This window comes from Salmo salar, chromosome ssa18 (assembly GCF_905237065.1).
Source record: "Salmo salar chromosome ssa18, Ssal_v3.1, whole genome shotgun sequence".
Lineage (NCBI taxonomy): Eukaryota > Metazoa > Chordata > Actinopteri > Salmoniformes > Salmonidae > Salmo > Salmo salar.
In genome coordinates this window covers 24,067,183-24,139,271 of record NC_059459.1, presented here as the reverse complement: position 1 = coordinate 24,139,271, position 72,089 = coordinate 24,067,183, and the positions used below count along the sequence as shown (strand labels likewise).

The 72,089-nt window shown below is 42.5% G+C and overlaps 2 protein-coding genes across 4 annotated transcripts; one reads left to right on the top strand and one right to left on the bottom strand.

Annotated features, from left to right (window-relative positions):
• Positions 1-11,159: 11,159 nt before the first annotated feature.
• LOC106577152 (D(1C) dopamine receptor-like) lies at positions 11,160-12,357 on the bottom strand. The gene is given in 2 exon segments (XM_014154952.2): positions 11,160-11,302; positions 11,304-12,357. Coding segments are annotated over 2 exon segments (972 nt in total). The 5' UTR covers positions 12,222-12,357; the 3' UTR covers positions 11,160-11,248.
• Positions 12,358-26,034: 13,677 nt separating this feature from the next.
• On the top strand, positions 26,035-45,037 carry LOC106577134 (TBC1 domain family member 12). 3 transcript variants are annotated; one of them, XM_014154893.2, is made up of 13 exons: positions 26,040-27,795; positions 30,309-30,441; positions 32,325-32,446; positions 32,691-32,773; positions 38,079-38,196; positions 38,761-38,867; positions 39,059-39,139; positions 39,304-39,398; positions 41,227-41,298; positions 41,486-41,614; positions 41,937-42,046; positions 42,225-42,483; positions 43,275-45,037. In XM_014154893.2, exons 1-13 carry the CDS (start codon positions 27,617-27,619, stop codon positions 43,341-43,343), a joined length of 1,557 nt encoding a protein of 518 aa, XP_014010368.2. In that variant the 5' UTR covers positions 26,040-27,616; the 3' UTR covers positions 43,344-45,037. The 3 variants fall into 3 exon arrangements, 2 of the variants coding, with proteins under 2 accessions (XP_014010368.2, XP_014010367.2); XM_014154892.2 differs by having other exon boundaries at positions 39,301-39,398; XR_006760347.1 differs by lacking the exons at positions 32,325-32,446; positions 32,691-32,773; positions 38,079-38,196; ... (6 more) ...; positions 42,225-42,483; positions 43,275-45,037 and adding an exon at positions 29,922-30,099 and having other exon boundaries at positions 26,035-27,795; positions 30,309-30,419.
• Positions 45,038-72,089: the final 27,052 nt, after the last annotated feature.

Below are 72,089 nucleotides of genomic sequence, written 5' to 3'. Positions count from 1 at the left end.
GTTCATTCAGTATGTAACATAGGCAATTGACTTTCCCCAATACTCTTTTCCTGTATTTGTCAACAACCAATAATCAGTCTTTAATCGAGAGATAGTGGGGGATAGGGAATAGCAGTATATGGCAGCTGAAGACAGAGCAACACTCACCCCCTCTAGTGGTGTGTTTATTCTTGAAAGGTGAAAGGGATTCAGTGTCTCAATATTCCCAAGCAAGACACCATATTGAATCGGGGAAAACAGCCACCGCTCGTTGACACACAGCAACACAGCTAGGCCTACACGTGTGGGTTTGAGGAGAGAAATTGCGGACGCCATTACTGCATTCACACGGTCACACGTCGGCAGAATTCTGCGAAAACAAAATGTGTGAACAGGGTTTTAAGTTGGCCTACAAGTTACGTTTCTCTAGAAATGTGATTCTATTAGCTTTTTTATGTCCTTCCTTCAAGCTTAATCTTTCCCTTCACTCTGCTGATGACACTGAGAGAGTCCTTGACGAGGCGGGAGGATTGAGAAGACCAATCTCCATTAAATTGTTGTCGAGAGATGTTCGCAATCAATGTGCTGCTAGCTGACTGCCTATAAGAAACCATTGACTGTGATTAGACACTGATTGAGGCGCCGAGCAATGCCTCTGTCGTCACCCCTCGGACCGTAATGACAGAGGGAATCTAATTGTGAAGCAGAGGAGAAGCACCATGCTCTGCAGCAAAGTTACCATAGTGTATGTAAATACAATGAAGATTGCCCTCAGCACCAATTTCCATTGCGACACCTAGTAATCAGTGTTTCATTGAATTGCATAAAGAACACAGACATACTGACTGATGGCCTGGCTTTGCTATCCTGTCACGCGTCTAGACAAAAGTGCACTGGTATGGTGGCACTGTCAATCCATTCTATGCTCATAACATGAGACACTTCACTTTGTTCTTTTTGAGTGTGTGTGTGTGTGTCAAGGGCGAATAAAAAAAAACACACTTCCTGCAGTTCTACACAGTTTGACATGACTTATTATGCCTCTCTTAAGGGTTATATGGAGGGGTATTTGAAAGAAACTGTATAAATGGAAGGATAAGTGGAAGATCCCTCAACCCCACCATTTTTTTTTTTAAATCAATATATTTTGGGTGAATTTTTATATGAACTGTAACTCTGCTAAATCATTGAAATTGTTGTATGTTGCGCATATATATATATATATATAATATATGCGCAACATACAACAATTTCATATATATACATATATATATATGTATTTATAATTCAGTATAATTTTGTGCTACTAAATACATTTTGCCACTAGGCTGAGAGAAAATGTTGCAGTTTTAAAGTATCTGTACAGTGAAAATCTCAATTTCAAAAGTTAATTTTCTGTTAACTCATAGCCAAATAATGTTGTTGACTCTTCCTATGTTTGTATTTGTGGCCATAGCATAAATTGGAGAAAAAACTACAACTTAAAAAAACCCTACCTCAAACTTCTCAAACAGACCGTTTCAAAAATGCTTGCTTTTTCCTCATAGAGGATGATGTCATCCTCCTGAAGAAGATGAGCTGGCCAATCAGCAGTCTACTCGCATGGATATTTTTAATGAGCGGTATGCGCCCACACCATACTGGTGTTGGGGTACGCCCACACCATTGCAACACAGAAAAGCTGCTTTTCAACATACCTAATAAAAACATGTGGGAAAGAAAACTATTTCACTCATATTCTAATTAATTATAGGTCATATTTCAGAGAAATCTGGAAACACTGGATAGTTACTTTAAAGGTCAACTTTGGGAAAAACGCACAAATAATGACTTTAAACTGTATAACTGATAAATGCACCATCATACCAGGTTATTCAGCATTTGAAAGGAGCCTTTGTGAGCATAGAGCCCTGGGAAAATGTAAAAATCTCAACAGCTTGAAAATATGTCTGGAAAATATATCATTTACAGATGTTGAAAATATGTATTTTTTGGTATAAATGTAAAAACAAACACTTGCAAAGCATGCTTGGTATTATTCTGATGAGCTCCGCCCCCAAACAAGTACAAATTTGGTCGGTGCAGACCAGATCCAAATCTGAACGAATCATAGACGTCTAGGCTATATTTTACAAGTTTGAACATCACACAGTTTAGTACAGTAGAGCACAGTATAGTACAGTACAGTACGGTATGGTACAGGACAATCTAGTTTTATTCAGTAGAGTAGACGGTCCAGTACAGTAGAGTTTCATTCAGTAGAGTACAGAACAGTTTGGTTTAATTCAGTAGAGTAGTACAGTACAGTATAGTTTAATTCAGTAGAGTACATTAGGGTACAGTAGGGTACAATACAGTACACTATACTTTACTTTTCTTTACTGTACTCTACTGTGCCCTTCTGTACTGTTCTGTACCATACTTTACTTTTCTTTAATGTACTGTACTGTACTGTACTGTAATCTGCTGTGCTCTACTGTACTGTACTGTACTGTACTGTACTGTGCCGTGCTGTCCAAACTTGTGAAATATGGATGTCTATGATTGGTTCAGATTTGGTCCGGACTAGACCAAATCTGAACCAATTATAGATGTCTATGTTTGGGCCAAATCAAGGCTGGTCTGGACTGGACCAAATCTAAACCAAACATAGACGTCTTTGATTGGTTCAGATTTTGGTCAAGTACACCAACAAAAAATACCCCAAGAAACAAAAAAAGACATCCGAACAGGACCGAAAAAAACATCCAAATGACATCGCCGTCGATAAATGCTTAGTGGGGTTCCTGTTGATTCACTGAGTGTCAACAGTCTGAATGGCCCAGCTCTTACATTCTCCTTTATACATTATCTCAAACGCAGGATCTATGTTCATTTCAGGTTTGATGTATCATTAGAGTTTTTATGATTGGAGTTCCTGAGTGCAAATAAAAGCATTGAACTTGGCATAATCACATGAGCTACAGGATCTTGTCAAGTTACGCTTGGGGTGAAATGTTACTAAATTAATGCAGTGTCTTTATTTAGAGATTCTTATTTATCTGATTAATATAAAACAGACTAGTTTTCCTGGACCCAGATTAAGCCTATTAAAGGACTACTAAAGCACAAATAGATTCTCCATTGAGCATACTCTTTAGTCCAGCAGTCCTTTAATAGGCTGGCCTCAGAGCCATATGAAGGATATTATTATACATATGTTTGTGTACCTCCAAGGTATGATATGTAGCCTACTAATGGTCTGGGCACAGTTTTCCCATATCATTTTAAAGTTAATTTCATCATTGAAACCTTCATAGGAGAATCGTTAAATCTCTGAGCTGTCTCCAAAAACCACTGTTACTAAAGTTGCACTTCAAAACGCTTGTTATTTACCTACCGACTGCCTCAAACCACTCGTAGAACAGCAAGTGCGTCGATCGATGCTTTTTTGCCCTCCTGCGTAATTTTACACACAGCAGATCTCCGCTAAATATAGAATCAAATGGTTTCTCTTTGTGACCACTGATAACCTCAGAACAAAGTTTGTTTTAATTGTATTTTTTACCCCCTTTTTCGAGGTATCCAATTGGTAGTTACAGTCTTGTCTCATCACTGCAACTACCAGTACGGACTCGGGAGAGGCGAAGGTTGAGAGCCGTGCATCCTCCAAAACACAACCCAACCAAGCAGCACCGGTTCTTGACACAATGCCCACATAACCCAGACCAATGTGTCAGCGTGCACTGCGCCCAGCCTGCCACAGAAGTCGCTAGTGCGCGATGGGACAAGGACATCTCTCCAAACCCACCCGGACCAATTGTGAGCCACCCCATGAGTCTCCTGGTCGCAGCCGGCTGCGACAGAGCCTGGACTCGAACCCAGAATATCTAATGGCACAGCTAGCACTGCGATGCAGTGCCTTAGACCACTGCACCACTCAGGGGGCCCTACCTCAGAACAAAGTTGACTACAAATACAAAGTTGCCAATTCCTTTGCAAATGTTACAAACAAGCGTAGTATAAAAAGATGCTTGAAATTAAACCCGAGATGACTGCATTAAAATATACAGTAGGATAATAGGCTGTATAGGCCTATTTCAATCATACTGAAATCAATTTCACGTTCAATCAATTTAATCATATTTTGCAAATTGTAGGCTACTGTCTGTAATTTTTGCTTCAGCATATGTCATGATGTGTAACAACATGTGCGCAAAGATGTGCCAAATCTGTGATTAAGTGTATTATTATTTGGTAAGCATTAGAATAAGCCACCTCAATATTTGCAGTGGTATTAAGGGAAAGGGGGATACCTAGTCAGTTGTACAACTGAATGCATTCAACTGAAATGTGTCTTCCGCATTTAACCCAACCCCACTGAATCAGAGAGGTGTGGAGGGCTGCCTTAATCGACATCCACGTCCACGTCTTCGGGACCCAGAGAACAGTGGATTAACTGCTTTGCTGCTCAGGGGCAGAATGACAGATTTTTACCTTGTCAGCTCAGGGATTCGATCCAGCAAACTTTCGGTTACTGGCCGAATGCTCCTACTCGCCAGGCTACCTGCTTAACTCTTTAGAAGCAGATCCATCATCAGTATTGTGAAATAATTGTAATGTTAAAGTAAGATTTGAATGGTGAAAGCTGATTCGAGAGCAGCGCTGCCTTCCTTTCAATCCTATCAGTATCAACACACACTTCAATGATGCGCTTAAATAAGGTTCTCTCTGCATGTTTCACTTGTAAGCCTAAATTGAATCATTATCAGGAAACCGGGCCCTGATTACATAAGACAGAAATGAAAGTCAGAATGTTGGTCGAGGAGGATGAGTGTCCTAGCGGTTAAGAGTGTTAGGTCTGTAACTGAAAAGGCTGCAGGTTCAAACCCCAGAGCTGACAAGGTGGTTAAAACTGCTGTTCTGTTCTTGAGCAAGGCAGTTAAACCTCAACAACTTATTCCTGGGCAATGATGATGTCGATTAAGGCTGTCTAGCAAGCCAAAGGTCACCTGTTTGAATCACATCGGGGACAACTTTAGTTGATTAGCAACTTTAGCTAACCACAAGCATTTTGCTACTACTTAGAAAATGTTAGCTAATCCTTCCCTTAACATTAACCATAGTAGCCTAATCTGATATGTTAGTTTCACCTAACCTGCTAGCCACTAACATTATCCACAAATGCTAACACAACAAGCAGCCTGGCCTCAGAGCAAGACGTCCTCCATATTGTATGGTATTGTACGACCGGGTATAACGGATGATACTATACATCCTTCAATTCATATGACCGCTATTCCATTCATAATGTAACACAATGTAATATAACGTCACATAGCATCATACTAAATGGAGGGGCAGAAATAATGTCCCAAATCATACGAATTGTCCTGAGACCAGGTTGGCTTTACAGATATAATCAACCACACCCACTATCTCTTGTCCCAGCAGACCACCTGAGAAACAATTTGTCATCATTATGGAAACAGAATGAGGCTGGCCATAATTAGTGGCTAACAAGCCTCTGATTAACAGCCTCTGCGGGAGGTCACATGATGTAAATGTCAAATAAACATGACTGAAGTCAAAGATTGTGGATTATGAAGATTTCTCTAAATGGCCTTTTACCATTGAAAACAATGGTGACAATTCCAGTCTACATAACGGGTGTCTCTGCCATAGGCACCAATGCAATAGCTAATTCCTATTGGATTCCATAAAAATACGACACCTAGCGTTGAGGAAAGTAGGGCCTAGCTACCGGAAGTGTTGTTGAATCCAATGAGTCGCTTTAGAATTAGCTAGCCTAGCATGTGGACGAAAAAGTCAGGTTAATAAAAAAACTAGCAGTATTTTAATCTTCTCGATTCATCATTTTGGGATAATTAGGAGTACAGCTCCATCTCCCATCCCCTGATTGAGGTACATTTTCTGAGCCATATCTCGCACGGGCTCCGTGGTGTCCACATTCTGGCATAGCACCGTTCCGACTACAGAGAGAAGTAATGATTGTCTAGTCGGGGTCTTTTGGCTAGGAAAGGGGTTAATGCCCCTTCCCATTCTGACACGGAAAATAATGCACCAACAATGGGTTACAACAATAACGTCCTTTTGCAAGTTTGCACATCTAAAGTATAGTATCTATGGTATTTTATGGAACTACATTTTCTGATGAGGCAACGTATGCAAGTCTCTCCTCGGGCTGAAATCATGTCGCCCAGTATTAGCTGTGTTTGGTCACAACAGGGACCCTCTCACACATGGCAATTTCTGGACTGATGGAATTCAGTCAACAAAGCCATAATAATGTTGAATCCTTACTCTCCCTCAGGTATGGGTAAAATGTATGTGGATGATTGCCTGTATGAGTGTGTGCATGTGTGTCTAAAACATTTTCTACCTTGAAAACAGAAATTAAATAATGATTTCATACAGACAGTGAATGGTCTAGTTGATAACAAGATGAAAGAATATTTCTGGACAATAGTCACCTTAATTGTATTTTAGTCATCTTCCATAGAGCCAAACAGACTGAAAATAACATTGTGGCTGTGCACCATCGTGATGGACTGTCTAAATTGATACAACCTCATTCAGAGACATGATCAATACTTTGCATTCATGACTGGCCTGAGATGTTTCACCAATTAAATGTAACATTGTTCAAATGCACAGGCACTTTCAGAGTGTAACTCTACAGCTGATTAACCTTTGCAGCAAATAGCACTTTAGTTTCTATCCTCGGGCAGAATTTCAGCTCATTGATCTGTATGTCATTTCGGGGTGGGATGGTGGGGGGTCACCTTTTCTGATGCAGGCAGACATCCTGTGCTTTAGTATAGTAAACCTCAGACAGGTACCATGTGAGCTGTGTCTTAAAGGTCAGTGTTCTTGTGAAAAGATAGAAATATCACATATTTACAGTCAATGAAGAAAATGGAGTGAGAGAGAGCAAGAGAGAGAGAAAGTTTGGTGGTAACTGTTAAAATCACACAAAGGACTGGTTAATTTTAGATTTGTGAAATACTCAGGTTTATTATAACAATCATAAATTGGACCTGGATTATTTTGCAGATGTTTTTACAAATTATGTGTGTGTGGGGATTCATTAGACACAAATGGGCACAGAGAGAAGTGTGTGTATAATAATAATAATAATAATAATTTGGTGGGTGCTTATATTTGTCCTGTGTTTTCTGCATATCCCAACTCTCTCTTGAGACACACTCTGAGTGGGATCACGGCCAGGGTCAGCTATTATCAACAGCGACCCTGGAGCAATTTGGGTTAAGTGTCTTGCTCAAAGGCACATCGACATATTTTTCAACTTGTCAGCTCTGGGATTTGAACTAGCAACCTTTCAGTTTTGTATTTGTATTTATTATGGATCCCCATTAGCTTCTACCTAGGGCAGCCACTACTCTTCCTGGGGTCCAGCAAAATTAAGGCAGTTATACAATTTTACAAACATTACAATACATTCACAGATTTCACAACACACTGTGTGCCCTCAGGCCCCTACCCCTACCCCACCACTACCACATATCTACAATACAAAATCCATGTGTACGTGTCTGTATAGTGGGTATGTTATCGCGCGTGTGTGTGCATGTGTCTGTGCCTACATTTCTGTTGCTTCACAGTCCCCGCTGTTCCATAAGGTGTATTTTTAGCTGTTCCTTAATCTAATTTTATTGCTTGCATCAGTTACTTGATGTGGAATAGATTTCCATAGAGCCATGACTACATGTAGTACTGTGCACCTCCCATAGTCTGTTTTGGACTTCAGGACTGTGAAGAGACCTCTTATGGGGTATGCATGGGTGTCCGAGATGTGCGCCAGTAGTTCAAACAGATAGCTTGGTGCATTCAACATGTCAATACCTCTCATAAATACAAGTAGTGATGAAGTCAAGCTCTCCTCCACTTTGAGCCAGGAGAGGCTGACTTGCCTAGTTAAACAAAGGTTAAATTAAAAAAAAATATTAATGTTTGCTCTCTGTTAACATTCAAGGGCCAGCCGTGCTGCCCTGTTCTGAGCAATTTTCCTAAGTCCCTTTTTGTGGCACCTGACCACACGCCTGAACAGTAGTCCAGGTGTGACAAAACTAAGGCCTGTAGGACCTGTCTTGTTGATAGTGCTGTTAAGAAGGTAGAGCAGCGCTTTATTATGGACATACTTCTCCCTATCTAGCTACTGTTGTATAAATATGTTTTGACCATGACAGTTTACAATCCAGGATTACTCCAAGCAGTTTACTCACCTCCACTTGCTCAATTTCCACATTATTTATTACAATATTTAGTTGAGGTTTAGGGTTTAGTGAATGATTTGTCCCAAATACAATTATTTTAGTTTTACTAATATTTAGAACTATCTTATTCCTTGCCAACCACTCTGAAAATAACTGCAGCTCTTTGTAAAGTGTTGCAGTCATTTCAGTCGCTGTAGTAGCTGACGTGTATAGTGTTGAGTAATCCGCATATATAGACAGACTGGCTTTACTCAAAGCCAGTGGCATGTCGTTAGTAAAGATTGAAAAAAGTAAGGCGCCTAGACAGCTGCCCTGGGGAATTCCTGCTTCTACCTGGATTATGTTGAAGAGGCTTCCATTAAATAACACCCTCTGTGTTCTGTTAGTCAGGGCACTCTTTATCCACAATATAGCAGGGGGTGTAAAGCCATAACACAAGTTTTTCCAGCAGCAGACTATGATCGATAATATCAAAAGCCGCACTGAAGTCTAACAAAACAGCCCCCACAATCTTTTTATCATAAATTTCTCTCAGCCAATCATCAGTAATTTGTGTTAGTGCTGTGCTTGTTGAATGTCCTTCCCTATAAGCGTGCTGAAAGTCTGTTGTCAATTTGTTTACTGTAAAATAGCATTGTATCTGGTCAAACACAAATTTGCCTGATTGGTCAGCTATTTGAGCCAGTAAAGGGGGCTTTACTATTCTTAGGTAGCGGAATTACTTTTGCTTCCCTCCTGGCCTGGGGGCACACACTTTCTAGTAGGCTTAAATTGAAAATATGGCAAATAGGAGTGGCAATATCGTCTGCTATTATCCTCAGTAATTTTCCATTCAAGTTGTCAGACCTCAGTGGCTTGTCATTGTTGATAGACAACAATCATTTTTTCACCTCTTCCACACTTACTTTTTTGGAATTCAAATTACAATGATTGTCTTTCATAATTTAGTCAGATATACTTGGATGTGTAGTGTCAGAGTTTGTTGCTGGCATGTCATGCCTAAATTTGCTCATCCTGCGAATGGAAAAAGTATTAAAGTAGTTTGTGTGTGTGTGCACCCTTGTGTGGTGTGGCTATATACGCTCAGGTATACATGTTTGATCTATTTCTCTTTGCCTAAGTTCATTTTCCACATGCTCTTCCTAAATATAAAATATCAATGGTAATTCAAAATTTAAAAAAATGATTTTAAAATTCTATATTTTGATCAAGTCACTGCATGAGTCCATGCTAAAATGTCAAACTGCAAAATGGTAAAACTAATTACGGTCTCTGAAATGTCTCATTAAATGTCTGCAGCCATTTGGAAAGCTAAATGAAGGGGAGGTGAGAGGAGGATAATGTCATATTAATATGCTGAAATACCATCACTAATAACATGAGATGGTAGTATGACATTACAGCAACTGAGGCTTTTGGGGGGGAAATACAGGCATGCACTCAGACTAGCCCCCACCCAACCCCCCCACTCCACCACCACTACCATTGGCTAGCTTGTGTATCTATGAAACACACTCATGTGTGTGTGTCCAGTCCACTCCACACACCTGCCATGCGGTTCACCAGGTCAGCCTCCTCAGTGTCCTGGATACTGCTACTTTTGTTTCTCAACCCTTTGTCCTGTGAAGATGAAAGGGGCGCTGGTGTAATTTGATGCTCTCAGGAATCTGAAGTATTTTTTTTTTTTAAACAGATGTGAAGTGAAATGTACTCATTTTGGAACAGTAGGCTACAGCGCCTATAAAGATAGGCCTATGTATTCATATTAGATTCATAGGAGGCAATGGCTTTGAGGGGAGATAATTTAGATCATATTCCAAATTGTATTTTGATAACATTTGGGAACATTGGAGTTTGGATTAGGGCTCACTATACTATTTTCTATCTCCCAATACTGCAGAGCAGCTTAAGACACTAAAATAATCATAAAATAAAAATAGATGCAATTATCAGAGGGGAAGATGTGGTTCAGTTACCATGGGTTACATGGTGTTGTCAGGAACTATACAGAAGACAGATGCATCATACAATTATAGTGAAGTGACTTGGCAAGAACATAATCTGTTCTACATATTTTTTCGAATTATATTAAATTTACAAATGTTGTATTTTATATTTTGTCATTAATTTTCTCTAGAGTGTTTTGAGACATTGTGAAATGCACTTTAAATAAAATGTGGCTTGCCTTGACTTTAGTAAGAGGTAAAAAGGTGGCAAAGAGATTGCAAGACATTTTTACAGCTATTTTCACAACATAATAATGTCAAGTTATGTTTCCAATATTATATATCTGATTAAACATTTCAACTTATACCAAAATCATTGCCTTTTTATGAATAATGATTTTACCAATATTGCAGATAAATAGATTACTCCCGTGTTTGAGAGCTACTTGACTACAGAAATACCACCACCATTCTCATGAATTAAAGCAAGTATTTTTGCATGAATATAAAAAGCATTCACAAACAAAATGTCATGGATATCCTCTCATACAATACACAACATCTCTTATTCATTCAATTGTGTCCCATAATTAGAAATGTGTGTACTGGCAAGACTAAAACAAGGCTAACATTTCTTTGTGAATTCCTTCATTTATCAAGACATGCCTATTTAAAAGAATCACAGCATAAATGTATCGATGACGATCAGTGAGATAATAAAGATATTATAACATTACGCACGGACTTACGCACGGCATAAAATAAGTTAATGATCTTACAATAAAATATAATTTTAAATAAACAAATCAAGAATGCAATACTTCAATTAATCATAACCTACAATTAATTGGGCAAGATTCTAATCGTGGATTTGACCAGGGATTGAGTCGCATTCCATGGCTCCGGCTGAAGTAAATGGCGTTATGGTATCCAGTGATATTTCCCCGTCACACTGGAATTGGACGATGGCTGGCAGCAACGTGTTCTTGTGATTGCGAGATGCGTTTGAGATAAGAGAAACTTTGTCGGACAGTGGGGTTGTGTCCTCTCCCACGTTTGGGATTGCGTGAGGATGCTGTGTAGCCATCAAGACTTGTGCGTCTTTTTGGAGCGTTGTGTCGTGGTGATAGGAGACCAATTCATTGCTGAAATTAACAGCCTCCACTGTATTGCTTGAGCAAATTTTATTGCAGCCCAGAATAGTTGTAAAGGCTTTTCTGAAATCCGCGTTAAATGCGTAAATGACAGGGTTTAACGAAGAGTTGGCCCAACCAAACCAAACGAAAATTGTAAACGTGGTGTCGCTTACGCACGGAGGGTCACAGAAAGGTACCATGCAGTTTAGGACAAAAAAAGGCAGCCAGCAAAACACAAAAACTCCCATGATAATGGAGAGGGTCTTTAGCACCTTTGTTTCCTTTTTAAAAGCAGTTTTTAATGCGTTTTCGTGCGCGCAAACGTTTGGGTGTTGGTTATTTTGCGCTTGCTCCGCGGCTCTTTCCAAGGAGGATATCCTCCGTATCTGCGTTTGCGCAATACGGTAAATCCTCGTGTAAGTGGCAACCATGATAACCACTGGGATATAGAAACTGATCAGTGATGAGGAAATAGCATAGGTCTTGTTCAAGTTTGCTATGCAATTCTCAGAGTGGTTGCTAAAGTCTCCCGCTGACGTCTCCTCCTCGGCCATGTGCCAGTTCAGTTGGACAGGTATGAAGGAGATGAGAATTGACAGCGTCCACGCCACTCCAATCATGATAAATGCAACTCTGTGGGTCATTTTCCGTTCATATCTAAAAGGACTAGCTATAGCCCAGTATCTGTCCACGCTTATGATACACAGATTAAGAATAGATGCCGTCGAGCACATTATGTCAAAAGCTATCCAGATGCCACAAAATCTACCAAACAGCCAGGTGCCAGTCACCTCAGATATTGCCTCCCATGGCATCACGAGCACGGCAACGAAGAGGTCAGACACCGCCAGAGAAATCACGAAAAAGTTGGTTACCTTGGACCGGAGGTGCCTGAATTTAACTACGGCAGCGCACACGAGCATGTTCCCCAGCAGTGTCGACACAATGAGGAGAAACAAAATGCATCCAATTAGCGCGCGCACGCCATTCCCGCCGGTCTCCTCGTCTGTGCCGTCCGATTCCGAACGAACTTGAGTTTCATTTCCAGTATAGTTTTCCATTTGCACTTTTCTGTCTTTGGGTAGAAACGCTTCGATTTCACATTGAACCACGTATTTGTTCACTGTCTTTATTTTCATATAGCGGACAGCTTCCAAACCCGGATCAATTCAAATGGTCTAAAGGAGGCTACAGAAAACGTCCAAAACTATCGGTTGCTTCCCTCTCTCGTGATAGGCTATGATTCATAGAAGGTGAGACAATTGAAAAGTCTAAACGGTATCCTTGAAACGTCACAACTCTGACGTCACCCGATTGAAGTTGAAATGTAAAGGGGGTTGGGTATGGGTAAGGATGGACATCTCAAGGATGACACTAACCGTGAGACAAAATTAGCAGCAGTGGTCAGCTCATCCAGTAAATTGGCAGACATATCTGTAGCCTACAACAGGTTTCCCAAACATTTCATGCAATTCTACATCATTTTACATATTAGCAGAATCTCTTTTAATACCACACAAATTATCGAAATTACAGGCTAAGACTGGACAGAGAGATAGGCCAATGTGTTCATCTTATCATATTTCTCCAATGCAAAATCAGTGTGTCATGTTTGCAATGAAACTGTCCCTGTAGGCAAATAATTACATTTGAGAAGTCATTAGGAATCTAACATTCAAAAGGTAGGCCTACCCTTTCACCCCAGACAGAGTAGGCCTACCAATGAAAAAAGATGTAAGCTTTAACTGCTAGCTAATCTTCGTCTGTGGCTTAACCCAACGAGAGAAGGTCACACGTGTTTCCCTAAAAGCTGTCTGGGTTTTGACATCTTCTATTGTACAGAAAGTGAATAGCTTAATCAACTGATAGGGACAGAATTAGATGACTTTCCAAGCAAAGTCAATGTATTTGTCTCCTCGGATATAGAAGGTTGTAGCTCAGCCTCTGAATGTCAAAGAAACTAACTAATTATCCCCATGCATCTGAGTCACATCTTTCCCTGGTATTTTACAGCTTGTTTCTAGCATAAAGCATCGCGGGCAAAGGTGCTGTTAAAGATCACTTTATATAATCAGAACTCTAAATCTGATAAGGTGCAGGTGTCTTCTTCTTTTTAAGTCCATAACCATGTGTGTGAGGTGTATACTTTTGTTTCAAAGTAGATAAGTTTAAGACTACCAAGAAACACTGTGTGAACCTGATTTGGCCCACTGCAGTTAAGGTTAAATTGGAAGAAATAGTCTCCAACACAAAGCCCTCTTGTGGTTAGTAAAGTCTAATTAAAAGGAAGATGGTTGAAATTAATTATTCTTACTCATATTTGCCTACTTTCAGCACCATGAGCTGTTCATTTGATTGTGCTGTGTCTTTTTTATTTAACTAGACAAGTCAGTTAAGAACAAATTCTTATTTTCAATGACAGCTTAGGAACAGTGGGTTAACTGCCTTGTTCAGGGACAGAACAACAGATTTTTACCTTGTCAGCTCAGGGATTCGATCTTGCAACCTTTCGGTTACTAGTCCAACACTCTAATCACTAGGCTACCTGCCACCCGAGTTTCAGCACCACAATGTAATCTGGTTTATTGTAAGGTCAATAACTCTGATAAATGCACGATGGGCAAGAAAGATCAAATCAAATCAAAATGTATTGGTCACATACACAAATTTAGCCGATGCTATTGTGGGTGTAGCAAAATGCTTGTTCCTAGCTCCAACGGTGCAGTAGTATCTAACAATATACAAACATCTAAAAGTAAAAGGGAATTAAGAAATATATAAATATTAGGACAGAATTGTTTTTAATAAAACATATTGTTTTTAATCAAATCAATTATTGTAGTAGCAAGTTATCAAAGTGAACCTCCGGGTCCTCCTTCTCATCTTCGTACTCTCATTCTCAAACTGAACAGAACAGTGCTTTTTTGCACTAGGCATAATCAAAAATTATTTTCGGAAAAGAAGCCTCCTGAAATGCCACTTAAGGCTTATACAGCACAGCTATTGGTTAGGCAGCATACAACTGTTTTTGATCAGCAAAAGCAAGGCAGGACGGGGCTCAGGGTTGGAATATTTTATTTACACCATTCAAGCAGCTATCTTAGAAATATAACTGTGCTTCTCTGAGCATGCACTTCATAGCCTATAGGCCAGGGGTGGGCAACTCCAGTCCTCGGGGCCTGATTGGTTTCACACTTTTTCTCCATCCCTAGCAAACACAGCTGATTTAATCAAATTGCATTCTAAACTGAAGATCATGATTAGGTGATTATTGTAGTCAGGACTGGAATTTCCCAGGCCTGCTATAGGTTATGGATCATTTGATTAAGACCACATGCCGCCATTCACATCGACAGGGCTGTAGTGGAGCGGATCGAGAGCTTCAAGTTCCTCGGTGTCCATATCACTAAGAAACTATTATGATCAACAAAAAAAACAGCAGTTGTGAAGAAAATTATACAGCTGCACCATTGAGAGCATCTTGACTGGACTCATGACTGAATTTTTTTAGGGCCTTCCTCTGACACGGCCTGGTATAGAGGTCCTGGATGGCAGGGAGTTCGGCCCCAGTGGTGTACTGGCTTCACCGCTTGGTATGGCAACTGCTCGGCATCCGACCGCAGGCCGCTACAGAGGGTAGTGTGTACGGCCCAGTACACCACTGGGGTCAACCTTGATGACAGCTTTGCCCACTCTTGGCATTCTCTCAACCAGCTTCATGAGGTAGTTACCTGGAATGCATTTCCATTAACAGGTGTTCCTTGTTAAAGTTAATTTGAAGAATATCTTTCCTTCTTAATGTATTGGAGCCAATCAGTGGTGTTGTGACAAGGTAGGGGTGGTACACAAAAGCTAACCCTATGTGGTAAAAGACCAAGTCCATATTACGGCAAGACCAGCTCAAATAAGCAAAGAGAAATTACAGTCTATCATTACTGTAAGACATGAAGGTCAGCCAATGCATACATTTCAAGAACTTTGAAAGTTTCTTCAAGTGCAGTCGCAAAAACCATCAAGCGCTGTGATGAAACTGCCTCTCATGAGGACCGCCACAGAAAAGGAAGACCCAGAGTTAACTATGCTGCAGAGGATAAGTTTATTAGAGTTACCAGCCTCAAATTGCAGCCCAAATAAATGCTTCACAGAGTCCAAGTAACAGACACATCTCAACATCAACTGTTCAGAGGAGACTGCTTGACTAAGGCCTTCATTGTCGAATTGCTGCAAAGAAATGACTACCAAAGGACACCAATAATAATAAAAGACTTGCTTGGCCAAGAAACATGAGCAATGGACATTAGACCGGTGGAAATCTGTCCTTTGGTCTGATGAGTCCAAATGTGACATTTTTGGTTCCAACCGCCCTGTCTTGGTGAGACGCAGAGTAGGTTAACAGATGATCTCCGCATGTGTGGTTCCCACCGTGAAGCATGGAGGAGGAGGTGTGATGGTGTGGGGATGCTTTGCTGGTGACACTGTCTGTAATTTATTTTGAATTCATGGCACACTTAACCAGCATGGCTACCACTTCATTCTGCAGCGATACACCATCACATCTGATTTGCGTTTAGTGGGACTATCACACCTCCAGTCTGTGCACGGGCTATTTGACCAAGAAGGAGAGTAATGGAGTGCTTCATCAGATGACCTGTCCTCCACAATCACCTGACCTCAACCCAATTGAGATGAGTTGGACCACAGAGTGATTGAAAAGCAGTCAACAAGTGCTCAGCATATGTGGGAAGTCCTTCAAGACTGTTGGAAAAGCATTATAGGTGAAGCTAGTTGAGGGAATGCAAAGAGTGTGCAAAGCTGTCATCAAGACAAAGGCTGGCTACTTTGAAGAATATAAAATATATTTTCATTTGTTTAACACTTTTTTATGGTTACTTCATTATTCCATATGTGTTATTTCATAGTTTTGATGTCTTCACTATTATTCTACAATGTAAAAAATAGTAAAAATATAGAAAAACTCTTGAATGACTAGGTGTGTCCAAACTTTTGACTGGTACTTTAGGCCTAGTGATGAACATTATACTAGCTTAAATTATTGGACATTATTGCTCTGGACAGTAGCCTAATAAGAAAAATATTTGCATATATAACGTGTGAATTGTGAGATATTTGGCAAAACATTTTCAAGCAGGTAGAGAACCTAAATGGACAATGAGTTTCATCACAGCTTGTTTCTTTTTGGAGAAGTTCAAGGGGTTAAAATGGCCGCTTGTTTTAAATGTGCCTCGTCACCACTACTGGCTGTGAAAGATTTTCAGATTTTTGTCCTATATATAGAATGTATATGAATAAGCATAACCTACAGTGCATTTTTAAAGTATTCTGTCCTGTTGACTTTTTCCACATTTTTGTTACGCTACAGCCTTATTCTTAAATTGATTATATCCCCCCCATCAATCCACACACAATACCCCATAATGACAAGGCAAAAAAAAGGTCTCTGCAGAGATGTTCGATTGGGTTCAAGTCTGGGCTCTGGCTGGGCCACGCAAGGACATTCAGAGACTTATCCCGAAGCCACTCCTGCATTGTCTTGGCTGTGTGCTTAGAGTTGTTGTGAACCTTCACCCCAGTCTGAGGTCCTGAGCTCTCTGAAGTAGCTTTTCATTAAAGATCTCCCTGTACCTTGCTCCTTTCATCTTAACCTCGATACTGACTAGTCTACTGCTGCTGAAAAACATCCCAACAGCATGATACTGAGTACAATTTTTTTTATTTTTATTAAAAAACATTTAACCAGGTAGGCCAGTTGAGAACAAGTTCTCATTTACAACTGCGACCTGGCCAAGATAAAGCAAAGCAGTTTGACACATAAAACAACACAGAGTTACACATGGGATAAACAAACGTACAGTCAATAACACAATCGAAAAATCTATGTACAGTGTGTGCAAATGTAGTAAGATTAGGGAGGTAAGGCAATAAATAGGCCATAGGGGCAAAATAATTACAATTTAGCATTAACACAGGAGTGATAGATTTGCAGATGATGATGTGCAAGTCGAGATACTGGGGTGCAAAATACTGTTGTGTCTTTGGCTATGCCGGATTAAGTGATATGACATGCTATTCTATAAAATAATTTCTCTGTAATTAATATTACCTGACTAAGCTAATCAGGTAAATGTAATTAACTAGAAAGTCGGGGCACCAGCAAAGAATATTTATAGAGCTGTTATCTTCCGAATAAACTCTTAAAGACCTAGTAATCTTTTACATCAGTAGCAGTCAATATGTAATCCTCACCTTATTCAGTCTCATCTGAAAGTTATAAATTCTTGGTTATTTTCACGAACCCTGGCTAACAAGTTGAATCAGCAATACAAAATTTGGTTTAATTATTTATTTACTAAATACCTAAATAATCACACAGAATTATATCTACACAGAATGGATCATACATTGATTACAAATTATGTCATAAAGGAAAACGTCCCTAGCGGACGGAACAGATATGACGGCTGGTTACACAAAGAAAGGGGGTTGGGTTTTGAATGAACGAGTGGGAAGACTGAGTAACAAAGGGAGAAGCTATGCTATCATAAATACAGAATCTTATGCATTCTAAATAACCGGCCATTTGGAAAAGGAAAATGCAAGGAATATTTACTCTGAGCTGCGCTTCAAAAGGTTGGACGTAGATGGAAGGCCAGGTTGCCCAGCAGGGATCTCTTGTCCTCTGAAGAATGTCTCTGGTGGTAAACAGGGTACGTTGTAGTATCGTTGTGTGTGTTAGACTGGATACGTCATCCGTCCTTTCCTAGCCCACGTTTACAGCGGCTGCTGCTAACTCAACGGCTAGGGGGTATCACTTCTAGAGTGAATAAGAGTTCAAAGTTCATACCAAGTTGCCATACTTTTAAGCTTGTGCTATATTCTGGCTGGTATAGTTGAAATTCATCCTTTCGGCGTGTCGATCGTCACCTTCACATTGAACACGATGCTAATTTCGTTAGGTTATTATCTGAGCCCTTTTAACGTTGGACCGTCGTCCTAACGTCCTCGGAACAGAAAGTTGGATTTTCGTCAACGGACTTATATCGGGGTGAAGAGAAGGGCGTGTTTCATAGTTTACAACCAATGTCTGTTCACTTGGGCGGGGCCTCTGAGTGAGCAGAGTTTCTCTATGACAAACCGTTCTCTCATTTAAGAAGCTAAAATTACATTTCATCTTTTCACAAATAGTTTCATATTTAAACATTTAAATTGCACAACAATTCCATGTGAATCTGATAACTAGAATGTGTCGACTTTCCAAGATACAGTTTATGTCATCCTGTCATTAGTAGTAATGTCTCAGACAACAACTGATCTGAGATCATATTCATTAAGTACAAACGCATATTTTCAACTGGTTGGATTACCGAAATATGGTTCCGTTTCCCACCTTTTGATGTTACCGGACTCTCTATGGGCAAGTTGCTGCGGGGGGTGCAGAGCTGTTGGCCGGGATATGTGTAGCCAGGTGGAAAGCATGGCCAGCCTTAGGAAAATGCTTATTGAAATGATCAATTATCGTACATTTATCGGTGATGACAGTGTTTCCTAGCTTCAGTGCAGTGGGCAGCTGGGAGGACGCGCTCTTATTCTCCATGGACTTTACAGTGTCCCCAAACTTTTATTAATTAGTGCTACAGGATGCAAATTTCTGTTTGAAAAAGCTAGCCTTAGCTTTCCTAACTGACTGTGTATATTGGTTCCTGACTTCCCTGAAAAGTTGCATATCGCGGGGGCTATTCGATGCTAATGCAGTATGCCACAGGATGTTTTTGTGCTGATCAAGGCCAGTCAAGTCTGGGGTGAAGCAAGGGATATGTCTGTTCTTAGTTCTACATTTCTTTGAATGGGGCATGCTTATTTAAGATGGTGAGGAAAACACTTTTAAAAAGCAACCAGGCATCCTCTACTGACGGAATGAGGTAAATATCCTTCCAGGATACCCGGGCCAGGTCGATTAGAAAGGCCTGTTAGCTGAAGTGTTTTAGGGAGCATTTGACAGTGATGAGGGGTGGTCGATTGACCGCAGACCCATTACGGACGCAGGCAATGAGGCAGTGATCGCTGAGATCCTGGTTGAAGACAGCAGAGGTGTATTTAGAGGGCAAGTTGGTCAGGATGATATCTATGAGGGTGCCCATGGTTACAGATTTAGGGTTGTACCTGGTAGGTTCCTTGATCATTTGTTTGAGATTGAGGGCCTAGTTTAGATTGTAGGACGGCCGGGGTGTTAAGCATATCCCAGTTTAGGTCACCTAACAGTACAAACTCTGAAGATAGATGGGGGGCAATCAATTCACATATGGTGTCCAGGGCACAGCTGGGGGCTGAGGGGGGTCTATAGCAAGCGGCAACGGTGAGAGACTTATTTCTGGAAAGGTGGATTTTTAAAAGTAGAAGCTCGAATTGTTTGGGCACAGACCTGGATAGTATGACAGAACTCTGCAGGCTATCTCTACAGTAGATTGCAACTCCGCCCCCTTTGACAGTTCTATCTTGTCGGAAAATGTTGTAATTGGGGATGGAAATTTCCGAATTTTTGGTGGCCTTCCTAAGCCAGGAGTCTTGGAATCATCAGACCAGAGAATCATGTTTCTCATGGTCTGAGAATCTTTAGATGCCTTTTGGCAAACTCCAAGCCCACTGTCATGTGTCTTTTACTGAGGAGTGGCTTCCATCTGGGCCCCTCTACCATAAAGACCTGATTGGTGTAGTGCTGCAGAGATGGTTATCCTTCTGGAAGGTTCTCCCATCTGCACAGAGGAACTCTGGAGCTCTATCAGAGATGGCATCGGGTTTTTGGTCAACTCCCTGACCAAGGCCCTTCTCCCCTGATTGCTCAGTTTGGCCAGGCGGCCAGCTCTAGGAAGAGTCTTGGTGGTTCCAAACTTCTTCCATTTAATAATGATGGCCACTGTGTTCTTGGGGACCTTCAATGCTGCAGACATTTTTTGGTACCCTTCCTCAGATCTGTGCCTCTACACAAGCCTGTCTCGGAGCTCTACGAACAATTCCTTTGACCTCATGGCTTGGTTTTTGCTCTGACATGCACTGTCAACTGTGGGACCTTTTATATAGACAGGTGTGTGTCTTTCCAAATCATGTCCAGTCAATTGAATTTACCACAGGTGGATTCCAATCAAGTTGTAGAAACATCTCAATGATGATCAATGGAAACAGGATTCACCTGAGCTCAATTTTGAGACTCGTAGCAAAGGGTCTGAATACTTATGTAAATAGGGTATTTCTGTTTTTTATATTTTATACATTTGCAAAAATGTCTAAACCTGTTTTCACTTTGTCATTTTGCGGTATTGTGTGTAGATTGATTAGGAACATTTTTAATTTCATACATTTTAAAATAACGCTGTAACGTAAGAAAATGTGGACAAAGTCAAGGGGTCTGAATACTTTCCGAATGCACTGTATGTGTAAGGCTATGAATAAAGGGCAACCGATTACTGAGGATAGTAAATAGAGGATTGCGGAAAGTGTCTTTGAAGGGGTGAACTAAAATTGGGGGGTGGAGTAGCGAGATGACGGGTAGAGTGATGAGTTAATAAAAATGGAGGCAACCAAAACAATAGTAGATACTCTGTGATAATAGTGAAGCCTTCTTATTGCTAAAGCAAAGTTACCTATTTTTGGGGGGTATTTTTTTTTTCAATGTTTATGGAACCGGTTCCATAGGTTAAGTCATACACTCATTGTGTACAGGGTTTTGCTTCAATGTTATTGTCTTGGTGTCTATGTTCTGTGTTACTAAAAGTAGGCAACAGAGTCAAGGTTCATTCATAGAATGTGAAGCATTTATTGTATGCATTGCAATTTTGAACTCTAAAAAGGGGTTTATTTTGTGTAAAAGGAACCCACAGTATTGTGATTACATTATTACCAACTCTAACCATTCTATTCATTCCAAAAACAAAAATGGCTCATGAAAACAGAAGAGTAAATAAGCCAAGATACTGTGAGAACCTCTTGTATTGATGTACTAAAATAATTACACCCTTACATATGCCTAACACTTAGAATGTTATATGGCAGGGTTCCCCAACTGGCGGCCCGTGGTTGTATTTGGCCCCCAAAGTATTCTGAGCACCAACAAAAAACATTTTTTTACATAAGACTGTAAAAACACCAGGAAATCAGCTCCAAGTGATTTTCATTTAACTGTTCCCAAGTATTCCCATGCATAATAGAGAGACAAGTGAACAATGCAAATGTAAGCACGGTTTGAAATTATTGTTTTTGGCAAACATTATATTTGTTTGGGCTTCTTGCGGTCAATTTTGCATTCTACAAATGATTTGTAATTATATTCTGGCCCCACGACCATCTGCTGAAGAAAAAATAGGCCCGTGGCTGAATCTAGTTGATGATGCCTTCTAAACTCAGCAAAAAAAGAAACGTCCTCTCACTGTCAACTGTGTTAATTTTCAGCAAACTTAACATGTGTAAATATTTGTATGAACATAACAAGATTCAACAACTGAGACATAAACTGAACAAGTTCCACAGACGTGACTAACAGAAATGGAATGTGTCCCTGAACAAAGGGGGAGTCAAAATCCTCCCAGAGTGCTAAGACGGAGCTGCTCTTCCTCCCGGGGAAGGACTGCCCGTTCCATGATCTCGCCATCACGGTTGACAACTCCCTTGTGTCCTCCTCCCAGAGTGCTAAGAGCCTTGGCGTGACCCTGGACAACACCCTGTCGTTCTCCACCAACATCAAGGCGGTGACCCGATCCTGTAGGTTCATGCTCTACAACATTCACAGAGTACGACCCTGCCTCACACAGGAAGCGGCGCAGGTCCTAATCCAGGCACTTGTCATCTCCCGTCTGGATTACTGCAACTCGCTGTTGGCTGGGCTCCCTGCCTGTGCCATTAAACCCCTACAACTCATCCAGAACGCCGCAGCCCGTCTGGTGTTCAACCTTCCCAAGTTCTCTCACGTCACCCCGCTCCTCCGCTCTCTCCACTGGCTTCCAGTTGAAGCTCGCATCCGCTACAAGACCATGGTGATTGCCTACGGAGCTGTGAAGGGAACGGCACCTCCATACCTTCAGGCTCTGATCAGGCCCTACACCCAAACAAGGGCACTGCGTTCATCCACCTCTGGCCTGCTGGCCCCCCTACCTCTGAGGAAGCACAGTTCCCGCTCAGCCCAGTCAAAACTGTTCGCTGCTCAGGCACCCCAATGGTGGAACAAGCTCCCTCACGACGCCAGGACAGCGGAGTCAATCACCACCTTCCGGAGACACCTGAAACCCCACCTCTTTAAGGAATACCTAGGATAGGATAAAGTAATCCTTCTAACCCCCCCCTTAAAAGATTTAGATGCACTATTGTAAAGTGGTTGTTCCACTGGATATCATAAGGTGAATGCACCAACTTGTAAGTCGCTCTGGATAAGAGCGTCTGCTAAATGACTTAAATGTAAATGTAATGTAAATGTAAAATCAAAAGTAACAGTCAGTATCTGGTGTGGCCACCAGGTGCATTAAGACTGCAGTGCATCTCCTCCTCATGGACTGCACCAGATTTGCCAGTTCTTGCTGTGAGATATTACTCCACTCTTCCACCAAGGCACCTGCAAGTTCCCGGAAATTTCACGGGGGAATGGCCCTAGCCCTCACCCTCTGATCCAACAGGTCTCAGACGTGCTCAATGGGATTGAGATCCGGGCTCTTTGCTGGCCATGGCAGAACACTGACATTCCTGTCTTGCAGGAAATCATGCACAGAACAGGCAGTATGGCTGGTGGCATTGTCATACTGGAGGGTCATGTCAGGGTGAGCCTGCAGGAAGGGTACCACATGAGGGAGGAGGATGTCTTGAGATTGCCTGCAATGACAACAAGCTCAGTGATGCTGTGACACATCACCTCAGACCATGACGGACCCTCCACCTCCAAATCGAACCCGCTCCAGAGTACAGGCCTCGGTGTAAGGCTCATTCCTTCGACGATAAATGCGAATCCGACCATCACCCCTCATGAGACAAAACCACGACTTGTCAGTGAAGATCACTTTTTGCCAGTCCTGTCTGGTCCAGCGACAGTGGGTTTGTGCCCATAGGCGACGTTGTTGCCGGTGATGTCTGGTGAGGACCTGCCTTACAACAGGACCTGCCTTACAACCTATATGCCCTCAGTCCAGCCTCTCTCAGCCTATTGCGGACAGTCTGAGGACTGATGGAGGGATTGTACATTCCTGGTGTAACTCAGGCAGTTGTTGTTGCCATCCTGTACCTGTCCCGCAGGTGTGATGTACCAATCCTGTGCAGGTGTTGTTACACGTGGTCTGCCACTGTGAGGACGATCAGCTGTCTGTCCTGCCTCCTTGTAGCGATGTCTTAGGTGTCTCACAGTACGGATATTGCAATTTATTGCCCTGGCCACATTTGCAGTCCTCATGCCTAAGGCATGTTCACGCAGATGAGCAGGGACCTTGGGCCAGGGGCGAAAATCTGATATCAACTTTGGAGGGGACAATTACATGAAATTTTCTCAAGAGCAATTCCTGAGGGGGACACCAAAAGTAGTGCTGTAACACATAGCCTACATTGTAATATGGTAAATGTATATTGAGGAACCAAAGAAATAAGGTGTTTGCCGTACTCCTAACTACCGGTACCCAAAACTACACAACTAATCACAACAGCAATACCATTGCCTTTAACAAATCTTAGTTCAGTCACCAGTTTAAGTTGAGAGTGGGGGTATCCATGGCATTTTCCAATTATGTTCCTATTTTACAAGTCAAAAAAATTGAGAACCTTTCATAATGTTGCCAAACAAAGACTCAACAAACTTACCTGAGACTCCCTGTCTCTGCCAGTCTGTCCCTGCATATCTGTCCCCAACTCTGCTGTCTGTGTGCCATCTGTTGCCTGCTCTGCCTAATGACATCATTGTGAAACATTTCCATTAGAATTTAATTTCTTTCTTATGAACATTTTATCAACTAGTCTTTGAGATATTAGGCTACCAGGGTTCTTACTATGCGTTTTGGTGTATTGAAAAATACTCTGATGTCCGTCTTTTATTTTTCTGCCATTTTTCTACCTGGCTGGCTGGCTGGCTACACACACACACAGTGTGTAGGTTATTTACAGTAGGAGATGGGCTTCTATCATCTTCTATCATTCTATTTGGGCTTCGATCTAAAAGGTAGCTAGCAAATGTGAAACGGATTAAAATGACAAGAGTTGACAGCTGTATGAGTTCACCATTTACACAACATATGCTGCAACCTTTTGTAATTTTAATAGTTTGTTTCATATTGGCTGGCTTCCAACAATAGCTGAATTTGCAAAGCTAGCGAGCACCAATTCAGTTTCAGTGGTGTTTGCTATAATCTTTGCTACCCGGGTTAAATAAAGGTGAAATAAAATAAATAAATAAAAGTTCCCTTGCGACAATTTAGCTTTTGCAACGAGACCATTAAATATATTTAAGACAATGGTAGAAGAGAATGTAGTTCTGTTCAGTTTGGACTTCAGTTTATCGCTAACCTTATCACAGGGACTTTGAAGCACTAACTTACATCATCTGCATGCTGATCTTGGAATAAATTGACGATAGCAAAGATTCCATCTTTGACGACGCCACATAAATGGAATAGGTACTAGCTAGCTTAATAGTTAATATTTGCGCGCTAGCTCTGCATATTCAGCTAGTGTGTGTGCGCGATTGACTAGATTAACCTCACGTCAGTTACGTTCATTGAGTGCCTTTCAGACAGTAGACACGACCCCTCTGTTACCTTGCCAACTAAGGAACTGGCAGTGGATCAAACCATTGTGAGGCAAAGGGTGGGGGGGTCGCAATCTTTTGAAACTTAAAAACGCGCTATTAAGTGTCTATAATCAGCACAATTGCTTTCATTGTGTATTATTAATATTATTTAAATTACATAGTTATGTTTCAGTGATATATTGGGGGGGACAAATCATATTTTTCCCAGGTCGTCCCGTCCCCCCGGGATTTCCGCCCCTGCCTTGGGCATCTTTCTTTTGGTGTTTTTCAGAGTCAGTAGAAAAGCCTCTTTAGTGTCCTAAATTTTCATAACTGTGACCTTAATTGCCTACCATCTGTAAGCTGTTAGTGTCTTAATGACCATTCCACAGGTGCATGTCCATTAATTGTTTATGGTTCATTGAACAAGCTTAGGAAACAGTGTTTAAACTCGTTGCATTGAAGATCTGTGAAGTTATTTGGATTTTTACGAATTATATTTGAAAGATAGGGTCCTGAAAAAGGGACGTTTCTTTTTTTGCTGAGTTCATTTGGCCTAGGCCTACTGCACTTTGTGAATACAATGGTCGTATAAGTCGTCTTTCAAGCGTGGTCACAACGTCCTCTGGCGGTTCCACCGAGAACTTGAGCATGAGAGAGACATAGCAAACATGGGCAACTTTCAGACGATTAAATTGGTATCACACACTCAAATACATAACTCCCTTTTCCCTCTATAAAATAAAAATACAATCCAGCCTAAATATGGCCACTATTCAACCAAAGGGTTATTGTCTTTGGTTCAACTATTGAAAAAGGTAGGCTAGCTATATCAATACGCTATCACAGAAACATATCATGCAAATGTATTCCACAGAGTATGTAGACTATGGTTTATTCCTAGATGCAATTACGCTTTCTCAAAAGAAGATGTCACTTCGTATCCAAGACATCTGACTTTTGGGTTTAGCGAGTCGGGAAAGACGTGACGTCATGAACACTTCAAAATGGCTACTGGTTGTGGTATTAGTGCTGCTGACTGGTACATAGGGATTGCATTAATCTGTTACAGCACAGGCCCGATTGAAATGTTATTTTGACCAAACGTTCCTCAAAACAGCATGCTGTTTTTGTGGGTCTGCCAGATTAAAAACGACAGACTACAAAACATGGTCACGCTCTCAAAGAACAACGAAGACTGGGAGCTCAGACGTCCGAGGTGGCGACGCTGCAGGATTTTATGTCCGAAGCTGTAACTAGCTTCGCGGAGGGTACATGAAATGGAAACAGCAGAACATGGAGATGTGGTTCTTGTTTTGCCCGTCGATGTCAACGAAAACGAAGAGGCAGGTAAATCTTACGGTTCACATGCCGACTGTAATATAATAGCAACGTCTCGCCCATTGGACGACAACGGAAGCCGAGTATGCGTGTCGGATGAGGGTCAAACGGGGAAAGGTTATGTTTATATTGCCAGCAATAGGAAGAATCCAATCGTTGACTGTGTCGTGTTACCATCGCAGAACGTCCGAGTTGGGAATACAATAATGCGGGATTTGGTTGCAGAGTGTCTCCCCACTCAGATGAATGAAAGCTGTGTAATTTCAGACCTGTGCAACGACCCACCGCACCCGAACGACCACAGACTTAATGGATTTACTGAGTCATCGGTTCAGCTGATGGTCGGGTCGGAAGATGACGGAGGGGGGAGCGGGGGGCTTTTTTCCTGCTCAGACACAGCTGCAAGCGCCTACAGACACGAGGAGGGGAACGGAATGTTACTGCAGCTGGCTCGTGTTTCACAGCGGGGAAAACTGGATTATGAGGGGGAGACTCAAGATTCCAACTCGGGTACACTGAACGAGGGGGATTCTAATATGGAGTCAGGGCCACAGCCGCCATCTCTCTCTCCATTGTCATGTAGGCCTACAGACAACCATCAACAGAATTACACTTTCACAGACACTGTTGATTTGGACATGAAGATGGCCAACGGGGATATGGATTGCTATTTATCAAATGATGATTGGTCTACAGATGTGGATACTGATTATTGTAGCCAGATGGACACATGCAACCGACTGCTATGCCAAGAACTTGACTGCTCTGTCATGGAAGTAAATGTAGCAAATGGTGGCCTGCATACTGTAAACACTGAAGCTACATGTGATTTTGATGCTGTTTCCTCAGAAAGAACCACAAATGTTCCATTTGATGTCGTCGTGGTGCACACTTCTAATCTGCAGCGCCAAAACATCCAGTCATCACCTGCATTATGTGAGAGAAACAGCGGGGGTTTGAGGCATGGCAGCCCAGAGAGAGCTCCCCCAGCAGCTGCCAAGCCCCCCGACGCAGCGAGTAGTGTTCCGGACTCTGAGGGTGTCCCTTCAGAATCGAGTGCCAAACTCCCGTCTCCCTCTCCGTCAACACTTTCTGAAAACACCAGCAACAGTCCAAACACAGAACCCAGCATGAGAGAGGATTTGAGTGAGTGCAGTCTCCCAGTTAGGCCTCTCAGCCTCAGGACTAACCCAAACATCACAGTCTCTCTGAGCTGTGATGCCACCCCTCTCAGCCCGGAGGATGGGGACGTGTTATTTGGAGATGAGGGTGGTGCTGACGGCTCTAGAAACACTTATTGATATCGGTCGTCGTCAAAGTGCCCCAGAGAAACTCCCCGACGGGTCGACAGCTCTGTCCTCTTCTAAGAAGTTTGGAATCTCAGATTTTTTCACCAGGTAATATGAAAAGCGTAACCATCACTGCACTTGCTCACACACACACACACACTCCCTCACCACCACTACAACAAACCCACGCATACACGTGTTGGAAAACATCTTATTTGTGAATGCTCTATGTTCAATTACCATAGTGAACATGTGTTGAGAGTAGTAATGTATATTAGTCAGTTATTGTGGTAGTAAAGGATATGGTAGACTAAGCAATAGTTCAGTGAGGCCTATCTCCGTAGGGGTTAGACTTCCGATGGCATCCACAGTACCATTTATAGTTAATGAGACTGATGGGCTACCCTACAAGCAGCCAACTACCCTATTCCAGCAGCTCATTACTGTAGCTGGTTATCCATAATGACCATGTTTTGTAGTGACTCTGCCCATACTGTAGGGTTTCAAAATTCTGGTAACTTTCCCTAAATAACCGGTTTTCCAGAAGTCCTGGGATTATGAGGTGATGAGCAGGAAATCCTGTATTTCTGGAAAAACAATTTTTTTAAAGTTAATGGAATTTTGCAACCCTAGGCCCATGCATAATTACTGAGAGCATCTATTCAAGCACCCGCAGGCCTGGTCAATGTCATTGTTTATCTGGTGCGTCTTCATGTTCGTTACAGTGCAAGGCAGCAGACTAGAGAAAGCGATCACAACTCCTCATGATCATCATCCTGCTAATGTGGGTTTGACAGGAGGGCGGATGTGTAGCTTGTGAATGAAATGAACCCATATCATCCAACTTCTACAGATGAACAGGTTGATGAAGCACAAGGCAGCTGGTTCATTGTTTTGTTCCATTAAAGTAAAAATGCTTGAACAGCAAAGAGACTTTAAACTCAGGAAGCATTTTAATATCAGCTAGGATAAATAGAATCTGAAGCCTGACAGCTGGAGAAGACATCCTGTACAACACAATGTCTACCTGTAACACTATTCCCTCCCTGTGTTGACTTAATGAGATTTGCAGGCCTCCAGTTTCTCCTGCAGCCCAGGGTAATGTTGGAGAGAATTGCGGTGTTCTACCTTTTTATTGCCTGGATTTCATACTACAACAAGCAATGAGACTGCAGAGAAAATGTTTTCTATCTGTCTCGATCTCTCTGCTACCCCCCCGCCTACCCCACTCTCACCCCTATAAAAGTACTGTACGATTGGAGCTGAATCAATTCAATTTCAGAGTACTGATTTTGAGTTGCTTGCAATGCCGTGGACACACACTCTTATTCTAGAAAGTTGTCACTGCTAGGCCTAGCTATATAGGATAGGCCTTTGTATCAGTTCTCCATTAAAGCTTATTATACACACGGCATAGTCCTCCTGAACTAAAATCTCCAAAGCAGTTTCTTCGTCCTGTATGCAGACCAGACCGTAACAAACTGAACCCCCTCCTTAACCTGTGAGGATGCTGTCTAATGACAGAGAGCTGCTTGTGACCGGTGCTGTGAGGAGTGTTGTGGCTGAGCCCTGTGCTACCCAGCCCCTAGATGTTTTATCCATGGCCCGGAGACATGGGACCTGTCATTTGGTGAGGCGCAGGGACAGGGTTGCTAGCTACAGTACTAGGTAAAGTTATACCTCCATTAGGTTACAGGCTGCGTAAGAAGCATTGCCACAGCACGTCATTCAATTATCCTATGTTAACTGCAATCGATACTGAGCTCAAAGGTTCCTGTGAGCACTGCACACACTCATAACTTGTGGTGTTGCTGGTACTGTGTGCCGTGCACTCCTTGACAGTCAAGGTTGCCATTTAGTCATTATGAGGAGGCATAGGCTAACACCTAGTACTACGCTGAGCTAGCAACGAGCACTCAGCGGTTGTCAACGTCATCATCCAACCAGAATCCATGTTTACAGATGGAATGAACTTTTCTGTACCACACTGTTGATCACTTTGAAATGAATGACAAGTGATCTACGGCTCACTGTGTCCCACTGCCTGTGTGCACAACATTAGAGGAAATACTGGTTTGTGGTACCGGTTTGTTATGTTTGATTCCACTGAGGTGATTATGGTTGGGATGACGATGATAATCTTCAGGTGTTTGGGGATGCTAGATGATGGACAGTGTCCTTGATCACTTTTGTATAAGAGTTGTCACTGATGTACTGTATCCAACCATCCGTAGCAACACAAGACCTTGGGGAGGGTGCCTTTCAGAATTCCTTCACAACGAGGGAAGAACAAACATGGCCGACCTGGCCCCCACTGTACCACACACTCACTCCACCCAGCAGACAGCCAGAAACTCTCTCATATCACTGCAGCTTCGCTGATGGCCCAACCCAACTCTTCACATACCTACGGTACACAGGGCAGGATAAAAGCCTGGAAACCTCAGGGGACTGTGTGTTTGTGCGAGCATGTGTGTACATGTTATCTTTTCATTGCTCAACACCTTTCTTTCCATCCTCTACTTGCCTGAGATTTGTACCACCCTCTTTCACCATGTACATTTTCCTTCCAGATTTCTGTCTCTCTCTTCTTTTTAAATATTTGTCACTCTCTCCTCCAGGAATCTGTTTTCTAGGAAGCCCAAAGAGCCAAAGCCACCTTCCCAGAATGCTCCTGGGTGGAGGTTGTTTGGAAAGGTCCCCCTGAGGGAGAACACTACTAAAGATCCTAAAGACTCCTTCACCATCCAGCAGGTTAGTATCACTCGATATCAGACTCAACCACAACCCGACGGACTCAACCACAACCTGTTTGAGTTCTACCCATAAAAATTAATGAAGATCAAGATATATTTGTGTTGGTCTAGTGTCATATAAATGATCTGGTATCCAAACTCTGGAACTCTAACATTGTAGGAACTGCCAACTCAAACTAATGGGATGGAAATGTCCATTTAATGTCTGTTGTAATGCTGCTGCTCCTGGTGGTGGTGTGTATGTCTGCAACAGGTGGGAATTGAGGCAAAAGGACAGGAGTGGGTGTCTAGATGGAAGGGCGGGGGGTGTTCTTGGTTAAACCACTGGTGGTGGTGGGGGACGGTGTGTAGCTGTCTCTCTGCTCTGCTGTTGCAGTCTGCAGCTGAGGCCCCAGCTGGCTACTCTGCCCCCCCAACCCCACTTCTGCATGCGGTGTCTCTGACAGCTCACCCCCCCCCCCCACTCCGCACTGGCCCTCTTCCTCTGACTGTTATGGAGGATGTGCACCCCGGCACTGCGCTGAGTGGGTTAGCATTCCTACCATGCTCACGTCAGGTGGGACTCTGAGCTGCTCTAAATGAGATTGAGACAGACACACACTGGGCACTTGTTTACAGCAGCGGTCAACTGAGACTGAAGCTCAATGAATAATGATGAAGGCAAGCAGTAGGATGTTACACTTAGACTATTCCCATTCCACAACAAAGTAGTAAACTACAATATACTGACAAAAATCTTGTTTTTGTTTCATCAGGATCATAATCCAGACAGTTGAGTCTGAATCGACACCTAATCACATTCTCTTTAATCAAGGGCTATGGGAAGCCTTTTTTCTAAATCGCATATTATTCGCCATCTTGCATGGAACTATAGAAAATATGTTTCACCCATCAGACCACCAGATGTGAAGCAGGTAGGCAGAATTACATGACCATAGAAGCATTATCCATGACTACACTAACTGTGGGAGAGGGAGAACGTCACGCATAGATGAACCAACTCCATCGTGGTGGGGGTGATGAATGATAACTATGTCTCATCCGGACTAACCCCATAAAGGATCTGTTGTCCTGTGGTTAACCCGGGTCTATGAATGAGGTTTTTATCACACGTACGCACACACACACACACACACACACACACACACGGCAGAAAAGGCATAGGACAAAGTAGACACTATTAAGCCTACAGAATGTCCCTAGCCCTGACGGCCCTGCCTCCCATAGCCATTAGGCTGCCTTCTACAGGAGCAAAGATGGGCCATAGTTGATGGATGAACACTGGTGTGTTATGTACAATAACTGGTCCAGCCACACATAAAGGGAGTCGTAGGCTGTTCTCTGCTACTGCACGGCAAGCTGTACCAATGCACCAAGTCTAAAACCAACAGGACCCTGGACAGGTTCTACCCCCAATCCATAAGACTGCTAAAATAGTTAGTCCGGGTAGCTATTGGTTAACTATTTAACTGTCTGCATTGATCCTTTTTTTGCAATAATTCTTTTGACTCATCACACGTTGCTGTTACAGTTTATTATCTATCCTGTTGCCTAGTCAACTTTATCACTACCTATATGTACATGTATACCTCAATTACCACGTACCCCTGCACATCGGACTCAGTACTGCTACCCTGTGTATTTAGCCAAGTTCTTACTCATTCCTCGTGTTATTAATATTTATTTATTATTTCATTTTTTTCTCTGCGTTTTTGGTAAGGGCCCGTAAGTAAGCTTTCCACTGTTAGTCAACACCTGTTTACGAAGCACGGGGCTATTTGATTTGATTGTAGACCACAGTGAAGAACAGCCTACACGTGGGTTTTAAACCTCATTGTAAACATGTTTTTGTCCCCTTGTTTCCTGTGTGTCTATGTAAAGGAGTACCAGGTGAAGGTTGGACCAGCTCCAGGCCCCCAGGTCCAGCTCTCTGCAGCGCGGCGGAAGAACCTGGAGTTTGAGCCGTTGTCTACCACAGCTCTGATACTAGAGGACAGGCCACCGTGAGTGTTTAAAATAAAATATATATATCCTCCGGTTGGCTGCTCCCTCGGTACACATCCCGTGTGTGTGTGTGTGTGTGTAGAGCAGAGCCCTCATACAGGGGGATGGCCTGTTTTCCTGGAATGCACACTAATCTTATCTAAGCACCATGCACATGTAATTCCTGATACTCTGTATGGCCAGTGTGTATGCCCAAACCACACGCCTCTCTCTGAAGGCATCTATCTCGTCCCCTCTGTTCAGGAACCTTCCTGCCAAGTCTGTTGAGGAGGCCATGCGTCACAAACAAGAGTATGACGAGATGGTGGCAGGAGCCAGGAGGAGAGGTATGTGCTAACCACAGTTTTAACTGTCTACACACACCCAGAGGGTGACTGTGTGCCTGTCAGGGAGCTCTCATCAACAACACCCAAAGGGGTGTGTCCTCTCACCGCTCCTCTATATCCTGTACACTGTTGATTGTTGATTGTCATAGCCAGTTAGAGAACCGATCTTGAAGTTTGAGGATGACTGTAATAGTCTGTCTCCTTCATGCCAATGAAACTGCCCACAGTCCTGTTGTTGACGATTTAGTGCATTGGTGTGACAGTGCATTCTCACAACTGAATATGACAACCAAAGATTTAGTATGTGTATTGATTTCAGAACACTAAGGGCCAGGTGGTAAACACTATAGACAACTACAAGTATCTTGGCAAAATTATTGATAATACATTGAACTTTGAGTGTAACACTGACGTGTATGAAAGGCCAGCAGTGCATTTTCTGTCTCTGGAAACTGGCAAAGTTCCCTGTCGACAGGACCTTGATGACTGTTTTATAAGTCATACATAGTCTGTATTAACATTTTCTATGATTTTGCTGGTAAGGCAACCTTGGTGTAAAAGCAAAAAATATCTATCTAGAGTAGTGAAAGTGGGCAGTAAGATGACGGGAGTCCAGCAGAGGAGTCTGTCTGATCTGCACAACAGACAAGTGGTGAGGAAGACCGAATCCATCCTGTCTGACTATGCCCACCCCCCCGTACACCATGAAGTCCAGGGACCAGTTGCATAAAACATCCAATCAAATGTACTTAAAGCCCTTTTTAAATCTCTGCTTCCGAGTGGCGCAGCGGTCTAAGGCACTGCATCTCAGTGCAAGAGGTGTCACTACAGTCCCTGGTTCAAATCCAGGCTGAATCACATCCGGCCGTAATTGGGAGTCCCATAGGGCGGCGCACAATTGGCCCAGCGTCGTCCGGGTTTGGCCGGGGTAGGCCGTCATTGTAAATAAGAATTTGTTCTTAACTGACTTGCCTAGTTAAGTAAAAAAAAAATAAAAGTGCTTATACAGAAACCCAGCAGCAATGCAGATTTAAGGGTTATCCTTAAGGAATTATGTTCCCTTACCTAAGGGAATTTTTAAGGGTGTTGCGAAGAGCAGCTCAAACGTTTCCTTAGGTAAGGGCATAACCTAAGGGTTTTATGATACTTTGAGGGAATGTACAGCAGAAAGAGTCACTGGTTACTATGGAGGTGACCTGATTCACTGACTGAAGGTCTCATTGAAGAGATCACATTTATTTTGCAATATCGAAAAATAGAGCTTCTGCATTTTAAGACAGGCGAAACCAATTGATACAGAAGATAATAACACTCGTTGTAGCCATGGATTGCGTACTTTCCATTGTTTAGCTAAGTAGCTAGCTAGCTGGTGGAGGTTTTCCTTTCGTAACCAGGGCAGATGAAAGCAACATTCGCCTCCACAAATGCTGTTTACATTGATTTCCATACCGAATGAAGCAGTTAAAGGACCTCATGGCCACCCTTAACTGTTTCACTTAATTTAAGGGGGAAAATTCTCCTTAAAAGGTTTAGTGCAACTGACTTACAGTTAAGGAAACTTTAAGGGATAAGATAAGGGGGACGTTACCTTAAGTTTTATGCAACTGGCCCCAGGTCCTAATCTCTGGCTCCCAGTTTAGAGCCCCACTGTTAAGACTAACAGGTACAAGCACTCCTTCGCCCCTATGGCCATTGCCTTTTTAAATACTGGGAAGAGACTGCGGTAGGCTAGGGATGAGGACGAGTATGACGGTGGTAATATGTTGCTGATTTTTTTTGTTTTGTTTTTGTCAGCACGTTGTTGACCAGATGATCTAAGAATGCAAAGAGCACTTTAGTTATTAAGCAACTTTGGCTTGTCATACTTTTGTGCTGTTGCTAATGTCGGTCACTAGTAGGCCTACTGTACATGTGTATTGATAGCTGTCTGCCCTAAGACTTAAAGTACTAGCTAGCTCATTGTATTCACTATAACTAGGTCATTGTGAGCCATGTGAATTTTACAGTTGAAGTCAGAAGTCTACATACATTTAGGTTGGAGTCATTAAAACTCGTTTTTCTACCACTCCACAAATGTCTTGCTAAGAAACTATAGTTTTGGTAAGTCGGTTAGGACATCTACTTTGTGCATGACACAAGTCATTTTCCTAACTATTGTTTACAGACAGATAATTTCAATTAAAATTCACTGTATCACAATTCCAGTGGGTCAGAAGTTTACTAAGTTGACTGTGACTTTAAACAGCTTGGAAAATTCCAGAAAATGTCATGGCTTTAGAAGCTTCTGATAGGCTAATTGACATCATTTGAGTCAATTGGAGGTGTACCTGTGGATGTATTTCAAGGCCTACCTTCAAACTCAGTGCCTCTTTGCTTAACATCATTGGAAAATCTAAAGAAATCAGCCAAGACCTCAGAAAAAAATGGTAGACCTCCACAAGTCTGGTTCATCCTTGGGAGCAATTTCCAAATGCCTGAAGGTACCACGTTCATCTGTACAAACAATAGTACGCAAGTATAAACACCATGGGACCACGCAGCTGTCATACCGCTCAGGAAGGAGACGCGTTCTGTCTCCTAGAGATGAATGTACTTTGGTGCGAAAAGTGCAAATCAATCCCAGAACAACAGCAAAGGACCTTTTTGAAGATGCTGGAGGAAACGGGTACAAAAGTATCTATATCCACAGTAAAACGAGTCCTATATCGACATAACCTGAAAGGCCGCTCAGCAAGGAAGAAGCCACTGCTCCAAAACAGCCATTAAAAAAGCCAGACTACGGTTTGCAACTGCACATGGGGACAAAGATTGTACTTTTTGGAGAAATGTCCTCTGGTCTGATGAAACAACAATGGAACAGTTTGGCCATAATGACCGTTGTTATGTTTGGAGGAAAAAGGGGAGACTTGCAAGCCAAAGAACACCATCCCAACCGTGAAGCACGGGGGTGGCATCATGTTGTGGGGGTGCTTTGCTGCAGGAGGGACTGGTGCACTTCACAAAATAGATGGCATCATGAGGGAGGAAAATTATGTGGATATATTGAAGCAACATCCCAAGACATCAGTAAGGAAGTTAAAGCTTGGTTGCAAATGGGTCTTCCAAATGGACAATGACCCCAAGCATACTTCCAAAGTTGCTGCAAAATGTCTTAAGGACGACAAAGTCAAGGTATTAGAGTGGCCATCTCAAAGCCCTGACCTCAATCCTATAGAAAATGTGTGGGCAGATCTGAAAAGGCGTGTGTGAGCAAGGAGGCCTACAAACCTGACTCAGTTAAACCAGCTCTGTCAGGAGGAATGGACCAAAATTCACCCAACTTATTATGGGAAGCTTGTGAAAGGCTACTTGAAACGTTTGACCCAAGTTAAACAATTTAAAGGCAATGCTACCTAATACTAATTGAGTGTATGTAAACTTCTGACCCACTGGGAATGTGATTAAATAAATGAAAGCTGAAATAAATAATTATCTCTACTATTATTCTGACATTTCACATTCTTAAAATGAAGTGGTGATCCTAACCTACCTAAGAGAGAATTTTTACTAGGATCAAATATCAGGAATTGTGAAAAACTGAGTTTAAATGTACACTGCTCAAAAAAATAAAGGGAACACTTAAACACAATGTAACTCCAAGTCAATCAGACTCCTGTGAAATCAAACTGTCCACTTAGGAAGCAACACTGATTGACAATAAATTTCACATGCTGTTGTGCAAATGGAATAGACAACAGGTGGAAATTATAGGCAATTAGCAAGACACCCCCAATAAAGGAGTGGTTCGGCAGGTGGTGACAACAGACCACTTCTCAGTTCTTATGCTTCCTGGCTGATGTTTTGGTCACTTTTGAATGCTGGCGGTGCTTTCACTCTAGTGGTAGCATGAGACGGAGTCTACAACCCACACAAGTGGCTCAGTTAGTGCAGCTCATCCAGGATGGCACATCAATGCGAGCTGTGGCAAGAAGGTTTGCTGTGTCTGTCAGCGTAGTGTCCAGAGCATGGAGGCGCTACCAGGAGACAGGCCAGTACATCAGGAGACGTGGAGGAGGCCGTAGGAGGGCAACAACCCAGCAGCAGGACCGCTACCTCCGCCTTTGTGCAAGGAGGAGCAGGAGAAGCACTGCCAGAGCCCTGCAAAATGACATCCAGCAGGCCACAAATGTGCATGTGTCTGCTCAAACGGTCAGAAACAGACTCCATGAGGGTGGTATGAGGGCCCGACGTCCACAGGTGGGGGTTGTGCTTACAGCCCAACACCATGCAGGACGTTTGGCATTTGCCAGAGAACACCAAGATTGGCAAATTCGCCACTGGCGCCCTGTGCTCTTCACAGATGAAGCAGGTTCACACTGAGCACATGTGACAGAGTCTGGAGACGCCGTGGAGAACGTTCTGCTGCCTGCAACATCCTCCAGCATGACCGGTTTGGCGGTGGGTCAGTCATGGTGTGGGGTGGCATTTCTTTGGGGGGCCGCACAGCCCTCCATGTGCTTGCCAGAGGTAGCCTGACTGCCATTAGGTACCGAGATGAGATCCTCAGACCCCTTGTGAGACCATATGCTGGTGCGGTTGGCCCTGGGTTCCTCCTAATGCAAGACAATGCTAGACCTCATGTGGCTGGAGTGTGTCAGCAGTTCCTGCAAGAGGAAGGCATTGATGCTATGGACTGGCCCGCCCGTTCCCCAGACCTGAACCCAATTGAGCACATCTGGGACATCATGTCTCGCTCCATCCACCAACGCCACGTTGCACCACAGACTGTCCAGGAGTTGGCGGATGCTTTAGTCTAGGTCTGGGAGGAGATCCCTCAGGAGACCATCCGCCACCTCCTCAGGAGCATGCCCAGGCGTTGTAGGGAGGTAATACAGGCACGTGGAGGCCACACACACTACTGAGCCTCATTTTGACTTGTTTTAAGGACATTACATCAAAGTTGGCCTGTAGTGTGGTTTTCCACTTTAATTTTGAGTGTGACTCCAAATCCAGACCTCCATGGGTTGATAAATTGGATTTCCATTGATTATTTTTGCGTGATTTTTGTTTTCAACACATTCAACTATGTAACGAAAAAAGTATTTAATAAGATTATTTCATTCATTCAGATCTAGGATGTGTTATTTTAGTGTTCCCTTTATTTTTTTTAGCAGTATATTTGGCTAAGATGAATGTAAACTACTGACTTCAACTGTATGTTCAATGTTGTTTTTATGCTCCTTTGCTGCCAAACCAATTGGGACAATAAAGTTGAAAAATGAACTTTAACACACACTTAACCCATTCTCTCTCTTTTCCCTGTCAGAGCTGAAGGAGGCCCAGAAGAAGAAGCGTCAGATGAAGGAGAGGTTTAAACAGGAGGACAGCATCGCCAACGCCATGGTCATCTGGAACAATGACATCCTGCCTAACTGGGACTGCATGTCAGTATTCCCTACACTGAGGGGATCAGTACCGTTTTAATGCATTTTATCATCCAGCACAAGCACTTGATACTATATAATATATGCCATTTAGCTGACACTTTTATACAAAGCAACTTATTAATGCGTGCGTACATTTTACATATGGGTGGTCCTGGGAATCGAACACACCATCCTGGCATTGAAAGTGCCATGCTCTACCAACTGAGCTACAGCAGACCTCTTGATTTGTCACAAATAATCCTCCTGAACATTATTTTCATTTGAAACAAATGACTACCAGAAGCTGAAATAGGTTGTGGTGTCAAATGTACATAGAACAGTGGAGGCTGCTGAGGGGAGGACAGCTCATAGTAATGGAACAGAATAAATGGAATGGTATCAAACACGTGGCTTCCATGTGTTTGAAAACATTCCGTGCTCTCCATTCCAGCCATTATTATAAGCCGTCCTCTCGACAGCCTCCACTGACATATATAAATGACTATTCAGGTACTTTACCATAGTTTTAACACTGTTAAAGTTCCTCTGGAATGATAGACGTGTGTTGTTGTGTCCTGGCAGGCGTAACACGCGTCGAGTCAGAGAGCTCTGGTGGCAGGGCCTTCCTCCCAGCGTCCGAGGACGAGTCTGGAGCCTGGCCATCGGCAACGAGCTCAACATCACCCCCGGTAAAAACATAACACTCTACTTAACGCTGTCTATCCAACCCCCCCCCTCCGTTCTCACAGCCGGTCTGCTAATATTCACTGTTACAGCAGCTTTAATGTATACAATCTAAGCAGTAGCAGTATATAATCTGGATAAACTATAATGAAGCGATAATTAACCACAGTATTGTTGATTGTGTCTGATACTGTAGAGTTGTTTGAGATATTTCTGTCTCGGGCCAAGGAGAGGTGGAAGAGCTTCAGTGAGACCAGCTCTGAAAATGAGATGGAGGGTAGGTACCATGGCAACACAAAGACCCAGAGCAAGAATTAGCCCTATCATTATTTCAAATAAGTTAGAAACACATTTTGTGCTTTGTTTATCGATCATTATAAAAAAGAGAATTGTATGTTTGCATGAAAAAAGTCAATTTGTAATTGTTTTTCTCCAAAGCAGACTCTGGATCATTGCAGACAGATAGAGAGTCAAGTCTGGACCTGATAAAGCTGGACATCTCCAGGACCTTCCCCTCTCTCTTTATTTTTCAGAAGGTACAGTCAAAAGTTTAGACGCACCTACTCATTCAAGGGTTTTTCTTTATTTTTACTATTTTCTACGTTGTAGAATAATAGTAAGGACATTAAAACTGAAATGACACATTTGGAATCATGTAGTAACCAAAAAAGTGTTAAACAAATCAAAAATATATTTTATATTTGAGATTCTTCAAAGTAGCCACCCTTTGCCTTGATGACAGCTTTGCACACTCTTGGCATTCTCTCAACCAGCTTCACCTGTAATGCTTTTCCAACAGTCTTGAAGGAGTTACCACATATGCCGAGCACTTGTTGGCTGCTTTTTCTTCACTCTGCGGTTCAACTCATCCCAAACCATCTCAATTTGGTTGAGGTCGGGTGATTGTGGAGGACAGGTCATCTGATGCAGCACTCCATGACTCTCCTTCTTGGTCAAATAGCCCTTACACAGCCTGGAGGTGTGTTGGGTTATTGTCCTGTTGAAAAACAAATGATCGTCCCACTAAGCGCAAACCAGATGGGATGGCGTATATCACTGCATAATGCTGTGGTAGCCATGCTGGTTAAGTGTGCCTTGATTTCTAAATAAATCACACAGTGTCACCAGCAAAGCACCATCACACCACCTCCTCCATGCTCCATGGTGGGAACCATACATGTGGAGATGGAACCAAAAATCTCAAATTTGGACTGATCAGACTAAAGGACACTGGTCTAATGTCCATTGCTTGTGTTTCTTGGCCCAAGCAAGTCTTCTTCTTTTTATTGGTGTCCTTCAGTAGTGGTTTCTTTGCAGCAATTTGACCATGAAGGCCTGATTCACAGTCTCCTCTGAACAGTTGATGTTGATGTCTGTTACTTGAACTCTGTGAAGCATTTATTTGGGCTGTCATTTCTGAGGTTGGTAACTCCAATGAACTTATCCTCTGCAGCAGTGGTAACTCTGGGTCTTCCTTTCCTGTGGCGGTCCTCATGAGAGCCAGTTTCATCATAGCGCTTGATGGTTTTTGCGACTGCACTTGAACAAACTTTCAAAGTTCATGAAATGTTCCGTATTGACTGACCGTCATGTATTTAAGTAATGATGGACTGTTGTTTCTCTTTGCTTATTTGAGCTGTTCTTGTCATAATATCGACTTGGTCTTTTACCAAATAGGGCTATCTTCTGTATACCACCCCTACCTTGTCACAACACAACTGTTTGGCTCCATCGCATTAAGAAGGAAAGATATTCTACAAATTCACTTTTTACAAGGCACACCTGTTAATTGAAATGCATTCCAGGTGCCTACCTCATGAAGCTGGTTGAGAGAATGCCAAGAGTGTGCAAAGCTGTCAAGGCAAAGGGTGGCTACTTTGAAGAATCTAGAATATATTTTTATTTAACTAACACTTTTTTTTGGTTACTACATGATTCCATATGTGTTATTTCATAGTTTTGATGTCTTCACTATTATTCTACAATGTAGAAAATAGTAAAAAATAAAGAAAAGCCCTTGAATGAGTAGGTGTGTCCAAACCTTTTACTGGTACTGTAGGTCTCTCCTGTCATCACCAATACAGTACCTGATCTCAGAGGCTTGATATCTCTGTGGTTGTTACTATAGAAACAGAACCCTCATACTGTCCACGGCTGTTATTATCCCGGTGTTGTGGTGTGTGGAAGCTTTTGTTCTTTAATGTATTCTCATTGTATTGCTGGATTTGTTGGTGTTGACATTGAATGTGCTACTGTTGTTTGGTCAGTGTTAGGTTTATTTGAACATCTTGGTACATATGCAAAAGCAATATAAACCTCAAGTAAAAAGTTATGGCATTAATTTGACTAATACTCTCCCTATAGGGTGGGCCCTATCATGACCTCTTGCACAGTGTTCTGGGGGCATACACGTGTTATAGACCAGACGTGGGCTATGTAAGTAGCAAACGCTTCATTTATCGAAGATAATTGTGTTTTCTCTCAATCCACGTTGACTAAATGTTTGTCCCGTGAACTGATTTCTCCCTACGTCTGCAATTAAATTTGATTCTGTTCTTAATGGAACTGTTTATTTTGGTGAAAAATGAATTGATCTAAGACATGTGTTCCTTGTGTTTTCCAGGTCCAGGGGATGTCCTTCATCGCTGCAGTGCTAATCCTGAATCTGGAGGAAGCTGAAGCCTTCATCGCCTTCGCCAACCTACTCAACAAGCCCTGTCAGATGGCCTTTTTCAGAGTGGACCACGACCTGGTACTGACACACGCACACCTTTGTCTTGAGAGAATTAAGCAATAAGGCCTGAGGAGGTGTGGTATATGGCCAATATACCACGGCTAAGGGCTGTTCTTTCACTCAAAGCAATGTGGAGTGCCTGGACAGTCCTTAGCCGTGGTATATTGGCCATATATCACAAACCCCTGAGGTGCCTTATTGCTATTATAAACTGTTAACCAACGTAATTAGAGCAGTAAAAATAACCAATCAGCATTCATAGCTCGTAACACCCAGTTTATAATGCTGAAGAAATAATTGTTATTTCCATGGTGTAAACCTTTTTTCCTCTTGTTTTCAGATGTTGAAATACTTCGCTGCTTTCGAGGTGTTCTTTGAAGAGAACCTCCCACGGCTGTTCAATCACTTTCAGATCAACAACCTCACCCCTGACCTTTATCTCATAGACTGGTGAGTACAGGACAACATGAAACTTCAGTGCTTGCCCTCATTGAACTAAAGTAAAATGGTTTGAGACTTTGTCCATTTCTATTCATTGTCAGTTTATAAAGTGACCTTTGCATGTGCTTCGCTTCACCTCGCCAATAAACCGTTGTTGACCTCTGTGTGTGTCGGTCCATTCCTGCAGGATCTTCACCCTGTACAGTAAGTCGTTGCCATTGGACGTGGCGTGTCGCGTGTGGGACGTGTTCTGTCGGGACGGGGAGGAGTGTCTGTTCCGGACAGGCCTGGGCATCCTGCGCCTTTACCAGGAGGTCCTACTGCAGATGGACTTCATCCATATGGCCCAGTTCCTCACCCGCCTGCCTGATGACATGGCCGCTGACAACCTGTTCAGCTGCATCACTGCCACACAGATGCTCAGCAGCAACCGCAAGTGGGGCCAGGTCAGTTAGACCCACTGTCTGATTCTATACTCTGACCTGTGGAGCAGAAGTAAACTGGAATTCCAATTCAATATTTGAAAAGTGGGCATCTATTTAATGACTTATAAAGTGGGGCCTGCTGTGGATGGGTTTTATCAGTGCTAAGATGGGGTGGTGTCAGTGCTCTCCAAAGGCTTCCTTTCCCCTTCATCTTCCCTTCATGACAACCGATAGAGAGCAATAATAATGGTGTCTTACTGTAGGCACTAAGAGGCAAACTCCTCAATGGCTTGTTGGCCAAAGTCTATGGGAAAAGTAATGGGTTTTTGGGATAAACTGCGAAAATAATGTCTGAACACAGGTTTAGATCTTCTACGTTTTGGTTCTAGATATAATCTTCATCAGCTAACATCACGTTTTGTGAATTTTTATGTGTTGATGTAATGAAAACAAGCACATAAAGGCATCATAATTCATAAAGGTCATGTTAACTGACTGATATTATCTCAGAACAAAACGTAGAAGATCTAAGCTTGTGTTAACTTCAAACCTTATTTTCTGCGTTTATCCCAAAAGCCCTCATTTCCATTTTTTTAGGACTACAAGCTGGCGCGCTCTATAGGGGAGAGGACTCCTGGGTAGTTTTTACCGTCTTCTCTTAAAGTCTTTAAATATTAGTGGTTTTGGAGGAAAACGGATGAGGAGAGGGAAGCTTGTATGTTTTTTGCTTTGTTTTTGTATCAACAGTACCTTCTGTTGTATATGTGGAACTACTCTATGTATTTAATTTTACATGTACATATTTCCATTAGGTCTTCTCTGCATTGATGAAGGATGGCAGTAAGGAAATAGCCAACCACAGTCCGGCTCCAAGAAGCTAACGGTTTAGACACACGAACCCCACTACCCAATGTGTTTCTGAATCTGTGACACACACACTTGGATTTCTTCTGGGGACTGTTGCTAAGGCAACAGGAATGCTTTGCTTGGTTATTAAATGGACACCAAATGGATGTAATACTGGGAGGTGGCAACACATCCCTACATATCTCTCTCCACACACACACACACACACACACACACACACAAACACAAAAATGGCATCAGAAGTGTGACTGAAGTGAATGTTGGTGCATCAGAGAAGCATTAGCAACTATGAATGATGAAATCTGGTAGAAAATACTTTAGGCCGGGAGAGTTCTGTTATTGCGCATACGGCAAGTGGCTATAAGGAGTTCCCAAAACTCCTATCAACACTCCATTGGTTTGCATACACTACACACATTAATTATATGTCCATTTTCATCCCTACATATATCTCCACATACACACACTCACATAATAACAGCATTATAAACAGGCCTTAGGTGGACCGTGAAACCACTGACTCACCCATACAGTCTGGTCAGAAATATGTTATACTTTCAGATTGTAAAGCTGTTAAATGTACTTGTCTCTTTGTTTTTAGGTTATACCAAATTTCTCCACGACTAAGTGTTTGTAAATATGAACTTAAACATATGTACCTATATTTGTATGTATTAATGTATGATATACACATACAGTATTTTCCTCGTGTTTACTAATTCAACAGGACCCTTGGCATACAGTGATTCTGGAATAGGAAATACCAACGGTAAATCAAAGAGCGACTTGGTGAAATCTTTTGGAAAAATATTGAATCTGAGTGCTCTTATGTTAGTTTAAAGGTCCAATGCAGCCATTTTTATCTCAATATCAAATCATTTCTGGGTAACAATTAAGTACCTTAATGTGATTGTTTTCAATTAAAATAGTCAAAAAGAAACAAATAGCTTCTTAACAAAGAGCAATTTCTCAAGGAAGAATTTTGATCGCAGTGTCTGGGAGTGGTCTGAATGAGGGGAAAACGGAATAGTAGATGTTATTGGCAGAGGGATTTGGAACTTTCTTATTGGTGTATTAACAAATTTACTGCCTGGTGATGTCACCAGGCAGGCCAAAACTCCATCCCACCAGAACAGGTTGACATTTCAGGCTGTCTTTTCAAACAGCTCTAACACTAAAAGGGCATTATCGTAATTATCACAATATTATTCCAACCTCGTAGTGTGGAAGCATATATAAAAAACAGGCTAATCACGTTTTTTGCTGCACTGGGCCTTTTAAATAAAGCCCTGAAGAGGAGAGGGGGGGGGGTCATTTTGAAATAAAAGTGCATTATGAATCTCAAGGGCCCCATGATGATGCAGTGTTTTTGGAGAAACATGTTTGAGTAACTGCTTTATGTTGAGTTAAATCTACAGTTGGTGATGTCTGATAGTACAGTGCTTTGATTAAATATTTAGAAAGTAGTGGAGGAGAACAACATTCTTGCAAGATGTTTGATTTATTTTAAGATTGACATTTGGTCTGTATGCATACTATTTAAGTTGTAGCATTGCTTCATGTAAAATAATCATTCCGCTTGTTTTTGTCCAATTTACAATTGTACAGTTTTCATACGCCTTACTGGTACTGTATATGTAATGTAAAAAAGATCTATTTCGTAAATGGCCACTAGTTAAATGTGTAAATAAATATCTGGGCAACAGAATTGCTGAGTGGGGTTTGTTTTTACTTATTTTTTTCTAAGCCAAACTTTTTTTGTAAGACACTACACTATCTGATCTAATTTATTTGAAAAAATGTATTTGTCTGGCAACTGTAACCAATGAAATGGAAAGGCCATGCAAGTATAAGGTAAGGCAATTCTATGTAGTGGTTGGATACATCCACCAGGGGGAGTATAACATAAGAGCCGGCCAATGTCACTGAACATCCCCTGCATGACAAAAGTAAGAAGATATTCACACCCCTTGACTTTATCCACATTTTGTTACAGCCTGAATTTTCAATATAAAATGTTCACTGGCCTACACACAATACCCCATAATGTCAAAGTGGAATCATGTTTTTCCCAAATTAATAAAAAATGAAAAGTTAATGTCTTGAGTCAATAAGTATTCAACCCATTTGTTATGGCAAGCCTAAATAAATTCAGGAGTAAATATTTGCTTCACAAGTTGCATGGTCTCACTCTTTGTGAAACGATAGTGTTTAGCATGATGTTCTAACGACTACCTCACCTCTAGCCCACACACAATTATCTGTATGGTCCCTCAGTCGAGCAGTGAATTTCAACCACAAAGACCAGGGAAGTTTTCCAATGCCTAGCAAAGAAGGGGACCTATTGGTAGATGGGTAAAAAAAAAACGAACAGATATTGAATATCCATTTGAGCATGGTGAAGTTATTAATTACGCTTTGGATGGTGTATCAATACACCCAGTCACTACAAAGACACAGGCGTCCTTCCTAACTCAGTTGCCGGAGAGGAAGAAAACCGCTCAGGGATTTCACCATGAGGCAAATTGTGACTTTAAAACAGTTAGAATTTAATGGTTGTGATAGGAGAAAAGTGAGGATGGATCAACAACATTGTAGTAATTGTGGGGTATTGTGTGTAGATGGGTGAGAAATAATATACATTTAATCAATTTTGAATTTATGCTGTAACAGAAAAATTTATAATAAGTCAAAGGTTATGAATACTTTCTGAAGGTACTGTATGTGCATACCTGCGCTTATCTCCCAGTACTTCTTAAGTATGTTTTTGGATGACTAAATGTAATTGGCAAAAGTGTAGACTACTCTGAAAATAAAGTGATACCACATACAATGTAATGTTTGCCACATGCAGGCTGCCTTTCGTCTCCTTCTTCTTACAGTAACAGTCATACACTCACTTGGAGCTGTTGGGGAATATGTCTCTCCAGTGAGGGGTTCCAGTGAGATGGGGTAGACTGGGTAGGGTAGGGGGGCAAGGCCACAGCCCGCTGCCCTGCCCTGGGGAGAGCCTGGAGATGAGTGATCCACCCAACCCCTGGGGACAGGAAGGAGAATGTTGACCATTAATTAGTCTACTACCCCTCCCTCTTGGCTTCTCTCTCTCGCTCGCACACACACTGCTGCTCACTTTTCTACCTCTGACCAGCCACCAATCTGTTGTTGATATAAATGTGTTTTGGTTTTGTATATGGGGTATATATGGTGTGTAGATGTCCTTATAGTTGGTCTTTCCAGGCAGTCGGGACTCATGTAGCATAAGCTATACTGCAAGCTGGAGCATAGGTACAGTTGAAGTCGGAAGTTTACATACACCTTAGACAAATACATTTAAACTCAGTTTTTCACAATTCCTGACATTTAACCCTAGTAAAAGAATGACCGGTCTTAGGTCAGTTAGGATCACCACTTTATTTTAAGAATGTGAAATGTCAGAATAATAGTAGAGAATGATTTATTTCAGCTGTAATTTCTTTCATCACATTCCCAGTGGGTCAGAAGTTTACATGCACTCAATTAGTATTTGGTACCATTGCCTTTAAATTGTTTAACTTGGGTCAAACATTTCGGGTATCCTTCCACAAGCTTCCCACAATAAGTTGGGTGAATTTTGGCCCATTCCTCCTGACAGAGCTGGTGTAACTGAGTCAGGTTTGTAGGCCTCCTTGCTCGCACACGCCTTTTCAGTTCTGCCCACAAATGTTCTATAGGATTGAGGTCAGGGCTTTGAGGACTTTGTTGTCCTTAAGCCATTTTGCCACAACTTTGAAAGTATGCTTGGGGTCCTTGTCCATTTGGAAGACCCATTTGCGAGCAAGCTTTAACTTCCTGTCTTGGGATGTTGCTTCAATATATCCACATAATTTTCCTCCCTCATGATGCCATCTATTTTGTGAAGTGCACCAGTCCCTCCTGCAGCAAAGCACCCCCACAACATGATGCTGCCACTCCCGTGCTTCACGGTTGGGATGGTGTTCTTCGGCTTGCAAGTATCCCCCTTTTTCCTCCAAACATAACGATGGAAATTATGGCCAAACAGTTCTATTTTTGTTTCATCAGACCAGAGGACATTTCTCCAAAAAGTACGATCTTTGTCCCCATATGCAGTTGCAAACTGTAGTCTGGCTTTTTAATGACGGTTTTGGAGCAGTGGCTTCTTCCTTGCTGAGCGGCCTTTCAGGTTATGTTGATATAGGACTCGTTTAACTGTGGATACAGATACTTTTGTACCTGTTTCCTCCAGCATCTTCACATGGTCCTTTGCTGTTGTTCTGGGATTGATTTGAACTTTTCGCACCAAAATACATGAATCTCTAGGAGACAGAAAGCGTCTCCTTCCTGAGCAGTAAGACGGCTGCGTGGTTCATGGTGTTTATACTTGCATACTATTGTTTGTACAGATGAACGAGGTACCTTCAGGCGTTTGGAAATTGCTCCCAAGGATGAACCAGACTTGTGGAGATCTACAATTATTTTCTGAGGTCTTGGCTGATTTATTTTGATTTTCCCATGATGTCAAGCAAAGAAGCACAGAGTTTGAAGGCAGGCCTTGAAATACATCCACAGGTATACCTCTGATTGACTCAAATGATGTCAGTTAGCCTATCAGAACCTTCTAAAGCCATGACATTTTCTAAGCTGTTTAAAGGCACAGTCAACTTAGTGTATGTAAACTTCTGACCCACTGGAATTGTGATACAGTGAATTATAAGTGAAATAATCTGTCTGTAAACAATTGTTGGACAAATTACTTGTGTCATGCACAAAGTAGATGCCCTAACCGACTTGCCAAAACTATAGTTTGTTAACAAGAAACTTGTGGAGTGGTTGAACAACGAGTTTTAATGACTTCCACCTAAGTGTATGTACATTTCCGACTTCAAATGTATATTGGCTGATGCCCCCCCCCATAATGGAATGGCTTTTCCTCCTCAGGCTTCATATAGATGTGTGTGGTCTGACTTGTGCGGTGATCATCTTTATGGTTGAGAGGTTTTGCCTTTCAGCTTATTACTTTGAAGTCGGACGTCAACTCCAAGAGTGGAGGTGATCCCCAGTCAAGGCCTTTGAGTTGACATCAAGGTGTTTGTTAAAGACAGTTGGACCAGACAAATTGACGTCCATGACTGAAAAAGAAAGTCTGTTCTTGGAACCACCCATGTGGCTAATGTGGAATAGTTTGAGAATCTGTTTCTCAGTTTTCTGTAGAATCAAAGATCATTGCACTACTATAATTGGTATTTTATTATGTCACAATTTGGGCTGTAGACATTACATTGACTAGGCTATTACTTAACTGTGGCACTTGTTATGACAAGGGTTTTGCATGTGTAATTTGTTCAATGATTTCTATTACGTGACTCATTCATGGGTATTACTTTCCTGTTTTATTATGTCCTATGTGACATTTTCCAATACAAACACGCAGTTTAATTGAGAAACTTGATACATACTATACACCAATCCACAGTGTGACGCACAAATGCAGGAAATATGTCACTGCCATTAAAGCTGTTGTTGACACCATCGCAAAGCTGGTAGTCAACGCTGACGTTAATGGTTGAAGAAAATGAGACAGGGTTGCTATGTGTTTGTGTGTTTCAGTTGTCATGGATGCCCCTCTTTACTCTGATGGGAGATCAATAGGTAGATGATTCAGAGATGGTGCATGTCTTTCCTCTGTGCTCAGGAACATGAGGCTGAATGAGAGTCAGAGGCTTAAGAGGAGGCGTCGGCCGAGCAGCACTCAGACCTGCCGCTTTAAAGGCTTTAATCAGCTTATCCTTCACTCTCTGTCATACCAACCAGATACACACACACACACACACACATTCAAGTTTAAACCCCAGAGTTGGTGCAACCATGAATTTTCTATGCATTTTTTTTCAATGCAATTCAGTATTAGTTGGGGAGTTCTATGTGTGTCCTCTGTCATAGCCCAGTGTCTTTACGTGTTCCATTAGTCTTCTTTGTGCCTTGTCAGACAGACAGACCGCTCGATAGGGCCAGCTCTGGGCTTCGACGGACTGACTGGTGTGAATCAGAGAGCAGATGATGAGATGGTTGTTGTAGGGCCCAGAGGTCAGAGCAGCCTCCCCTCCCTCCCCTCTCCTCTCCACCTTCCCATCCTCGCTTTTTAGGAGTCTTTCCCTAATCTGAATGGTAACCATGTGAGACTTGAGAGCTCAGCATACCTCTCACGCTGAGGGTGGGGGGCACTGTGCCCTGTCTTTCCTCAGACTAACCCTCTTAATCCTCCTGCTTTAATACCCTGAGCCCCTACCAGAGAGGTGCTATTAGATTCCTCCCCGTCCACGAGTCCACTTGCCCCCTCGGCTCCCCCTGACCCCCTACTCAAGGACGGAGCTGACCAGCCAAGGCCTCCGCAGGATTAGCATTCATATTACCAGGGGAGAGAGAGGGGGGTCCTCCCGAAATCACGCTGACACGCACAGCGGCAGACTACCGACAGAGAACAAGGCGTAGTGGTGGGGCATTATCGGGTGGAAGTGTCAACGATTTTAGAAAGTCAACACAGTTGCAACCCCTTAAATCCATAATTTAGAAATAATTCCCTTCACAAAATTGGTATTCAGATACATATACTTTATTGTGGAATACAGAATGCACCACTGAGCTGCAAAACATGGCAGAGTTTCTGCTTCACTCGCACACATATCATGGGGAAAGGAGTGGGTGAGGTCCAGGCCAGTTCTCTTTAGCTCCCCTTACACTTGCACGGGTAAAATATGTGCACAGAATGGCGCGGAAGTAGTTAGCTCAAAGTTGCAATTAGACAGGCATTATATAAAGGATATTCAGATAACAAGGGGGCAGCTACGGCATCAATTAGGTCACTGTGCGTCTTTGTTGAAGAAATAATGAGATTTTTTTGATAAAACAAAATGTGCTTCCTTATTACGATGACCTAATGAGTTGTCCAGTATGTGGGAAAGTCTGGGGTCGCGCGGTCCCCCCTGCACCTGCGGCTCTGCTCTGCTACAGTGCAGTGGAGGTCCCCACATTTGATGTGAATCAGCCACCCGGTGTTTGTATTCAGCGGGAAATGAATGTTTAATTACCAGAAAAGGCTATCAGCATTTTGCCTCACACAATGAATGGCACATAGAGCTCATTGAGGTTATCAACAAGGGGCCCACTGGTCAATTGGGTCATTGATTTGAATTGTTTGACAGACCCGGAGGAGCAAGTAAAGTTCAAAAATCCCAAGTAAAATTGAGAAGTTTGTCACAGAATCTGTTAGAAAGGGCTGTCAGGAGTGATTAAAGTGCATGAAAGGGCCCAGCGATCAAACGGCCAAGTACCCCGCTGCAGATTTAATTTGAATTTGCATCCCTTTGTTCCTGACTCCTCATGAAGCATGATCTGATTACAAGGGTGAACAGTTACAACGGGGAATTGTGTGCTTATTTGTCTAATAAAACTGATCTTATTTTTTTCCGTCCATGTTATAGATACCAATCAAAGTAAAAAAAAAACAAAGGGCATGGTTAGATACACTTTACATTGCTTTACATGTAGTTTTATGTGACATGAACTTTTAGTGGAGTTAGTTGAGTTTGTTACGTAGCTGAGACAGTGCCGCCTCATTAATTGCGAGGCGCCTAGCCCTCTGACCTTGCTGATGTAGGGTGACAGGCCAAACGGGAGGAGGTGATTGGCCAGCAGGTTCAGCGGTTGAACGTGCCACCACTGGTGTCTCCAAAGAGAAAAACATACAGCCCTCCTCCCCGTTGTCAGATCCACTCATTCCATGGTCCTCAGCGCTCCTCACGCGAAAGCAGCTTATCCCTGGTCCTTTCCACTTCATTTCTGGGGAAAAAAAGCATATTTGCCCCATCCAGGGCTGGCCCTAGTCAATAGCGCACATAAGCCGTCGCTTAGGCCCCTGGCTGCTTTTAGGAACTCAGTCTGGGTCTCAACTTACTGTTGAGAGTTAGAATACAATATACAAGTTGCAATTTCAAAATTCGAAATGTGGTTTTGCATCAGCAGTTTTCCTGTTATGTTAGCCCATGTCAGCTAACATTTGTTGGATTGATAAATTAGTCTAGCCAGCTATCTAAACTTATAGTAATCATTACCGAATTACCTACTGAACACGAAGAGCATGTGCCAAGGCAGAATTTTCTCTATGTCCATTGGCAAGATCTGTGGAATTTAAGGAAATTAACTTTAAAACGTAAAAATGTTCTCTTCCACATCAAGGGGTGGGGCACTAAAATGCTTTGCCCGTGAGGTGGTGGGGCCCCCAACCAAATCTTACTTACTGTAGGGTCCCCGAAAGGCTAGTGCTAGCCCTGGTCCCATCACAACTTTAACATTTATGGTTAACTTACAGCAAATGTATCACATTATTGTATTGGGTACAATCAATAAATCCTTTAAATGGTGGATTATACATAAAAAAGAACACTCATGAAATTACCATGCATTTTTATTTACATTTTAGTAAATGGAAATGTGTTCAATTGTCATTTTTGGAGGAACTGTAGTCTACAGAGTCGTCTGAGGTCTGAACACACACGTCTTCTTTAAATGTCATTTTGTATTTCTCAAACCTTTAGAACATTTCCATCAGCCTCAATTGTTTCTTAATTTCCCACTTAGGATGGCTAAGAGAGAAATGACAAATGTTATATTTGTGTTTTCCTACAACATATACTGTAGTGCCTTCAGAAAGTATTCACACCCCTTGACTTTGTCCACATTTTGTTGTGTTACAGCCTGAATTTAAAATGTATTAAATGTAGATGTTTTTTCTCTGGCCTACACACAATACCCCAAAATGTCAAAGTGGAATCATGTTTTTTCTTTATTTTGCAAATTAATAAAACATTTAAAGCTGAAATGTCTTGAGTCAGTAAGTATTCAACCCCTTTTTTATGGCAAGCCTAAATAAGTTCAGGAGTAAAAATGTGCTTAACAAGTAACATAATAAGTTGCATGGACTCAGTGTGATTGCAATAATAGTGTTTAACAGGATTTTCTAATGACTACCTAATCTCTGTACCCCATACATCTATCTGTAAGGTCCCTCAGTCGAGCAGTGAATTTCAAATACAGATTCAACCACAAAGAACAGGGAGGTTTTCCAATGCCTAGCAAAGGGCACCAATTGGCAGATGTCCGCTGAAGCAGACATGGCTTTTGGTCACCTGAAGCCTCTGTTTACCTCGGCTCCCGTGCTGGCTCCTCCAGATCCCTCTTTGGCGTTCATAGTGGAAGTGGACGCGTCCGAGGCTGGGATAGAAGCCGTGCTCTCTCAGCGCTCGAGCACGCCACCAAAGCTCCGCCCCTGTGCTTTCTTTTCGAAGAAGTTCAGCCTGGCGGAGCGAAACTATGATGTGGGGGACCGGGAGCTGTTGGCTGTTGGCTGTTGGCTGTTGTCAAGGCTCTGAAGGCATGGAGACATTGGCTTGAGGGGGCTAAACACCCTTTTCTCATCTGGACGGACCTCTGCAATCTGGAGTACATCCGGGCGGCAAGGAGACTGAACCCTCGCCAGGCAAGGTGGGCCATGTTCTTTACACGTTTTGTTTTCACTCTGTCCTACAGACAAGGTTCCCAGAACGCTAAGACAGACGCACTGTCCAGGATGTATGACACAGAGGAGCGGTCCATGGATCACACTCCCGTACTTCTGGCCTCTTGCCTGGTGGCATCGGTGGTGTGGGAGTTGGAGGCGGACATAGAGCGGGCATTACGCACAGAGCCCACTCCCCCCCAGTGTCCAGCTGGACGCCTGTACGTTCCGTCTGCTGTCTGCGACCGTTTGATCTATTGGGCCCACACGTCACTCTCCTCTGGTCACCCTGGCATTGGTCGGACGGTGCGTTGCCTTAGTGGGAAGTACTGGTGGTCCACCTTGGCCAAGGACGTGAGGGTTTATGTTTCCTCCTGCTCGGTGTGTGCCCAGTGCAAGGCTCCCAGGCACCTGCCCAAAGGGAAGTTACAACCCCTACCCATTCCACAACGGCCGTGGTCGCACCTGTCCGTGGACTTCCTGACAGATCTTCCTCCATCACAGAGCAACACCACGATCCTGGTCGTTGTGGATCGCTTTTCTAAGTCCTGCCGTCTCCTCCCTTTGCCCGGACTCCCTACGGCCCTACAGACTGCGGAGGCCCTGTTCACTTACATCTTCCGGCACTACGGGGTGCCTGAGGATATAGTCTCTGATCGGGGTCCCCAGTTCACGTCCAGGGTCTGGAGATCGTTCATGGAACATCTGGGGGTCTCGGTCAGCCTCACCTCAGGTTTTCACCCCGAGAGTAACGGGCAGGTGGAAAGAGTAAATCAGGATGTGGGTAGGTTTCTGCGGTCATATTGCCAGGACCGGCTGGGGGAGTGGGCGGCGTTCATCCCCTGGGAAGAGATGGCCAAAAACTCACTCCGCCACTCCTCCTTTCCAGTGCGTACTGGGGTATCAGCCGGTTCTGGCACCATGGCATCAGAGCCAGATCGAAGCTCCTGCGGTGGACAAATGGTTTAAGCGCTCGGAGGAGACCTGGGACGCCGCCCATGTGCACCTGCAACAGGCCGTGAGGCGGCAGAAGGCGAGCGCCGACCGCCACCGCAGTGAGGCCCTGGTGTTCGCGCCTGAAGACCGGGTCTGGCTCTCGCCCCAAAACCTGCCCCTCCGCCTGCCCTGACGGAAGCTGGGTCCGCGGTGTGTGGGGCCATTCAAAGTCCTGAGGAGACTGAACGAGGTATGCGACAGGTTATAGCTTCCCCCAGATTACCGTATTAATCCCTCGTTCCATGTGTCTCTCCTCAAGCCAGTGGTGGCTGGTCCACTCCAGGAGTGTGAGGTGCGGGAGGTTCCTCTGCCCCCTCTGGACATCGAGGGGGCCCTAGCGTATGCTGTTCGAGCCATCCTGGACTCGAGGCGTCAGGCGAGGGGCCTTCAGTACCTCGTGGAGTGGGAGGGATACGGTCTGGAGGAGAGATGCTGGGTGCCGGTGGAGGACGTCTTGGACCCTTTGTTGCTGTGGGAGTTCCACCGTCTCCATCCGGATTGCCCTGCATCTCGTCCTCCCGGTCGTCCCCGAGGTCGGTGTCGGTGCGCTACTGGAGCCGCGCGTCAAGGGGGGGGGGGGTACTGTCATGACTTCCGCCGAAGTCGGTCCCTCTCCTGGTTCGGGCGGCGTCCAATTTTCATTTTCCATTTGTTTTGTCTTTGTCTACACACCTGGTTTCAATCCCCCAATTACCTGTTCATTATTTAACCCTCTGTTCCCCCATGTTTGTTTGTGAGTGATTGTTTCTATGTAGGAAGGTCCGTTATTGTGGGCTCTGTTTTTGTATTGCATTTATTATATGTTGAGTAAAATACGGTTATTTACTCCTATCTGCTGTCCTGCGCCTGACTCCTATACACCAGCTACACACAGACTTCCTTACAATCAATGCACGCAGTCACTACAAAGATACAGGTGTCCTTCCTAACTCAGTTGCCAGAGAGGAAGGAAACCGCTCAGGGATTTCACCATGAGGCCAATGGTGAATTTCGAACAGTAATAGAGTTGAATGGCTGTGAGAGGAGAAAACTGAGGTTGGATCAACAACATTGTAGTTACTCTGCAATACTAACCTAATTGACAAGAGTGAATAGAAGGAAGCCTGTACAGACTACAAATATTCCAAAACATGCATCCTGTTTGCAACAAGGCACCAAGTAATACTACAAAAAATGTGGCAAAGCAATTAACATTTTGTCCTGAATAAAAAGTGTTAAGTTTGGGGTCAATCCAATACAACACATTACTGAGCACCACTCCAAACTACTTTCAAGCATAGTGGTGGCTGCATCATGTTATCGGTATGCTTGTAATCGTTAAGGACTGGGGAATTTTTCTGGATAAAGAGTAAATGGAATTGAGCTAAGCACAGGCAAAATCATACAGGAAAAGCTGCTTCCCACCAGAGACTGAGAGATGAATTCACCTTACAGCAGGACAATAACCTAAAACACAAGGCCAAATCTACAATTGGAGTTGCTTACCAAGAAGACAGTGAATGTTCCTGGGTGGCTGAGTTACAGTGTTGACTTAAATCTACTTGAAAATATATGGCAAGACCTGAAAATGGTTGAATAGCAATGATCAACACCCAATTTGACAGAGCTTAAAGAATTTTGAAAAGAATAATGGGCAAATGTTGCACAGTCCAGGTGTGGAAAGTTCTTCAAGACTTGCCCAGAAAGACTCACAGCTGTAACCATTGCCAAAGGTGCATCTACAAAGTATTGACTCGGGGATGTGAATACTTATTTAAATGAGATATTTCATTTTCATTTTCAATCAATTTGCAAAACATTTCTCAAATCATGTTTTCTTTTTGTCATTATAAGGCATTGTGAGTAGATGGGTGAGAACAAATCAATTTAATACATTTTGGATTGAAGTAACACATCAAAATGTGTGTAGTTTCATGAGGGGAAAAAACGATTTAATCAATTTTAGAATAAGTCTGTAATGTAACAAAATGTGAAAAAAGTCAATGGGTATGAATATTTAGCAAAGGATCTGAATACTTATATAAATAAGTTGTTTCTGTTTTTTATTTTTAATACATTTGCAAAAATGTAAAAACCTGTTTTACGCTTTGTCGTTATGGGGTATTGTTTTTTTATATACATTTTTGAATAAGGCTGTAAGGTAACAAAATCTGGAGAAAAAAAAGGTCAAGGGGTCTGTAAACTTTCCGAATGCACTGTATATAATATATATATATATATATATATATATATATATATATATATATATATATTGAAGTCGGAAGTGTACATACACCTTAGCCAAATACATTTAAACTCAGTTTTTCACAATTCCTGACATTTAATCCTAGTAGGAATTCCCAGTCTTAGGTCAGTTAGGATCACCACATTATTTTAAGAATGTGAAATGTCTGAATAATAGTAGATAGAATGATTTATTTCAGATTTTATTTCTTTCATCACATTCCCAGTGGGTCAGAAGTTTACATACACTCAATTAGTATTTGGTAGCATTGCCTTTAAATTGTTTAACTTGGGTCAAACGTTTCGGGTAGCCTTCCACAAGCTTCCCACAAAAAGTTGGGTAAATTTTGGCCCATTCCTCCTGACAGAGCTGGTGTAACTGAGTCAGGTTTGTAGGCCACCTTGCTCACACACGCTTTTTCAGTTCTGCCCACACATTTTCTATAGGATTGAGGTCAGGGCTTTGAGATGGCCACTAATACCTTGACTTTGTTGTCCTTAAGCCATTTTGCAGCAACTTTGGAAGTATGCTTCTTCATTTGGAAGACCCATTTGCGACCAAGCTTTAACTTCCTGACTGATGTCTTGAGATGTTGCTTCAATATATCGACATAATATTCCCTCCTCATGATGCAATTTATTTTGTGAAGTGCATCAGTCCCTCCTGCAGTAAAGCACCCCCACAACATGATGCTGCCACCCCCGTGCTTCACGGTTGGGATGGTATTCTTTGGCTCGCAAGTCTCCCCCTTTTTACTCCAAACATAACGATGGTCATTATGGCCAAACAGTTCTATTTTTGTTTCATCAGACCAGAGGACATTTCTCCAAAAAGAACGATCTTTGTCTCCATGTGCAGTTGCAAACTGTAGTCTGGCTCTTTTAATGGCGGTTTTGGAGCAGTGGCTTCTTCCTTGCTGAGCAGCTTCAGGTCATGTCGATATAGGACTCGTTTTACTGTGGATATAGATACTTTTGTACCCGTTTCCTCCAGCATCTTCACAAGGTCCTTTGCTGTTGTTCTGGGATTGATTTGCACTTTTCGCACCAAAGTACGTTCATCTCTAGGAGGCAGAACGCGTCTCCTTCCTGAGCGGTATGACGGCTGCGTGGTCCCATGGTGTTTATACTTGCGTACTATTGTTTGTACAGATGAACGTGGTACCTTCAGGCATTTGGAAATTGCTCCCAAGGATGAACCAGACTTGTGGAGGTCTACAATTTTTAGCTGATTTCTTTTGATTTTCCCATGATGTCAAGCAAAGAGGCACTGAGTTTGAAGGTAGGCCTTGAAATACATCCACAGGTGCACCTCCAATTGACTCAAATGATGTCAATTAGCCTATCAGAAGATTCTAAAGCCATGACATCATTTTCTGGAATTTTCCAAGCTGTTTAAAGGCACAGTCAACTTAGTGTATATAAACTTCTGACCCACTGAAATTGTGATACAGTGAATTATAAGTGAAATAATCTGTATGTAAACAATTGTTGGAAAAATGACTTGTGTCATTGCCAACGTAGATGTCCTAACCGACTTGCCAAAACTATAGTTTGTTAACAAGACATTTGTGGAAGGGTTGAAAAACAAGTTTTAATGACTCCAACCTAAGTGTATGTAAACTTCCGACTTCAACTGTATATAAAACAGTGTGCAAAGCTGTCATGAAGGCAAAGGGTGGCTACTTTGAAGAATCTCAAATTTAAATTATATTTTGATTTGTTTAACACTTTTTTGGTTATTACATGATTCCATATGTGTTATTTCATAGTTTTGATGTCATCATTATTATTCTACAATGTAGAAAATAGTAAAATTAAAGAAAAACCCTTGAATGAGTAGGTGTGTCCAAACTTTTGACTGGTACTGTATATATATATATATATCTATATATATACACAGTATAATAACCTTTCTATCTTGTATTCTAATAATATACATTTGAAGTCAGAAGTTTACGTACACTTAGGTTGGAGTCATTAAAACTCGTTTTTCAACCACTCCACAAATTTCTTGTTAATAAACTATAGTTTTGGTAAGTCGGTTAGGACATCTACTTTGTGCATGACACAAGTAATCTTTCCAACAATTGTTTACAGAAAGATTATTTCACTTATAATTCACTGTATATTCGCTTAGTTTAAATGTATTTGGCTAAGGTGTTTGTAAACTTCTACTTCAATTGTCCTCCAAGACATTTTTATACATAAAGACTATAGACATTTCTACATATATATATTTATAGTATTAGAAGTTAAGTTTGTTTGGTGTTCTTTATGTATACAAATGTCTTGGAGGACAATAATCTTTTGTATAAAGGAACCATTATTATTCCATTTGTTGAATTTGGCGGTATTTTTGTTTGATCGTGAACTCGTAAACTGCTTGTCTTGTACTTTTCTGCATGTTGCTTGTTGCTTGTTCATAAACAATTCATGTGTATAGAATATTGGCAAGGTTTTATGAAGTCAAATTGACAAACTTGACGTCAAGATTACGGAAGTTGAAATGATATGATTTGATAAATTAAAATGGTTCATTGAGGCGGAAAGAGCCTTCTGTTGTGAAGTACACTCTGAACTCTAAAATAATGACCCTTCCTTCTTCATAAGCGTCTGCTTAGTCAGTCATAACACATCAGAAATGAGTTTAGTATTCCATCGCAAGACAATTGACCTTGTGTGTGCCCTTCTTCACCATAGAGCTGTCACAAGGCTTCATCCAAATTGAGGCAATTAGCGGCGATGTGTCTCTCCATTAAGCTGAGTCTCCACTGTGCGCTAATGACGGCGCCGGGACATGGCCTAATCAGTCTCGGATTCCCCCAGAGTTCACAACCATCTCTGACTGGCTCAGAGAGGGGCCAAGCATACCGCTCTCACAGCATCCAGCCCATTCAGGCCAGGGCAGCACGTAGTTCAGTGCTGTAAGCTTGTTGAAGAGCCCCTAGTGGACTTTTGGCATTTGAAATTGTATTTAGTTTAGCTACTGAGCCAGTAGCCTCCATGAGTTTTCAAGTCTTGTCATTCACAGTTTAATATAAATTGTTTTGGAATAGTGTTTTCCTGCCATTTTTCGGAGAGCATCCTGTTGGAGGAAATATGTCATTAAACCCCAGCTGAAAAACACTGCTTTGACAGTAGGCCTCACACTCTTGTGATCTTGTGTGGTGGTGTACTTTTGAACCAAGCACACACCCTCTTGCTTTATACATGTAATCTTTGGGGATTTGTCTGTCTGGGCCACAAGGGCGGAACAAGGTCGGGGCAAGGTAATGTTCCCCTCTGCCTGCTGGGTAGGACCGCCACTGTCTCCTGTATGTCTGAAGGAGTAGGGGTTAACAACAAAAGTAATGCAACTCCATATACGACTCCACCCTTTAGATATAGACACTGGTACACCTGACTGGGACTGGCCTCAGTGAATAAGGTCGAGTCTCTCTTATTAGAACTTGATTATTTGTTGCCATAGTCTAAATCTGTGTAGTAGTGAAACAGAAAATCGTTATGATACATGTTGATTTGCATGGCTTTATGATTAGACTATCGTCCTTAAATATCACAATGTAATAACATTTAGGTGTATTTTGAGTACAGGTTTTGCGCATTACTCAGTTTGTGGTAACATTGAAATATTGCATATTCAGTGTTGTGACTTAAAGCCGCGTAAAATCAACCTCAAAGGAATGATCAGCTGTAATGTTTTCAGACACTTTTTTGTCTTTAATTGCATTTATGAATTTATAGTTTTATGTTTTTACTACATCTTAAGCAGCCTGCTTTAATTGAATAATCCGTTTGCTAAGAATTCTAACTCAGAGCCAAAAAAGTATTTTTCAAAATGGAGACTGTTTAAATCCTGACCTGTAGCTGACCTAGAACAAGGCCCACATATTTTGGGCAAGGACCTGGCCTTCAGATAGATATAATTACTGTGAATCTGAGCTGGACAATAGTAATACTGATTAGCTTACTTGACACAACTCACACAGATAAGCCCATCTGTATAATTCAAATTAAAACTTTTGATATTGATAAAAATGTTTATGCCTTCTTGCGGATTTAGAGTTCCTCTTTCGTCTGTGCGCCTCTGTAAGAAGCGATAAGGGTGCAACCTATATGCAGAGCCATACGCCTATGGTATTACTGAACCAAATCTGTGGAGGCCTCTGGGTTGGGGGCTGAGGGGGTGGGGTAGCGGTGGGCATGGGACGTCTCTGTTGGGGGCTGAGGGGGTGGGGTAGCGGTGGGCATGGGACGTCTGGGTTGGGGGCTGAGGGGGTGGGGTAGCGGTGGGCATGGGACGTCTGGGTTGGGGGCTGAGGGGGTGGGGTAGCGGTGGGCATGGGACGTCTGGGTTGGGGGCTGAGGGGGTGGGGTAGTGGTGGGCATGGGACGTCTGGGTTGGGGGCTGAGGGGGTGGGGTAGGGGTGGGCATGGGACGTCTGGGTTGGGGGCTGAGGGGGGTGGGGTAGTGGTGGGCATGGGACGTCTGGGTTGGGGGCTGAGGGGGGTGGGGTAGGGGTGGGCATGGGACGTCTGGGTTGGGGGCTGAGGGGGGTGGGGTAGAGGTGGGCATGGGACATCTGGGTTGGGGGCTGAGGGGGGTGGGGTAGGGATTGGAATGGAATGGGGTGAGTCTATTACATCTTACATTGGTGAGGGATAAGAGTCTTTCAGTTCAACCAGAACATTCATTTCATTTTTTCTTGGGTTTAAGGCTTAGGCCCTGTATGGGAAGGCACTGACACGCTTTCCAGAGAAAGTGGTCTATTTTTCATCTGGCGTTTCCAATTGACCCCTTTTCTTTGTTGTCAGGTATGTTAGCAGCAGAAATTAGAATGAAAATACATGTGACATTCATACTCTGAAGATATTGTAAAAAATCTTCAGAGGTGTTGCTAGATATGGAGAGAATAGTTTATGTAGCTGTTTTTACTAAATAAATCATATTGGTAAAATATGTTTTCAATACCTTTGAAAACACGTATTTCATGTTTTATGGCAATCAAGACCTTTCATGGCAAGCTAGTTCTTTGTTCTACCAAAAGTAATAAAACACTCTCACACTCTCAAATAGGTATGGAACATTTTCTAAATCCATTGACACTACAGTTGACCCCTTACTCTCCCTGATCAATATAATTACCAGCCATTGTTTAGAAGACCCCTTTTGATTTGCCTGTTGTATAAGGTCATTACGTTACATAAGCTGCAGCTTTCCACTGTTTTGGACAGAAGTCTCAGCAAGGCTGTAAGGCTGAATTAAATCGTTTATTCAGCACAGGACTTTACTCTTTGTTTCATGCCATCCTCTAAGCCCAGTGACTGTTGTGAATTATTGAAACGTGTTCTTTAATACTGCAAACAGTTCAGAGTCTAATAGGTTTGACCTGTCAGTAACCTCTGGCAGGAGAAATAAAGAATGAAAAAAAAATGAAGCTTCTGTATTCATCTTGTGCACGAACTGCACTGCGCGGCAGATGAGTCAGCGTTGTGCTTCGGTGAAAAAGGGGGTAATAGGGGAGGGGAGGGGGGGCTCCCCTCAATAGAGCCATTAATGAGAATACAGAGAGACAGAGAGGGAAAGAGTTCAAGAGACCAGTAGAATGTATGAGAGAGCGACTGAAGGAGATAGGAGACAGAGAGGGAGAAAGTGAGAAAGAAAGAACAGGAGAACGTCTGGGACAAACCAATGAGGTAGAAAAGGTAAATAAGAGAAAGGAGGTTATACGTTTGTACATCATTTCAAGTGGCACTAAGGTATAATTATGCTCACAACAGGGGCAGGGTCTGATGACCACTGTCTGTTTTTGGTTGAAGCTTAATAAACCCTGTTCAATTTACATTCCGTCAGCAACATGAGCCTGACGTAAGGGTGTGGCAGTCAACCCACTACTACAGTATTATTTTTTTAAATACCTGTTGCTAGTGCAACATTTGGGCGAGGCTTCAACAGAAAAATACTAATGATTAGGAAAAATGTGTTTTCACTTGTCTTTACGAAGTACGTTGATGGTCAGAGTTAACTCTTAATTTTTAACCACTAGAGGCCACCACACACAAAACCCTGGCACCCCTACTGAGAGTTGAACTGCATTTACTAGACTAGTCAAGAAACCAACCGGATAAATATTGGACATGCATCTACAAGGTGGCAAACTACTTTTGTTGTGGTTTGGAAAGTTGCTGTTCCCCAAATAGCCACACTCATACCAGATCTGGGAAGAAAAGACATTGAACATTTCATCCATTTTAATTCACCATGAGGTAATGGATAGAGTATGACAACAGTTTAATTACAGCTGCTGTTATGGAGTGTGCATCAAATAATACTCTCCTCACTGTTGCACCCTGGGTGTGGCTGGGTACTGGATTCTCACTTGAGTCTTCTTGAACTCTGCAGCAAAAAAGGTTTCTGCAAGAGGGAAAAGACATTCCAACCGAGGTGAAATGTAACTTTTAGGCCCCATTTGTGTGTCTGTCCTCACTCTGTTGATGGCTGAGGGTTAAAAGGGCTCCTGAAGGTAGACATGGAGCTCCAACATCTGTCAGAGACATCATGGCCTGACCGAGGCCTCATGACTTTCCCTAAATTCTGTGTGGTGTGGTCCGGCACTGGGGTTTATATTTCAGCCACCTCTGACAAATGTCAGCTCCTCCTGACCCTCTCCTTCAGTCTCAAGGCTTCTTCTCTCTCTCTCTCTCTCTCTCTGTCTCTCTCTCTCTCTCTCTCATTTTCTTTCTCTCTCTCTGTCTCTCTCTCTCTCTCTCTCATTTTTTTTCTCTCTCTCTCTCTCTCATTTTCTCCCTCTTTCTCCCACACCCTCTTTACGGTAAAAAATGAAACTTCCTGTCGATTAGCAGGCTCTGTTCCAAGCCAAACAAAGTCTGGGAACTTTTCACCCCAAAGCCGACAAATAGTGAATTACGCATCTATGGAAAAAGAGCACTAGGCAGGAGAAGGAATGGTTTGGCTTCTGTACCATACCAAGCTCCATTTGTTGCTTAGTATCTAACACATATGTGTTTGCTACTAAGCAACAAATGGTTAGAGTTGGGTATCTGTAAGGGTAAAGAAGCCTCTGGTGAAAATAGAGAAAGATTTGATAGATTACTTGATTAGATTTACCCTTAGAAATAATGAGCACATTAATATATGTGTATTGTATTTTTGTATTTATAATGGATCCCCATGTATTATGGATGCCAAGGCAGCAGCTACTCTTCCTGGGGTCCAGCAAAATTAAGGCAGTTATACAATTTTTTAAAACATGACAATAGATTCACAACAGATTTCACAACACATTAAGTGTGAGCCCTCAGGCCCCTACTCTCCTACCACATATCTACAACACCAAATTCATGTGTATGTGTGTGTATAGTGCATATGTTTTTGTGTGTTTGTATGCATGTTGGGTATACATATCATTCCACTCAATCTAACATGGACATACAGCTCAACAAAGTGTTTGTCTTCTCCAGTAGCCATTCATGTATTTCAGTAGAGGAGAAGGACAACTTATCTGGCCTGTGTTGGCAGATCCCAGGTGACCTCAAAGAGAGGCTGATGTGGTTAAGAGCCATTGTAAAGAGCTTCACTCACTTTGTATACAATAACCTATCATATTTTCTGACAAAGCTGATACTGTATCCAAGAATGTTTATAGCCCTGAGATTTCTAGAGCAAAGGCAATGCTAAAGCAGCCAACTCAAGCCGGCTGTACGCCTACTTCCAAAGAAAGGGAGCAGAACTCTTAAAGCAAATGGCAAGCATTAAGGGGAAGCCACAATGCCGTGACTGCTAGGTTTAAGAAGAGGAGGGAAACCAGTGTAGGGGGAGCAGTTTACCAGTGTGGCTACCTAATGAACTGGAAGCATGGCTAGTGAATGTGTAGTGTTTGTAGAAATGTTTGACATGTTATTTATAGTCCTTCAATCTTGACCTTTACTTACTGTAAGTATTTCCTATGTTAGTGTGTTTTTGTTGCCATGTGTTCCACCTACCACTGCCTTTGTTAGCCATTAGCTTAGTACCTAATCATTTATCCTTTTATAGCACATCTAATTAGGCCATCATCAATGTGTGATATAGTCTTTCCACTGTACGTGTGACTAAGGTCAACGTGTGACAGGTGCATTTGTTGCTTTAATTAACATATTATTTATCTTTGCTTGCATGTTAATTATAGTATTAATATGTCACTATGTGAAACCCATTACCTGTGAAAAGCCCACCTGAGGCAGAGATTAAGAGGTCATTGGTGGTTCAGCACAAAACAGGAGGGCAATTCCACGAAAACAGAGTGACAGACAGATTCTTCACTTTAAAATGTGTCAAACAAAAAACAATGGCTGCAAAGTTAAACAAACTCTACAATTCTATGCACAATGACTACTTTTAACACTTTCCACTGAACATTTTACAAAAACACACTAACTTAAAGAACAGTGCAGATTCATAATGTGCTAACAGAATGACGGTTTGTGCTGTCATTCTGTTACCAAACTTTGCAGCTGCACTGTTCTTCAAGTAAATGTGTTTTTGTTAAATTCTCTGTGGAAATTGTTAAAAGTAGTCCTTGTGCATAGTTATATGGTTTGTTTAACTTCGCAATCATTGTTTTTTGTCTGACATACATTTTAAACGTGTAAAATCTCAGTGTCACTCGTTGAGTCTCTTCCCAAAAAGCAATAATCCATTAAGCTCTCTCTCCTGCTCTCCTCCCAGTCAGAAGATGCCAGAAGGTGGGAGATACTGTCGGGTGTCCCGCTCCCACAACTATTTCCTCAAACTCCTCCACAGTGATTGTCATCATCTACACCAATCTCTCTGCAGAATGGGCCAGTTCAACAGTGCAACCGACTCCACTCAGCACTTCAACAGGTCAGAAACCTCAATTCAGAAGCTCCATAAATAACGAAACCAGAACCATCATGACAGCACTGACCATAATCACTAATCTGACCACAGAAATCAAGGCAGTACTGACCACTCCAGCCCAGTATGTGTCCCCAGGAATGTACCATGTAGAAAAACCACATGAGTACCACTTCATCCTGGATGAGCCGGAGAAATGCCTGGAGCGGAACCCCTTCCTGATTCTGATAATACCAGTGGCGCCCTACGACATGGTGGTTGGTGATAGCGCCCGCAATACTTAAAGTAATGCTACAGGTACTGGGGAAAGAGGTCTGTTCTTCCTCCAGGAGAAAGTGCTGCAAGAGAGCAAAGAGCACTAGGATCTGCTGCAGAGCGATATCAAAGACTGCTACAAAAACCTGACCATGGTGATGCTGGAGTGGCTGAGCTCTCACTGCCCCAACGCCTCCTGTGCCTTGAAGATCGACGCCGACGTGTTCCTCAAGGTGCACAACCTGATCAACATGCTGCTTAACGCTTCAAAGTTGAACTAAGTGACTGGACATGTGATCTATTCAAATCCTGTTATAAGAGATCTCAACTCCAAATAATACATTCCCAAGGAGGAGTTTCCTGAGACTGTGTACCACAGGAGGCTGGTGGGAGGAGCTATAGGAGGACAGGCTTTGTAATGGCTGGAATGGAATAAATGGAACAGTCAAACAAAGGAAAGAGAAAGGGGGATACCTAGTCAGTTGTACAACTGAATGCATTCAACTGAAATGTGTCTTCCACATTTAACCCTCTGAATCAGAGAGGTGCGAGAGGCTGCCTTAATCCACGACCACGTCATCGGCCCCTGGAGAGAAGTTGTTGTTGGGGGTTAACTGCATTGCTCAGGGTCAGAATGACAGATTTTTACCTTGTCGGCTAGGGGATTCGATCCATCAACTTTTCGGTTACTGGCACTATGTTTGATACCGTTTCATTACAATGAGCCCGTCCTCCTTTAACTCCTCCCACTAGCCTCTTCTGCCTAATGCGCAACTAATACTGTGGGCCACAGCTATGTCTTCTCCATGGACCTCCCCAGGAAGCTTGTGGAGGCGTCCAAGCATGTTCAAGCCCTCTTCTTAGAGGATGTCTATATAGGACAGTGTATGAAACACCTGTGCGTCCCACCAACTGACCCCTCCACTGGCCCCAGTGGTGCCCTCTTTCAGGAGGTTACAGGCACCCAGAACCGCTGTTTCTACAGCTCTGTCATCACAAGCGTCCTGGATCAGCAGCCACTGGACATACAGACAAATTAAACCACCTCATCCAGGTTTCCCCCACCGCTTATAATCACTGCAGCTACAGTACACCAGCCTGAGCGGTCACTGGTCAGAGTGTGTATGCTGACCCATGTGCTCCCAATTGAGAGCTTGTTAATTGCGTTACATTTTGAGAAATGTGATGGGAAGGTGCAGGTGACCTGGAAGCTGACGTTTGTGTTGAGAGGTAGCATCTCTTTTGTATGCCTTAGTTATGCCAAAATATGTATTACTTTGATTGATTGACCTGAGTTAAAGTTCATGTTGAATCAAATTTTAGTTTTTTCAAATTGCTGCTTGGAGCTAGAATTGGGATCATGTATACTGTGCTAATACAGATTCAAAAATACAGAGAACAAGCTACAATACAGTTAACTTAGAAAACGAGGCATTTGTGGTATGTGTATAGAAGCCGCCATCTTTATGCACGTCTGCCATTAATAAACATGAAGTTCAATTGACCCCAAACTTGAGACGCGCTCATATACAATTATTGCTGCAGTCAGTGTTCATAAGGGTCTGACTGAGCTCATTATTATATCAGGAGAACTTAATGAGCCGATGGATCACCGCCGGCTCATTAAGTTCTCCGAACACATTTTTTTACAAAATAAACTCCTGTTTCTAACCCTACTGTTGCTAACCCTACTGTTGCCAGTCCTACATTTCTTTTCACCACTTCACACATTTTTCAAAAGGAAGCGATGAGAGGACGGAAGAAAGTTGCAAGGAGTCACGAAATCCAATTGAGAAGAGGCCCATGGAACCTGGAAATAAAATGGGCGCCTGCCTCCTGGGCTGATCACCTCTTTTGCTTTTTGTTTTAATTAACACATGGTTTCATGGTTACTAAAGTAAGAAGTAATTTTATACAACTTAAAGAATTAAGAGAATCTGAATGGAGAATGTGCTGAGAATTGATTGCAGTTATGAAAATAACCTTGCCTTAAAACTATATGTTTGAAACTGGTATCATGTTTACCTGACATTTATTGTTAATGAAAAACATTTAATCACATACAGCAAAAAGATCACTCAGTCATACAGGTCCACAATGTGTGAAAGCTGCACAAAGGCTATGCCCTTGCCCCAACAATAGCTCAATTCCAGGATAGGGAATACCAATCTAGTCTATGCTGTGTTAGTGAGTACTTAGCATGTGAACTGTTAACAGTGGGAGTGATTGTGGTCAGTGGAGAGACCTGCGCCCAGAGCTGCTGCGACGTGTCACAGCCAGACCTTTCCCTATTCAGCTCAGTGATTTACACACTATCCCACACTGTCTGCCTTCCAGGCAGGTTGTGTGTGTGTGTGTGGGGGGGGGGGGGGGGCAGAAAGCAGGTCTGGGTGTCAATGTTTAACAAGGCAAACACACAGGCCCCACAGTCGCAAATCAACCCACAGACGCTTCTGTGGTAAAGGGTGGCTTTTTTCGGAGTGTTGTCAGAGACTGTGGGAAGAGTTTTTATTTCTTTCTACATTGATTAATAATGGCTTGTACACATCTTGTAGGGGTTGCAGTGAGGGGTGCAGCATTGATGAGGGTGTATCTAATGGAAACGATAGCAGTATATGTGTGTTCCTCAACCCAGAATCTCTTTTGCTCTTTCTTTCTCTCTTTCTCTTTTTCTCTCTCTTTTTTTCTTTCTTTCTTTCGCTCTCTCTTTCTTTCTCTCGTTCTCTTTCTTTCTTTCGCTCTCTCTTTCTTTCTTTCGCTCTCTCTTTCTTTCTTTCGCTCTCTCTCTCTTTTCTCTCTCGCTTTCTTTCTTTCATTCACTCTCTTTTTCTCTCTCTGTCTCTTTCTTTCTTTCTTTCTTTCTTTCTTTCTTTCTCTTTTGCTTGCTTTATCTCGCTCTCTCTTCCCCATTGTTTATCCTTGCTCCTGTTAGGGGATTTCTTCCTTTTCTTTTCTCTTTTGAAAGTGATCACTCTGAGGACTGGGACACTTTGGAGGCTTAGCTCCCTGTCTTATGAATAATGAACACTGGTTCAGACCATAAACTTACTTTGGAGATTTGTTTGAGAACCTCAAACACACACTGAGTTCTACGTTTTAATTTATACGACCTGTGCTATGTGCTCTATTAAAACATTTGTGCTGCAATATTCCGTTTAAATGACTTATTTTAATAATGCTGTCAGATTGCTTATTCTACTATAAATAGTTACATTGCCATAATAAAAGTTATAAAACATATGTGAGGAAGATCATCATTACAAGTGTTCTCTCAACAGGAGGATAGCACAAAAATCCTTCTGAGGAATTAATATGCAATTACCTCACTAAATATTATTATTTTTATAATCATATTTTGGTGTACTTTTTGTTCAATGTGCAAGCCCTGTTATAATGAGTCATCAAAATGCACATCACTGGTCACATACCCACACAACCTAAGTTCATAGACTCTCATGATGTGGTCTGTTTGATGTCAGATTTGCTTTCATATTCATACCCTCCTCTACCTCCTTCTGTCTAGCCTAACCGTTCTTCTTTGGTATTCCCCCTTTCCCCACTTTTAATTCCACCCCATGACCCAGGTATATAGGGCATGGCCCCAGCCCTGTAGTGGGGCCTCCTCCTTGAACATTAGGTCCCAAACACCCCAGAAGCCGCCCCATTAGACATCTTGCACCATCCCCTGATGCTAAGGACCCAAGCAGCGCCTTAAGCAGTCCCTGGGACACGTTTCTACGGTTACGTGGCCCCAGAACCCAGCCACTCTATATTAACGCAGGAGATTACTGGTGCGGAACAGTCGAAGGGAGATTCTAATTGACAGGCAGGACTTTCTGTCTCTCTGTAGTCTGCTCTGCTCATGGGGCCTTTCTTATTAGGACAGCCTGCGTGGGACTTGACCTATAACACACTTAATGTTTGGGGACCCAGGTTCACTGGACCCAGGTTCACTGCCTAGTTTCATCCACAGATCAAGGCCCCTGAGTGAACTATGTCAGGTATTACAAAGACTTAAAGGGAGGGAAGGTGTGTTGTTGAACTGCACTGAACTCAAGGTGCACTCTATGGTGATCAAACTATATAGCCTTTCATGTTTGTGAGCCTGGTATGTGGCACAGTGAGCTTTCATGTTGGAATTTGCAGGGCCGGTGTTTGTTTCGTCAACTACAATGCAGTTGTTGAGCACCTTTCAGCACCAGGTAATCGTTTGGCCTGAACTGAGGCACTCCATCGTTGCATAATACCCAGCAGAGTGACGGAAAATGGACGTATGTTTGTGTTTCACACGGAGGAGAGGAGAGATGGAGACACGGAGACACGACAGAAGACATGACACAGCAGCAGTCTGGTCCCTGAGGAGAGAGGGGACGAAGAGTGGGGGTGGGGGGAGGGAGGGAGGGAGGACGAAGAGTGTGTGGGGGGGTCAAATCCATCATCAGTGGTTTTCCATTCTGTAATCCAGGGGATTGGAAGGATCTGTTGAGTGACTAGTAAGGCTCAGGCTTATATTTAGTCTAACCTTTGACCCCTTCGCTAATTGCATATTGCTAAGAAAAAAGTGCTGATGGCAATGCACCTCTAGCATGAAAACTACAGAAACCATGTCATGCAGCATTGCCAGGTTGTTTATAATGGGTACTGAGACTTTAGGACATCGGTTGTTTATCTGAAAGTCCATATGAAGTTTCCTAAAATTCCATCCAAAAACAACCTCTAGTCCATAAACCCTGTATATTTCATAATGTTCTCTGCCCATGTAAGCACGAGACCCTGGTGTTAAATCATGTCATTTAACAGACGCTCTTATCTAGAGTGATTTACAGGAGCAAATAGGGTTAGTAAGTAGCTTGGTGGCAGTTAAGTCAAATCTTAGGACTTTCAGTAGTTCATTACTTTTTAGCATGTAACTACTAGAACTACCAACTACATAACAAAATAAATATATATACCTTTTTTTGCAAAAAACTACCCACATTTTTTTTCTTTCTCCCTGAACACTCAGCAAAGCAGACCCACTCCCTTTCTAGCTGTCACACAGATCTCACTACACTGATAACACCTGACTCCAGAATGATGTTCTTGCAGTTATGTTTCCAAACTTTTTATTATATGACATTTCAGATTTAGATGTGATCATTTTTCATGAGGTACTGTAGTTTTGATGTAGTGAACAACTTTTTTAAACTATATTTTTCTTAAGGGTAGCTTTATTTTAGCTCAGCTTCTTCCAGCGTGAAGTAATTGGTAGTTTGGAAAACTATATTTTCAGAGTAGCTTCCCCAAAACTGCTTCATGTCCACACCCAGGCTCAATCCTAACCCTAACCCTAACCTTGATTTATCCTACTTTTATCCTACTTTTGTCTTTGGACTCATAAGGTGCTGGGTCTCAGCTCTGCCTGGCTCTCCCTTTGATTCAAGGTGCAGGAGCCTGGCTCTGTTGCCTGGCTACCCAGACTCCTTGCTCCGGCCAAACGCTACGCCATGCCCACAGACGTTAGTTTCTTTTCCGCAATGAGTCTGCATCTGAGTACCTCCCCGACCGTTCACTGAATGCGAACACATTCAGGGCCATCTTTGAAATTTTGTCATAGGCTTTGATACTCTGATTGGTTAGAGACCATCCAATCGCTGATGACTTTGTTTTGTATAACGCCCATCGTGCCCCCATCACCACAAACGACTTCAATGATGGAAGTCTCAGACTAAAGTATGTAGAAAACGACAGAGGAAGAAGTTAGTGTGAGTTGTCAGGCTACTGGCTATAGGTAGCTCCTGCTCAATGTACCTGATGAGAACCAACCTTGTCCTTAGCCCTGTTGATAACTGTTGCTAACATGCGTCATTTGTCCTGAACTTCTCCACATTCTGATTGTGCACACATTTTTGGACCGGTGTAGACTCATTGTGACATCAGGAGGTAGTCAGGCACGCATTGAGTCTGAAAATCTTACAAGTGTAGACGGATCTAGACAGAGAAACCATTTAAATCATTATTATCCCACCTCTGACAGGTGGAACCATTGACTTATGGCATCATGATGTGTTTTAAACAAATACATATTATTTTTGAAAGAATATGGCAAATCATTTGCATACAGAGAGGGACCAGGAAATCTGGTCACAATGCGGATACAGTGGACAGATAAGAGACACGTTTTCTTACAATGTGTAGATCCATGTCTGAAATTTTGGGCACAAAAGTAATGTGGACAATATCAGGACAACGGACACATGTTAGCACAAGCCTACAGGTATAAACAGGGCTCTTGAAAAACCATATGCACGTACCTGTACTTTGTCCTTACTAGGCATTTGCCGTTGTTTCAACCTGATGATGACTGTGCATGTGCCTACAGATTCAGTGGTTTCGGAGCAGTATTGAGTAAATAGCACAGTGTGTATAGCACGCTGAAGTATTCCTGTTTTCAAAATACATGCCATATACTAAGTATGTGTCTTCTGCAATAGGGACAGGTAAGGACAAATCTTTAGAGGGTAACACAGGAGATTTACACCGGTGAGAGAATCCTTTGCGTTCTTTCTCTTGTGTTTTGTTGATGCACAAATATTGGCCAAGCACTAAAAATATTTGGTTCGAGCACAAACGTTTTATTAATCAACTAAACATCCTCTATCTATTACAAACACATTAAACACCCATAGTGACAATGAATGAAAATAAGCCTTTCATCGCCTGCTAATTGCTGCTTTGTGTCAACATTTGATCACGACTAGACTGTTTCGCAAATGTCTGCCCAACACAGCTCAGTAGAAGCTGCTTAGTGGTTCTGGCCGTGAGAGGAGTCAATCAACTGAGCTGGAGAGAGCAATCACAGGCAGCTCTCTAACAGTC

Excerpts from the sequence above, each read along its gene's own strand:
- LOC106577134 (XM_014154892.2), top strand. The coding sequence starts at position 27,617 with ATGCCACCCCTCTCAGCCCGGAGGATGGGGACGTGTTATTTGGAGATG. Across the intron at positions 32,774-38,078 it reads GGCAGGAGCCAGGAGGAGAG|AGCTGAAGGAGGCCCAGAAG; the intron begins GTATGTGCTAAC and ends TTTCCCTGTCAG. Across the intron at positions 38,197-38,760 it reads CTGCCTAACTGGGACTGCAT|GCGTAACACGCGTCGAGTCA; the intron begins GTCAGTATTCCC and ends GTGTCCTGGCAG.